The sequence below is a fragment of the Benincasa hispida genome, chromosome 3 (assembly GCF_027475165.1).
Source record: "Benincasa hispida cultivar pf3 chromosome 3, pf3_genome.v1.1, whole genome shotgun sequence".
Taxonomy (NCBI): domain Eukaryota; kingdom Viridiplantae; phylum Streptophyta; class Magnoliopsida; order Cucurbitales; family Cucurbitaceae; genus Benincasa; species Benincasa hispida.
In genome coordinates, this window is record NC_143480.1 from 61,096,690 (window position 1) to 61,168,778 (window position 72,089).

A 72,089-nucleotide genomic window follows, 5' to 3' on the forward strand; every position below is an offset into this window, starting at 1 on the left:
TGTAAGTACTTGTCTACATTAGGTCTCTTTGGTGAAATTCGAGACCATTTTTTGGCCAAAAAACTATGAAAAACAAATGTACAAATACTGGAAACACAGAATATGTTGATGTCAACCCTAGTTCAACGGCCTGGCCCGATCCGGTTTGAGCAGTTTTGGAGCGACTGAAGTTTTTTTAGGATAAAATTTGTAAAATTAATGATTTTATTCTTTAATTTTATCTTAGGGATCAATTAACCGGTTAATTTTATCCTAAGAGATCATTTAGAAATAATCTCACCTTAGGTTAAGCATGCTCATGCACTTTTATATATTATAATAGTTATAATGTATGGGATAATGCATGATTATTTAATTTCATGTTTTTTTTAATATAATTGTTATGTTAATTTGATGAAATTAATATAGCATGAAACATATAATTACATAATTAAATATAAACAGTTATATTTAATGTAATGTGTAGAGCATGCTTATATGATTTTCATGTTTAGCTTAATATAAGGAGTTATGTTAATTAAATAGAAAAATCAAGATGCATTGAGCATGATACATCCATAGTAATAATATAATTGTTATATTATATTCATGCAATGCATTTTTTATGGTTTAATTATTTAATTAATTAGAATATGATTGTTAATTAAATTAAACCATAGAGAACATGATTATAGTGCTAGCCGTTAAAATTAAAAAATGTGTTTAAAATTAATGATTATAAACTATCAATCTATAATCAAGAATTGTATGCAAACATAGGATCATAGGATAAATTAATTAATTTTAAATTATTTAAAATTAATTAGACCTAAGATCATTTTAATTAAATAAGATTACAATTATTTCTTACTTAGTTTTAAAATAGCTTTAATGAACTAAGTAGGAAAAAATTACTATGATTATAAAGAAACTCTACTGATCAGATTCTATTTAGGCTGGAGGTATTTAAGTTGAGGGTTTATAGAAGACTTCCTACCTAGGAACTGACCTGGAACTTGAGTTGAATTAATCATAGTTTAATGTTACATGCAATGTCACCATGTTAATTAAAAGGGTTTAATTCACCTAGAAAATAGTGTAAAGATCTCTTTTATAAGAGTTATAATAGGCATACACTTAGATAGATTGACTTAGCTGGATTTATCTAAGTTAAATAACCCTAAAATACGGTAGGACACTTTAGTGAGAGGAAAAGTACAAAACGAGATATTCATATCAACTCCTATGTCCTTGTATATTCCAATGTGAGATCCATGCTCGGCTTCGTGCACCTTGGGCACGCCCTCCCTTGGGGAAGTTTTTGCATGGGCCAATAACAAGGTGAATGGGGAAGTGTCTATAGTAAGTGGGAGTGGGACGCATGTCAAAGTATCTTTTGGTCTCCACCCCTAGGTCACACCGTGAGATTCCCATGATCCACCTGCGTGTTATCCTGGAGCAACCATCCCTTTGAAGGGTCTGATCATAGGATTTAGAACACAATGAACTCCTGAAAAGGATAGGGTCACTTAGGTTGATTACCAACAGTTGTCTTTCCTAATAGCAGCCTGTTAGTGCATACTTCTAGGATTTTGAAGTGGGAGGGTTACATTTAAGTGGATGAGTTAAGAGTTAACGAATTCTTGACCGAACAACAATGACTAATGTCTATAGGAATATGAGTTTATTCTGGTATTAGAATTAGCTAAGAGCTATCTCAATTCAGAGGAAGAGTGGTTGATCACCCTTCGGTAGCTATTGCTTTAAACCTCTGAAGCATCACTGCAAAAACTAAATCAATAGTTTATTAGGGTTCTATAATTACTTGTTTTTGCTAAATTGATTGGATAGTTTGCAATTGTTTGTTTGTGTGATGGGTTAAGGCAAAGATAACTAATACGGTTAATGTTTGTTTTTTATTTTCGGCAATGTCTTCCTCAATAATTGCACTACTTAAAAAATGAAAAACTTATCGATGATAATTACTCTATATGGTAGTCCAACTTGAATACGATTCTTGTTGTTGACGATCTACGGTTCGTCTTATCGAAGGATTGTCCTTTGGGTCCTGCTCGTAATGCATCCCAAACTATGAAGGATGCTTATGACCGGTGGATAAAGGCTAACGAAAAGGTCCATCTACATCTTGGCGAGATTATCTGAAGTTCTGTCTAAGAAGTATGAGGTCATGGAAACTGCGAGGGAGATTATGAGGTCATGGAAACTGCGAATGAGATTATGGTATCTTTCTAGGAGATGTTTGGACAGTCGTCCTATCAGCTCCACCATGATGCCCTTGAATACATTTACAACTGCTGCATGAAAGAGAGCACATCTGTTCGAGAACATATCCTGGACATGATGGTTCAATTTAACATGGCAAAGGCAATTGGAGCGGTCATAGACGAGCACAGTCAGGTCGCGTTCATCGTGGAATCTCTTCTGAAGAGTTTCCTACAATTTTGTAGTAATACGATGATGAACAAAATCCAATATAACCTATTCAGTCTCTTCAATGAGCTATAGACTTACCAGTCTTTTATGAAAAATAAGGGACCAGTTGAAAAAGAGATAGACATTGCCCATTCTAAAAGGAAGTTCTAGAAGGGTTCATCCTTCGGAACTAAGTTTGTTCCTCAATCTTCTACTTCAAAGAAGATTCAGAAGAATAAAGGAGATAAGGGGAAGGCTCCCGCCGCTGTTGTAAAAGGCAAGGGAAAGGCTAAGTCGATTGACAAGGGCAGGTGTTTCCGCTGCAACGTGGATGGACAATGGAAGAGAAACTATCCTAAGTACCTCGCTAAGAAAAAGAAGGAAAAAGAAGGTAAATACGATTTACATGTTTTAGAAATGTGTCTTGTAGAACATGATGAGTTCGCCTGGATATTTGATTTGGGAGAAACTAATCATTTTTGTTCTTCTTTATAGAGAAATAGTTCCTTTCAATAGCTGAAAGAAGGTGAAATGATGCTCAGGGTCGAAACGGGAGATGTCGTTTTAACCAGTGCAGTGGGAGCTGTAAACTTATTTTTTAGAGATATAATTGTTTTTCTTAAGGATTTGTACATTGTAACATGAATTAAGAGAAATTTAGTTTTTACCTCTTGTCTACTTGAACAATCTTACACTATAAATTTTGAAAGTAATGAAACGTTCATTTTCAAGAATGGTGTTCTTATATGTTTGGCTAGATTAGAAGGTAACTTATATGTATTAAGACCAACCGAAGCAAAAGCAATCTTAAATCATGAGATGTTTAAAACTGTTGAAACTCAAAGTAAAAGGCAACACATTTCTCCTAAGAGTAACAATACCTATCTTTGGCATTTAAGACTACGTCACATAAACCTCAATAGGATCTAGTGTTTGGTAAAGAATGGACTTCTAAATGATTTAGAAGATGATTCATTACCACCATGTGGATCGTGTCTTGAGGGAAAAAATGACCAATAGATCTTTTAGCGGAAAAGGTTATAGAGCTAAAGAGCCCTTAGAGTTAATACATTTAGATCTCTATGGTCCAATGAATGTAAAAGCTTAAGGAGGATACAAATGTTTCATCTTTTTTTATAGATAATCATTCAAGGTATGGTTAATTATACCTAATGGAGCATAAGTCTGAAGTTCTTGAAAAATTCAAGAAGTTTAAGGTTGAGGTTAACAAACTATTAGGTAAAACTATTTAAACACTTCGATCTGATCGAGATGGAGAGTATATGGATAAAAAAATCCAGGACTATATGATAGAACATGGAATCCAATCCCAACTCTAAACTCTAGTGCACCTCAGTAAAACTGTATATCAAAAAGGAGAAATAGAACCTTGTTAGACATGGTTCGTTCGATGATGAGCTATGCTCAGTTGCCTAGCTCGTTTTGGGGGTATGTAATAGAGATTGCAACTTACATCCGGAATAATATTCCCTCGAAGATACCTTTCGAGTTATGGAGCGGGCATAAACCTAGTTTGTGCTACTTTAGGATTTGGGTTTGTCCAGCATACGTACTTGTGAAAATCTTAAGAAACTGGAACTTCGTTCAAGGTTGTGCCAATTTGGTTACCCAAAAGAAAAGAGAGGTGGTATTTTCTATGACCCATATGAAAATAAAGTGTTTATATCGACTAGCGCTACTTTCTTGAAGGAAGACCACATGAGGGATCACAAACCACGTAATAATTTAGTATTAGGAGAAGCTACTAAAGAGTTAACAAGAGTTGTTGATGAAGTTGGTCCTTCAACAAGATTTGATGAATGAGCTAGTTTTTAGATCCATCTCGTCCTTCTCAATCACTGAGAATGCCTCAACACAGTGGGAGGGTTGTATCACGACCTAACCGCTACTTGGGTTTAACTGAAACTCAGGTCGTCATACCTGATGATGGCATTGAGGATCCATTATTCTATTGACTGGCGATGAATGTCGTAGATAAGAACCAATGGGTCAAAGCAATGGACCTTGAAATGGAGTCAATGTACTCTAATTTAGTTTGGTAACTTGTAAATCTACCTAAAGGGGTAAAACCCACAAGGTGCAAATAGATCTATAAGAGAAAGAGAGATGCAACTGGGAAGGTACAAACATTCAAAGGTAGACTTGTAGCAAAGGGTTATACTCAAAGAGAAGAGGTTGACTATGGGGAAACTTTTTCTCCTTTTGCTATATTAAAGTCTATAAGAATTCTCTTGCTCATAGCCACATATTATGACTATGAAAGGCAAATGGACGTCAAGCCTGCCTTTCTGAATGATAATCTTAATATCTTTATGTCTCAGCCCAAAGGGTTCATAGTCCAAGGTCGGGAGCAAAAGGTTTGCAAGTTGAATCGATCCATTTATGAGTTGAAACAAGCATCCAGATCTTGGAACATTAGATTTGATATTGCAATAAAATCTTTTGGTTTTGACCAAAATGTTGATGAGCCTTGTGTATACAAAAAGATCAACAAGAATAAAGTAGCTTTTTCTAGTACTTTATGTGGACGATATTCAACTCATTGGGAATGATGTAGGGTATTTTACTGAAGTGAAAAACTCGCTAACGGCCCAATTCAAAATGAAAGATTTAGGAGAGGCGCAGTATAAAGGAATGGTAAATTCCTAGGGGTGTACATGGGTTGGGTTGGGTTGGGTTGTCTGGTTAGATTTTTTTTTTAATGAAAAATATGTAAATTTATATACAACACATGACTAATAACTAAAATCTCATAAAATTAAGATGCTAAATACCAAATATCTATGATATTTATTGTAACTTTAAACAAAGACAAATATCATAACAATTTTAAAAGAAAAATATTAAAAAATAAAAAATTAATCAATACAAAGAAATCAAACTTTAAACAAAGATGAATATATATATATATAATTCGGGTTGGGTTAGGTTAATCCATAATTTTTTTTAGCCAACCCACAACCCAACCCAACCCAATAAAAATAGAAAAATTCAATCCAACCCAACCCAACCCTTACATTTTGGGTTGGGTAGTCCAAATTGTTCGGGTTGTTGGGTTATTTGAACACCCCTATGAATTCCATAGCAGAAGCGGGATCGTCCCAATTTTTAGATTTACATAGAATAACAAATTTACAAAACAACCAATTATGCATTTTAATAAAATTATAGCATGCTTTGAAGAGTGAAAAGAATTAGGGGTAGAAATTACATTACCCTTGAAGAACTGAAACCTTCTTCACGAAATCTCTTTCCAAAATGATCACAATCAATCACGATTACAAACACCTAATAATGACACCACCGAACGTAGCCTTCTCTATTCTCTTTTGGGTAGAGAATCCTTAAAAATGTGTGGGCTCTGAGTTTTGGGAGAGGGAGAAAAAAATTTAGAAAGGAAAAAGATCTCAGTGAAAATTACATATAGTGATCTCCTTCTATAAAACTTCTAGTAGAAGATAAAGGTCTTAAGAACAAAGAGAGAATTAAGAGAGGGAAGTTATTTTCCTCCCTTTAATTTTAAAATTAAAAATAATTTTAATTTAAATACATATATTATATATATATATAATAACTAATTTATTATATATATATATATATATATACACACACACACACACACATATATATAACTATATGTTATATCATATGTAACACATAACCTATAGTTCTTATATTGTATCAAATACAATATAATCTATAGTTTGTTAATTCTCTCATTAATGCATGATATTTAATATAAATCACATTTATACTAAATATATTTATATGAATCTCATCCATATAATTAGTATTTGAATCATATTCAAAAATTTGTTTTCTCTCAAATTAAACTTTATATTATAATGTATGAAATATATTATATTAGTTATATCACATATATAATTAATTTAATTATATCACATATAATTAATTTGAACAATTCAAATTAATCCAAAATTGATTCTCATTAATCCCTGTTGAGCTACAAAGGGAACTTTATAGACCTATAGATTGAAGCTTCAATGGTACATGAATAATTAATTAAGCTTATTTAATTAAATTATTCAACATCAATTAGCTGTCGGTCACTCCACTAAAGACCGACGGTTGCACTCTTCGCACTACATATATATTTTTGTGTTTATTGGATATAACCAGTCAATAGTGAGATGACCCTTCACAAATTGCTCGTAAGTATAGGTGGGCCAAAATTACTATTTTGCCCCTACATCTAACTCCTTAAGTACCACTGATTCTTCTAATGAACAATAAGTCATAGTCCAACTATGACCAAACCCTTCTCGGACCAAGAGAGGGTGTGGCGCCACATTGTTCAAGCCCCGAAATCAGCCCTTAAAGGAGCAATTTATCTACTTACCCAAACATTAGGAAATGAGTGAATTTTGTATTGTGTACTGTGTTCCCAAATCCCCTATCAGATGCAAAATGGTAGGCTTATTGAGTCGGCGATCTGCCCATTCTCACCCATACAAATCAACTGACCGCTTTTATAAGCAGGAGTTTTCAACTCATTCAGGATTCAGGTTATGTCACCTATGGTCATCCTGATGAAATGTAAGTCTCTATTATCAACGGTGTTATATAATAAGACTAATCATTTCATGGTTCGGTCTTATACAAAGCCCTTTGTATAGAATACCCCCGTTCACATGTCTCCACATAAATGATTAGGATTAGATAATTTATAGCACTTTACAACAATTGTAACATCTACAAAGCAGGTCGTATTCGTAGTGTTGTCAGGATAAGGTACCTAACTTTATCCGTCTACTACAAATCATTTAGGTTATCACTTAAATATGATTCATCTGTATGTTTCTACATGCATGTTTAAGCTACAAAAGATAACCTCAGATATTAGTTTATTGGTTTGTGAGTTAATGCTACTAAAAATTTCGAACTATCTCATATTTTATTAAATAAATAAAATTGTTTGTATATTATAATTATAATCTACAATCCACGAGATTTAGGGTATCAATTCCAACAAATCTGGGGATCCAAATAATTAAGGATCGTAAGAACGAAATGTTGGCATTGTCTCAAGCAACGTATATTGACAAAATGTTAGCTTGATATTCGATGTAGAACTCCAAGAACAGTTTATTGCCTTTCGGACATGGGGTTCACTTGTCTAAGGAACGGTGTCCTAAGACACCTCAAGAAGTTGAGGATATGAGACATATTCCTTTTGAGGATATGAGACGTATTCCTTACGCCTCAGCTGTGGGCAGCTTAATATATGATATGCTCTACACTAGGCCTAACATATGTTATGCAGTGGGAATAGTCAATAGGTACTAGTCCAATCAAGGGTTAGATCATTGGACGCTGGTTAAAAGCATTCTCAAGTATCTTCAGAGAACAAGGGACTACATGCTGGTGTATGGGGCTAAGGATTTGATCTTTACAAGGTACACTGACTCTGACTTCCAAATTGACAAGGATTCTAGGAAATCTACATCAGGTCAGTGTTCATCCTTAACGGGGGAGTCGTAGTTTGGAGAAGCATCAAACAGGGATACATAGCAGACTCTACTATGGAGTCTGAGTATGTAGCTACTTGTGAAGTAGCTAAGGAAGCAGTTTGGTTTGGAAAGTTCCTTACAGATTTGGAAGTTATTCCAAATATGAACTTACCCATTACATTATATTGTGACAACAGTGGGGCAATAGCCAACTCAAAAGAACCTTGCAGCCACAAACGAGGAAAGCACATGGAGAGGAAGTATCACCTGATCTGGGAGATTGTGCAACGAGGAGATGTGATCATCATCAAGATCGCTTCGAAGCACAACATCGATGATCCATTTACAAAGGCTCTCTCGGCTAAAGTGTTTGAGAGTCATCTAGAGAGTCTAGATTCGCGATACATGTATATAGTATAATTTAGGGCCACTGGGAGATGTGTAATGGGTATAAGAATGCCTTAGTTTATTGTATTTGTATATTTACTTTTCATGTAATATATATTGTACATTTGACATTTTCAGTTTTGGATTATTTTTAACCCACTGACTAGAGTTTTAATTCAAGTGGGAGTTTGTTGGGTTTTTGTAGGGATTAAAGCCCACCGCAACGAAAAAAATTAGATCTAACTCTAATTTAATATCAAAGAGAGATAGCATTAGAAAACAAAGCTAGGCTAAACATATACATTCAAAAAAAAAAGTCATGCCTTGTTGAAAAACCTCGTTGGAAATAAATAACACTTCCAAAAAGCCTTCACCAGTATCCTCTATTGGGTTTTTTTGAGGCGGGATAGTGGGATCCCCTCTTCTTGGTTTGGGAGAAAAAAAAAATAGAAAAGTTCAGAGAGAAACTGTCTACCAAAGAGAGGTTTTTTTTTTCGTTAAAACCACACAAGAGTCAGAGGGAGAGGGAAAAAATCAGGGAGAAGACTCCATCTCCCTATAAAAAAACGTACTCCCCAACGTGGGGAGTTACCTATTTTCCCTCCCTTTTTTATTTAATTTTATTTATTAATTATAATAAATAAATCTAATATTAATTTATTTTAATTAATTAAATAATAATAAATATATTTAATTTAAATAAATAAATTAAATCAAATTTAATTTATTAAAAAATAAATTAAAAAATTATTAATTAATCAAATTAATTAATAATAATTAAATATCTCCTATATTTAATTAAATGTGTATTAGAATCATGTTCTAATACATCTCTCTCACATAACCTATAGTTTCAATTCAATTAATTTAATCAAATCATATTTAATTAAATTAAATTAATTAATTCTCCAATTAATTAATCATTAAATTAAATATCATATATTTAATTTAACCTTATAATTGAATCACATTCAATTATCTTTCTATCATATAATCTATAGTTTCAATTTAATTAATTTAATCAAATCATATTTAATTAAAATAATTAATTCTCCAATTAATTAATCATTAAATTAAATATCACATATTTAATTTAACCTTATAATTGAATCACATTCAATTATCTTTCTTTCATATAATCTATAGTTTCAATTTAATTAATTTAATCAAATCATGTTTAATTAAAATATAATTAAATTAAAATAATTAATTCTCCAATTAATTAATGATTAAATTAAATATCACATATTTAATTTAACCTTATAATTGAATCACATTCAATTTATCTTTCTCTCATATAATCTATAGTTTTAATGTGCATCTTATGTGCATTATTTTTAGCCTATAGTTTTAATATGAAATTAATTCATATTACATTTAATATTTGAAATCCTTTAAATATATAATTCTCCCATAAATTAATTTTTAAATCAAATTCAAAAATAAATTTATATCACAAAGTTTAATTAAATTATAAACTTTATATTATAATGTATCAACACACATTATATTATTTTTCCTTAGTTAATTTGAACAATTCAAATTACTTTAATTTCTTCAATACCTTTTTTGAGCTACCAGTGGGACCTAATGGACCTACAGATCAGAAGTTCCAACGATATGAGATTAATTGGCTAAACTCATTAATTGAGTTAATCAATATTCATTAACTGTGGGTACACTCCACTATAGACTCACAGTTGAACTATTCCCATTGTAGATATATTTCTGTGTTCACGGATGTAGACCAATAACAACAAGTTAGTCTTTCACGAGTGTTCGTAACACCAACTAGGTTAAATTACCATTTTACCCCTAGGTTACTTCTAATGAACAACCTATTTGTGGTCCAACCAACAAACAGAGGTCCTTCTCAGGCCAATGAGAGGGCAGGGTCCTATGTTCAAAACCAGGAAGCACCACTTAAGGGAACATTCATCTACTTTCCTAAAGCAGAAAAAGAGTGAATTCCATCTTATGAAATTACGTTCCCAACTATCCACTCAGTTTTGTCCCCAAAATGGTAGGCTTATTGAGTCGGCGAGTCAACCACTCTCACCCATACAAATCAAAGGACAATCCCTCGTGAACAGAAGTTCATAACTCACTTAGGATTGAGACTAAGTTGCCTAGGTTATCCTAGTGAAATATCAACCTAACTAGTCAACGGTGTTACAGCTAGGGGTTACTATTTTGCGGTTTGGTCTCATGCAAACTCATTGCATGGGATACCCCCACTCACATGTCTCCTACACGAACACGTTTAATCATTATGTTTGTATCAAATACAATGTGGGTCGTATCCATAGTGTTACAGGATAAGGTACCCAATCTTATCCCTATACTATAGACCCTTTAGGTTGTATCTTGAATAGTGATCTCTGTATGTCTCCACATATAGCTCAAGACTCATACAACAACCCAAGATATTAGTTTATTGGATTAGAGTTATTTAGGCATGATTAACATAATATCAACAATAACGATTTATTGAAAAAACATCAATAATAATTTATTAATGAACAGTCAAAAGTTACATTTACTATCTATGAGTTTTAGGACATAAATAGGTATTGCTTATCTTGTATTTATCTTGCCTAAATAACCCTAATCCAATAAACTAACATCCTAGACTTTTGTATGAGTCTTGAACTGTATGTGGAGACATATGGGGATTAGTGATCAAGATACAATCTAAAGGGTGTATAGTATATGGATAAGGTTGGGTACCTTGTCCTGGTGACACTATGGATATGACCCATTTTGTATTCGATACAAATGCAATGATCCAACGCATTTGTGTAGGAGACATGTGAGTGGGGGTATCCTATGCAATGAGTTTTCATAAGACCGGACCATGAAAAAGTAACCAATAGATGTAACTTCATTGACTAGTTAGGTTTCTATTTCACTATGATGACCTAGGCAACTTAGTCTTAATCCTCAGTGAATTATGGACTCTTATTCATGAGGGATTTGTATAGGTGAGACTAGCCAATTCACAGACTCAATAAGCCTACCATTTCGGGGACAAGACCAAATGGGGAGCTAAAAACATAAATTCACGAGATGAAATTCACCATTTCTTAACTTTAGGGTAAGTAGATGAGTGTTCTCTTAAGTAGTGTCTCCAGGATTTGAACAAAATAATTTTACTCCCTCACTAGCTCGAGAGGGATTTTTATTTGATGGTTGAACCACAAATATGATGTTCATTAGAGGAGCACTGGTACTTAAGGATGTAGAGGTAACATTAGGGTAAAATAGTAATTTGACCCAATTGGTGTTATGAACACTCGTGAATTATTAACTTGCTGCTATTAGTCAATATCCGTGGACAAGAAATATATATGCAGTGAGAAAAGTGCAACTGTGGGTCTATAGTGGAGTCTACCTACAACTAACAAATATTGATTAACTTGGTTAATGAGTTTAGCCAATTAATCTCATATCATTGGAGTTTCTGATCTGTAGGTCTATTAAGTCCCACTGGTAGCTCATAAAGGGTATTGAGGTAATTAAAGTAATTTGAAATGTTCAAATTTACTAAGGAAAAGAAAATAATGTATGATGATACATTATAATATAAAGTTTATATTTTAATTAAATTTTATAATATAATTTTTTTTTAATTTGATTAAAAAATTGATTTAGTGGGATAATTAAATATTACAATGAGTTCAAATATTAAATTTAGTATGATTCATATTACAACTTTATGTTAAAATTAATGCGCATTAGATGCACATTACAACTATAGGTAATATGAGAGAAAAATAATTGAATGTGACTCAATTATAAGGTTAAATTAAATATGTGATATTTAATTTAATGATTAATTAATTGAAGAATTAATTAATTATTTAAATTAATTAAATTAAAACTATGGATTATGAGTGAGGGATGTATTAGAATATGACTCGAATGCACATTTAATTAAATATGAGATATTTAGTTATTAATTTTTGGAATGGAATATTTACGGAATCCCCATGAATAGGATCAAACCTTGTTCCATGGTATTTACATTAGATTTCTCTTTCTTATTCTTAAGAAGTCTTCTAATTTATTTTTTAAATTAAATAAATTTATCGTTATTTAATTAAATAAATTAAAATTATTTTAATTTATTAATTAAATAAATTAGTTATAACAAACTCCCAACGTAGGGAGTTATATGGGAGTGGGAAAGAGATATTCTTCCTAAGTTCTTCTCCAGTTCTCTCTACATCACATAATTAGTTTTTTTTTTTTTCTTTTTGCTTTTTGGTCTTATGAGATTTTTCTTTCTCCTTTTAGCTCACTAACCCCTAAGGAGAATGTTAGTGAAACCGAGGAGAATACTGGTGAAACCATGTTCACTTGATGCAATGGAATCAAGATCGTAGAAGTCGAGTCGTTAAAGGTTTCTATATTTTATTTCATCTGTTAATTTATTATTAAAATCTAAAAATGGTATGAATTTTTTTTCCGTTGCACTTGGAATTTTAACCGAGCATTTTCATGATTTTAAATTTAGTCAAATGTTAAACTTAGAGGATTTTCAATTTTTGCAGTTTGCATGTTTTGGATGATGATTTATCGAGTTATTTAATTTTCTTCTATTTTTTAGGATACTCTGTTAAATGAATTTCATTTACTTACCTTTTAAAAAACTATTAATTTTATAGTATTTATTTGGTTTTATCAAATCATGGAAAATGTCATTTTGAAATGTATGCATGCATGTCTATAGTAACAGTCTAGTTTAAGTCTTAGAGAACCGTGTTGTTACGTTTTGAATTTCTCAAAGATCTATTTGAATAAAATTGAAAGTTTAGAGATTTATTACACTTTTGAAATTTCATAAACTAAATATGTACAAAGCGTAGAGTTTATGACTAAATTTGTAATTTATTCCCAACAAACAAAAGAAAAGACAAGTGAAACAAAAATTTTCAATTCATATTTTCAAAATTTTCTAAAGGGTAAAATTACCTTACATTTCATCCATTGTTGAACGCAATTTCTTTCTACCACATATATCTTTTTCAAAAAACTTGAAGATTTGAATTACATACCTTATTATCACTACATTATATGCCAATTGTTGAGCTATATTCGTTTTGTCCAATAACAATATATATAAAAAATATGAAATACAATTTCTTTCATTTTTCAATTTATTTAGTACAATAGAGATGAAGGATTTAGAATATAAATCTCATAATCGTTAGCACATTTTTTACATTTTTCATTTTTCAATTGTCTAAGAAGATGATGATTTTTTTTAATTGTTATTTTTAGGTTAAAAAACATTCTTGGTTTCTACATTTTCGTGAAAGCAACAACTTAGTTCCTGAACTTTGGTTTATAAATATTTGGTCACTGTACTTTCAATTTTGTACCAACTTAGTACCTAAATTTTAGTATGTAATAATTTAGTCCCCGTTTGATAACCATTTGGTTATTGGTTTTTGTTTTTGAAAACTAAGTCTATTTCATGATTAACATCTTTCTTGAATATAATGGTTGAATTCTTAAACAAATTCCAAAAACAAAAACAAAGCGACTTGTTTTAGTTATCAAAATTTGGTTTGATTTTTTAAACCATTGGTGAAAAGTAAATAACAAAGGAAGAAATTTGGAGGTGAAATGAAATAAATTTGGAGGTGGAAGTAGTGTCTATAGACTTAATTTAAAAAAAAAAAACAAAAACAAATAACAAAATGGTTACCGAACACGGACTTAGTTCTTATACTTTTAAATTTGTAACAAATTAGTTCTTAACAAAAAAAAAACATTCATAAAAAACTATGTTAATTTTTATTATTTTGTGACGTAGACTTTGTAACTAATAAAAATATTGAGTATTTAATTAGTTTATCAATTTATTTATGTAAGAAATCTTATTAAATTTTCACATCAATTTCTATAAAAGGGATAAATCGTTGCAAATTTGAAATTATATAGACTAAATCGTTACATGCTAAAATTCAAGAACTAAATTTTTACAAAATTGATCAAATTTAATTCTTATTATAGAAATTGATGTGAAGATTTAGTGAGATCTCTTACATAAATATATCCTTAAATTAATTAAAGAATCACAAATAAAAGTTCATAAACTAAATTGTTACTTCTATAAAAGTAATTTATCGCTTAAATCCAGATAGGGGTCAAAATAGTATTTCCGAAACTGTAAGGGTAAAATGGATATTAAGAAAAAGAATAATGGCCAAAACCTAAACTCAGAGACAGCCTTCTTCTGTGGCCGATTAGGGTTTTTATCCTCCTTCCTTCTCAAACCCCTCTGTTCTTTGTACCCTCAATAATCAAGCACAAAGCTTCACTACAATGGCGGATTACGATCTAACTCCACGAATTGCGCCGAATCTGGACCGTCATCTTGTTTTCCCTCTCCTTGAGTTCCTCCAAGAGAGGCAGCTTTACCCCGATGAGCAGATCCTCAAGGCCAAAATCGAGCTTCTCAATAAGACCAATATGGTTGATTACGCCATGGACATCCACAAGTCACTCTACCACACTGACGATGTTCCTCAAGGCATGGGCAGTTCTTGGTTTTGATTTTATTGTTGGGTTTTTTTTGATATTGATGTGTTTTGAGTCTGAGTTCGTGATGGAATTGGTGCAGATATGGTGGACAGAAGGGCGGAAGTGGTGGCGAGGCTTAAGGCTTTGGAGGAGTCTGCAGCGCCACTTGTTGCTTTTTTGCAGAATCCGGCTGCGGTTCAGGAACTGAGGGCTGATAAGCAGTACAATCTTCAAATGCTCAATGATCGTTATCAGGTTGAGTTTATGGCCTTAGATTTACGTCTGTTATTGTCAAATTGTGTTGTAGACTTTATCTCCCATAAACTGCTCTAATTTCATGGTTTGAACAGTTTTTTCTTTGTCCTCCTTTTACATAAAACCCTCATTATGTTTAATTGAATTGGGGTTTCTTTAATTTTCCATCTAAGATTGAAAGTGATTATTGATTTAACTTATTGGGTTTCACAAAATGCCAATTCCAGATTGGTCCAGATCAAATAGAAGCATTGTATCAATATGCCAAATTCCAGTTCGAGTGTGGGAACTACTCTGGTGCTGCTGACTATCTCTATCAGTACAGAGCCTTATGCACAAACAGTGAAAGGAGCCTGAGTGCTCTATGGGGAAAATTGGCAGCTGAGGTTTTAATGCAGAACTGGGATATTGCTGTTGAAGAGCTTAATCGTTTGAAGGAAATTATCGACTCTAAGGTGGTGTGACCTATCTAGCTTCTTCTGTTTTGTGTACTAATATGTTGTAATCCTACTGACTTTCTTTCTCGTAATGTCTATTTTAGAACTTTTCGTCACCTATGAATCAAGTGCAAAGCAGAATATGGTTGATGCATTGGAGCCTCTTCATCTTTTTCAATCACGACAATGGAAGAACACAGATAATTGACTTGTTTAATCAAGATAAGTAAGTCTACTAAATCTGGGCTGTTTTCACTACGTTTTACTGATATTACACTGGGACGTGCTCTCTTCCATGTGTTAATAAGCTAATTCTCTGTTATTTTAATTATGTCCTCATTATCATGTTGTTTCCCTGTTGTTTTAATGAGAAAGCAATGTTCTATGTTGTTCTAGTATGATATTACTAGGCATGTGGAGATGAGTTGAATCCTGGTAATTGGAAAACATGAAAAGAACGTTGTTAGATGAGTTAAGAATAGAGTATGATGCATGGAGATGAGTTAATTCAGGTCTTTCCATATGTTAATGAGGTGGTATTTTCTATTCTGCAGGTATTTAAATGCCATTCAAACCAATGCTCCGCATCTTTTACGCTATTTGGCCACTGCATTCATCGTTAACAAAAGACGGAGGCCACAGTTCAAAGATTTTATCAAAGTTATTCAGCAAGAACAGAATTCCTATAAGGATCCCATCACAGAGTTTTTGACTTGTGTCTATGTCAATTATGATTTTGATGGGGCACAAAAGAAGATGAGAGAGTGTGAAGAGGTAAGTTAACTGCTTCTCTTTTCTTTACTAGGAATAGAGAGTGATATGCTCATCTTCAATGGTGTTTTTTTATTCATTTTTTTAGGGGTGGGGGTTTGCAACTGTTTGGATGGTTTGGTTACTAAGATGTATATTAGCTGGCAGTGAACAATAAATGTAGTCAATTTTTAAATTTTATTGGGTTTGCAATTCACAATGAACTACTTGTCCTCAATGTAGGTTATCTTGAATGACCCTTTCCTAGGAAAGAGGCTTGAAGAAGGCAACCTTTCTACTGTCCCTTTGAGAGATGAGTTTTTGGAAAATGCTCGCCTTTTCATCTTTGAGACTTACTGCAGAATACATCAGCGCATTGATATGAAGTACATACTTATACTTTCTTTCTTTAAGTTTATTATTTTCTCATTTTATATCTTTTATTGGGTGCATGATGCAACTGTTTGCTTATGTATTATAGAAAAGAGTATATCATGCAAGGTTTTGAAGGGTAAAGAGTCCTGATGACAGGCATTGAGTTTGCCTTTGAGCAAATAACATGCTTTCATAACTATATACATTTCCCTAGACGTTTGTGAAAATTAACAAATGCAATACTAGTTGTGTAATCAAGAAAAGACTCCTAACCTACTTAGCATTTTAAATATCGTCATGGTTTCTACTGTTGAAAGAGTTTAAAATCATCATTCTTTTTTATTTCCCCTATGGAGGAGCTAAAGAAGTATGCATTTGGCATTGCAAATTTATATTATACAACTTGGCATTGCAAATTTATATTATACAACTTGCATTGCAAATTTATATTATACAACTTTTATTGACTAGAACCGTAGAAAATGTTAATATATCTAATTATGAGAAGCTCCTCTATGTTTTTTGTTTGTGTTTACTTCCTCTTCTCCATTTGTTATCACTTGAAAGGGGGCTGGGTTGCAAACGAGGAAGAAAAAAAAGGGTGCTTACTCTGTGCTTGTAGTATAGGATTGATTTCCTTCAATCCAGCACAGTGACAGATTTGATTTTGAATCTTCTCTCTTAGTGATGCCAAATAATGATGTTCTCTAATGCATAATGCTTAATTCTCAGAATTTCCAGCAGTCTAATCCAATCGAAAGAGTGTGTTTGCCAATGGAATTCAGTTATCTCTTGATTGTATATTTTGACATTGTGAGTCATCTTGTTTCATCATATTGTTATTACAAATGACCTGTTGGTAATTTGTGCCAGTGTCCTTGCCGAGAAGTTGAACTTAAATTACGAGGATGCGGAGAGATGGATCGTTAATCTTGTTCGGACCTCAAAGCTCGATGCGAAGATTGATTCCAAGACAGGAACGGTTATAATGGAACCGAACCAGCCCAACGTGTAAGTTTATTTACTTAATGTCGATATTTACATCATCAAAATCGTTTCTCAACCCTCCCAATAGTGGTGCTATATATGTGAAATACTTAAGTTTGGTCCGTGAACTTTCTTGGTCCTATCGGAGGGAGTTGTTGAACTTTAAAAACTGTCTAGAAGTATTATTGGGCACAACCTTAAAACTCCCTAAAGTTCTGTTTCTCGAAACGATTAGCTCTGTTTGTTAAATTGTTTGTTAAATGTTTGGTTCCTGAAGAATGTGTTGTGCTTCCTTTCAGATATGAAGAACTGATAGACCACACAAAATCATTATCTGGGCGTACTTACAAGTTAGTCACTCAGCTTCTAGAGCATGCACAGGCTCAGGCAACTAGATAAATTTTAGGTGTTTGGCCTTTTTTTTATTTTTGTTATATCTATATTTTCTGAACCACTCATCTGACAACAAACAGCAGAGAATCAGAGAGCAATATTTCCATATTTGATTCCTTGATTTTAAGGAAATGATATGTAACGCTCCATAATTTTTGGTTATTTTTTTTTTTGTTTAAATGTAGAATTATGAATTGATAACCTTGTTCCTTCCAATATTGTCGAATTAATTTTTGGTTGTTTTTTCTTTTTTCTTTTTCTGAAATAGTGATATGTTCAAGATGTACATTTAAGGTTTCATTTGGTAATCTTTTGATTTTTAGTTTTTGTTTTTGAAAATTAAGCCTATTTCATCAATATTTATAATTATTTATATCATTCTTAACTATAATGGTTGAATTCTTAGAAAAATTTTAATAATAAATATAACATTTTAAAAGTTGTTTTATTAGTTTGCAACATTTGGTTGAATTTTTTAAATCATCGGTGGAAAAGTAGATATAAATAATTTATAAATATAATTTATATAGTGGTTTAATGAATGTAAATTTATCAGTATTTGTTTCTTACATAAAAATAATATAAACCTATCGTTAAGATATAAACCATTTGTGTTTAATCTAAATAAATTAATAAGAGTTAGAAAACAGGTGTCATAAAAAATAATAAAAGAAAAATCAATCAAAATTTAATAGGATAGTTGTAGATGTAATAATCAAGCTCAAAGTATTTGCAAGTATAGCAATATCTAAGATCTACAAGTGATAAACTATATCATTAATAAAAATTTATTAGTGATAGAGTCATTTTTTCATGTTTATAATTCTTTAAAAATGTTAAATGTTTAATTATTAACTCTAAAAATGCTACATATTGTAATTATCTAAATTTATAATCGCCGCAGAATGAAGTAGAGAGAAAACATAGAAAATAAAAGGGAATAATATCTTTTTGGTCCCTAGTATTGAGTCTAGTTTCTATTTGGTTCATAGGTTTAGTTCTTCAATTTTGAGTTTTGTTTTAATTTAGTTTCTAAGTTTCAAAATGTTTCCTATTTTATCCTTTAGATTTGAGTTTTATTTAAATTTGGTCATTGGATTTTAAGATTTTATATTTTCAACCTAAGTTTTTCATTAAATACTTGTTTTCAATCATCGACGTCAATTTTTATTAATTAATTAAAATAATTATGAATTGAAATTTTAATTTTAATTTTAAAAGTGATAAAATACTGAAACTTAATTGATTATAGTTCTTTTAACGTTTTTTGATTTATTAACATAAATTAACTCTAAAAGACTGAAAGTGCGCATTTAGTAAAAATCGAGATTAAAAATGTAAATATTGAAGCAAAAGGACTAAATTGAAGCAAAACTCAAATGTCAAGGGTAAAATTGTAGCATTTTGAAACCTAGGATTAAATTGAAGCCATACTTAAAATTTAAAGACTAAATGTGTAACATTTTGAAATCTAGAAACTAAATAAAAACTAGATCCGAAACCTAGGGACTAAAAAGGTATTTTTCTCCAAATAAAAAGTTATATAGGATGACTATGACTGGATTATAATTTTCAGAACTTTGTTAGGGAATATATTAGATTATAGGGAAGTCATTTTTAGGGAATAAACTGGTTTCGATGTTACATTTTGTTGCATCAGTTTTAACATTATGCTTTTAATTTCATCCATTTAAACTTTAAAATTGATGTTTTTTTTAAGAGATTGTATCTATTTTAATCATAAACTTTAAACTCAATAAGTGTATCAATTTAAACTCTCGGTTAAGTTTTCATTTTAATTCCCATTAGAAAGGTTGTTTACACATACCTAAAGTCACGTGTTACTCTATGATACATACTTATTTGTTATTTTTAAAAGAACAAAAATTGTGAATAAAATTATAGTAGACTTTCTGGAATGTTTTGATTTTAGGTTAATATTTTTTTTTCCCATTTCATTTATTTAATGGAGAGCTTTTCAAGTTTAGGACAAAATTATACTTGGTTCATTGGCTTTCAAATAGAATAAGGAGTGACATTCTCAAATTGGTCGCTAGTATTCATTTGTTCTTTATTTCTTGTTCATGACTTTCAAAATCACCATGACTAGAATCTTTGTTCTTTTCCTTATCCTTTGTAAACTTGTCGATGAGACAAAGTTAACTAGGACTAGTTCATTGTATTCATCCACGTTGCTCGTTTTAGCTTGCCCATATTTTACCCGAGCTTAAACTCCTCACCATGGTGAAATTATCATGACTATCACTACTTTCAATGAAAGGCGAATGGAAACACAGTCCATTTGTCTTCATGTGAGTTCTACTTTTGAGAGCCGAGTTCGTGGCTTTTATGGTCTCTCAATCTTGAATAGTTTAGTGTTTTTTTCCTTCTTTTGGTAAATTATTTTTTTTTAAAAAAACAAGCAAGTACATATCACAAAGTATGGAAAACCTTTCTAATAGATATTGGAATGAAAACTTGATCAAAAGTGGAATTGATATACCTATTCAAGTGAAGATACTAAAATTAAGAAGTCATACAACTTGCTAGCTTAAGGTAAAATGATTTTTCCAAGCGACTAAATCTGTGATTTGAAAAATTGAAGTAATTTAGATAAATTAATATACATAAGGTTTTACCAATCATGTCATATGGTTAAGATTCACCCATAATTGCTTGACTCCACAAAAGCAAAATCTCAAATAGACCCTAAAATCAACAAAATTGTTACTAAACCCAAAAAGAATGGGAAATTCTCTGCCAATGGAATGCAATATTGAACTGAAGAGATTAGAGGGAAAAAAAAAACATTACAATCTTGGTTTACTAATTCTCATGTGTTGAAATGCAGAAAAAATATTTCAACTGGTCTTCTTCTGTAGTTAGCTTTTGTTGAACTTCCCAGCTTGGCTTATCAACATTGGCCTTTCTTGTAAAAACTCAGAACTCTATCTTCTCTCTCTTATTCTTCTTCCATGATAATGAAGTTTGTACAAACTTGACCTTTGTTGGGATTATGGCAATGGCAGCAGAAGCTTTGGCCAGTTTCTGAGCTATTATTCAACTACTTTCCACTGAATTCTCAATTGTGTTAGAAAAAATAGCAATTATTCAACCACTTCCCTTCTTTCCTTTTCTCCATTGTTTCCTTTTTCTTTGGTTGTCTTTGCAGAAAATTCCTGAGCAAAGTATGCGGTCAAAACCGGAAGGGCGAAGGAATGGCTGGAACATGTAGCAGTGGCCAAGAATAATGGCTATATGCCATCTTTTTATTGAGAACTGATCTTCAGGAGGGAGGAGGTTGTCCTCATTCGCTCTCTCTTTCTTTTCTTTTCAATGGAAAAAGAATTGCAGATTATCTTACAAAGTTGAATATCGATGCCGGTTGCTTCCTTTTACCATCGAGATTGTGAACTTCCCCACGACTTCCAACTGTCCCGGTAGTTTCGTCCATTGGCACTTCTCTCAAATGGAGAGCCATAGACATTGGATGATCTCCTATTGTTACTGCCTCTGTTGCTTTCCTTTGCAGCATTTCTCATTTCCTCTTCAAGATCGTACTGCGATCTCTGTAAAGAGGAAAAAAAAGAGTATTAGTCTAGATTAAATGAACTTATAAACAACAAACACTAATAATTTACTGCTTAACGAGCTGTGTTTACATGATTTTTACTAGAACATTTCCTTGGGTATGGAAGTAATAAGATTCTTATCAACAACAAAACCAACGAGTTACAACAAACTAGCTGCACCATAAGAATGGAAGTATCAGCACCTGTTCTTTCATTAAAACACGTAAACAAGACCAACAGATGCAATGTAGATCCAAACCCTGAGTCAGTACATCCGAAACTAAATGGATATTCAAATTGCAAATTTTAGGCAGTCGGTTCTTCCTCATAGGGAGTATCAGCACCTTCACACCTGTCTCTCTTTCTCTCTCTCTCAGTCAAGATAAGAGTGAGGAGACCTTCATATCTGTCCCCATGACTACTATAACCCATAAACAGGGGGGAGGAGGAGGGGGAAGGCACTAGTTTTTGGTTTTGACGACATCAACGTCCAGAAGCAAACAGCCATGTGGCTCACACAATAGTTTGTACATATATTGAGTAAAGAAGAGCAAAGAGGCTTTGTTCAATGTATTGGTTGTTCATCAAAATTCAACAAAGTTAACTTCAAGTTTTACATATGAAGTTACAAACCTTACTGGAGTCTGAGAGCACAGCATAAGCCTCTCCAATGAGCTTAAAAAGCCTGTCAAAATCCCTATAAACGTCCTGGGAGATATCTCGCCAGAGTTGTCCATCATGACTGCTGTCACCTCTTAAGAACAGACCAGCCTGAACTCCAACAAACAATGGGGCGGTGCCATAGTGGTATCGTAAAACGAGTTAGAAGGCCTATTGCATATCGAAAAAAATAAATTACTGGCATAAAACACTTCCAAACCTTGTCAGGATGATGCTTGAGAGCTGCTTTACGATATGCCTTTCTAATATCAGATGCAGTGTCAGTTGCTTTAACTCCCCTGGCATGAAAAATTTGCAATTGTGAATTTTAAGGCTTCCAACCATTTAGCGATCAAAGGGAATACAAGCTAAATAGAAATTCTTGAATGAAATGGAGAGAACAACACTCTGTCTTAGAAGAAACAGAAGAGATAAAACACAAAGACCATCTGATTGTTATTATTTATTAAAGAATTGACCTTAACATTCATACAAGGAAATAATGTCTGAAGAAGGCCGAGGGAAGTTTATAAAAACTGTTGATTAGGAAATTGAAGAATCAGAAAAAAGCAAAAACTTACAAGATAAGGTAAAAATCCAAGGAAATTTCCTTTTTGGCGGCTTCTTCCATTAAAGGCTTATTCCTACGAGCTTTCTTTAATTCTACACTGCCAGCAGATCTACTAGGCGTGACCTTGTCGTCAGATTGATTTTCAACAATGAAGATATATTTCTTGAGATCACTAGCTGCTTGACCATAATCTCTGATCATCTCATGTAAATTTGCTCTTCTAGAAAATGCCTGGACAAAAAAGCATTTGTCGTTTTTTCTTTAAAAAAAAAAAAACCAATATATCAAAATCAAAAGAGACGTATACAAGGGAGGAAGCAGAAGCCTCCAGCCGCTAGCCACACAACAGAATATTGGTCAGACAACAGAGTTAAGATCATGCTAGCTCAGAGAGACATCACAACATAACTAAAGATTTGGTCATGAAAACCTATTACCATAACTACTACCCCTATTACCATAACTACTACCCTACCAAGCGAAGGTGGTTGCTGAAAGTCTACGATCTCTATGATACCTTTCTACTTGTTTATGCCCAACCTAATGATTCTATTCTTGTGGGTAATAAGGTAGTAGAAGACTGCAAGATTAGTAATAAATAATAATAACCTTCTGTTCAAACTGGATTTGGATAAAGCTTATAGCAGATTTGAATGCTGTTTCATGGATGTCTCCAGGCTAAAGGATTTGATGGTAAATGGCAAAACTAGATCTATAGGGGCATCTGTTGCCTTAATTAATCAATTATTCCAAATAGGAGACAAAGGAAAAAGCCTTCAGTCCCAAGGCCAACACAGGAAAACTCGGTTTCTCCATTTGTCTTTCTAATTATTGCACTATGATGCCTTTGAAGGACTCAGAAAGCGAGGTGCTGGATATACCTACATAACATTTGGAGCATATTACTTCTAGCTGAAAAGCATAGACTTCCAAACAATTTTTGGCAAAAAAAACTAATGAAAAGAAGCAGATGTGAAAGGTCCTCCCATGCCTTTGAACAAAATATATAGTAGCCTGGACTGGTGACTAGGTAAGACATCTTTTCTGAATTCGATAGGAATTAGCACCCTCCATAAAATATGTATCCAGGTCAAAAGACTCATCTACTTGGGTTCCTGGTTCTCCACAATGCAACTAGAGGAACCTTTCTGCAGTCTTTTGGTCTTCGTATTACCATGCCAACCTCCCCCTTCACAATTTTTATACAATTTCGTTTACTGGCTACAGCAGTAAGGTGCACTCCGTGGGAAACTTGGTTGGAGAAAACCATAAGAACTTTCTAGGATATAAGAAGGGATGTTTTTCGGTGAATATTGTTTTGGGCTTTTCTTCATGGGCTTTTCCAGAAAAAGCAATTTTGTAACTATGATCTCTCTTGGACTAGTTCCAATTGGAGAAACTCCTTTTAACTCCATTGGTTCCATAGACCGTTGACTGCTTTGTATGAATCTACCAAATACGGACTTGGGCCATATAGATCTAAACTTGTTTTGAAAGTTGTTGATTCTTCTGCATGAATCTACTATATAAAAATTTTGTTAGTAGAACAATCACAGAAGTAATGTACAGAATCTCTCATCTATGCAAGAATCGTGTTCCATTAAGGAAACAAATATTGCTACTTTAAACATCAAGTATTCCCATGTAGATCAGCTCAATGAATCGCTGATACGTAGAGTTGAATACTTTTAAATGAGAAAAGACAAAAGGACCTACACAAACGACAAGCCTAACAAGATAAATAAAGGCTCCAAACCTAAACAATAAGGAGAGAAGATAATTACAAAAGTCTCAAACATCCAAAAACACACATTCAACTTGGTAACTGCCAATACCTCTTCTCACAACCTCTCAAACCCATGAAAATTCTCATAGTTCCTTTCAAGCCGAGAACTCCATGAGACAACAGGACAAAAAAATGTAATACATTCTTAGAGTAAATATAACATACTGTATTGGTACAGAACTTTGATAATCCTAGATCACATGATGCATTATTAAATGGTAACAGTCAACCAATCTCTTCTACCAATACTAAGTTTAAGTAAACAAGAAACAGTTCAAATTCAAAAATCAAGCTCCACGGAAAACAATTATTCCAATAGCATATATGTTCATAAAAGCCTACCTTTGAGTAATTTTCATCAAGGGCAATGGCCAGATTACAATCTGATATAGCATCAGCAATCTGAACCAATGCTTGGTATGCTGCAGCACGATTGCATAAACAAACTGCAGTGAAAGATCTGGATTCAACATTTATAGATAATGCAACTGTATAATGTTCTACTGCTTCAGTATATTTCCCTGATCGAAATGCTTCATTCCCTGCACTCTGTTATTTAAGACCATGTATAGATCAAGTGGAAGATTGTAATTTATAAACCCATGCATACACAACATATTACATAGATATGATTGCACCGAAGAATTATTAACTCTGGCATAATTTGAAAGTTTCAGGTTATTCAATATCAAATGCTTTAAATGTCAATTTGAAGAAAGGTCGAAGCTATAAGGACAGTTATATTGACAATGGGGACAATCTTTAAGATCAGTTCCAGAAAGCACATGATCAAGTACCTATTCAGAATGGGTGTTCATGAGCGCTATAAAAGAACCCCCATAAACATCATACTTTAGTAACTTATTCCTCACACCCTCGAACCCACACAGCTCAATTCATGCCAAAGAACTTATGAACCTCCCTAGTACTCAACATCTCCACAGACAAGATACAGGATAGAAGATACACAACCAGTCTGGATCATGTAAAGGGTATTATTAGCCAAGTCTAGAGCATAAAAGCCTAACTGGCTAAATCAGGTACCATGGAACTGTACCACATTTCAGTAGTTCCATTCAAAAACCCCAAGACAAAGATCTCAAGATTGGTTTAGCAAATACAGTTCAGTTCATGGCATGAATTTAATAGTGCTAATTAAACATTCAAATTTGCATGTTGCATACCTTACAATGCATAAGCCCCTGTATCGTGTCTGCTAATGCGAGGGATGATTCCAAACTTTTAATTCTAGACCTGCATGATATGATAAACATTAATACCAATATCAAACAACTAAAAGAAAGGAAGATCCTAATTGATTTAAAAGTGCTCAGGAAGGCTATATCTCACTTTTCTTGATTATACTTTTCTTGCTTAATTTTCCCAACTGTTTCAAGAGCAGCCTCAAATTTTCCAAGATAGAAAAGAGCTTTGGTTATCAAGCACCATCTCCACAACCTAGCAAGTGAATGACTTTGACATCCAGAAACATCTGTTTCAACAATAGCACTTTCTGCAATACAATTTTTCTCTGCAAAACAAAGACTCTGCTCACACAGCGTAATTGCCTCTTCATACCTTTGGAGCTGCAGGAAAAGATCGCAAGAAAAATATAGGCAATCTCAGGGTAGAGGAATAAAAGACCACAATTGTCTAGTAAAGGCCGAACCATCCATAACATAAATTAAGACATTTTTGAAAGGGAAAAGATCAAACTGGATTGTACACAGTAGAAATGATACAGACCATAAAGAGAGCTTCAGCCTTCATTTCAAGTAATTTTTCTGAATACAGACTGATGGATATAGCCTCAGCAATCAAATCCAGGGCACTGAGAGCTGCATCGTCAGTTTTCTGTTCCATAAGTTCAGAAGAACGCCTTGTATATTCGGCTACTTTCTGTAACAAAAGGTGCCCCAACAATCATCAGAATACAGTGGAGAACTCTGTTAACATGAACCCAAGAGCAGACTGAAAAAGTGGGCAATTAAAAGGTTGAGAGGGAAAAACTGTCTCCACTACCCATGATGATGTAAGAAGAACTAACCTAACCAAAATATGCACTGGGTTTGCAAGTTAAAATGTTGGTTTGGGTCATTTTGTATTTCTTTTAACTCTCATTTTAAAAATACATGGGATACATATATACACAGACCACAGCCCAGTACCACAAAAATACAAAATCCAGAGAGAAAGGAGAACTATGGCCTTGAATGAGGGGGAAACAAACCAGCCAATGGACCAATCCAGTTTTTCAAAACAACAAAATGTATGATGCGAATAGAACAGTTAAGAATCAACGAGAATAGAAAGTTTGCCAATAAAAAAAATATATTGAAAATAAAGACAAAAATGACCATTCTTTAGTTCCCATGTAAAGAGATTTGCCCAATGAATATAGAAAGCACCATAAAATTCTAGACCCAGACATAACAAGTACATCAATGAAGTAGCAAATATTGTAGTTGTGCTGTTCACAATTCGAATTGCAGTTCACAAAAATGTCAAGATTTATTAGTAGATCATAAAAATTAAACAAAAAAAAAAAAAAAAAAAAGATATCTCCAATTTCACTCTCATCTACATCTCCGACCTCATCTCCCCCCAAAAAAAAAATAAAAGAAAACAAAGCAGTACGTACCTGAGCCTTTTGGAGGCCATCAGCTGCTTCAATTATCATCCTCCGATCTAAACATATACCATCTCTAGATTCCAAGCACTTGCTAAAATATTGTAATGCATTTTCAGTTCCCCCAAGAAGAAGATGACAACTGTGAAGGGAGAAAAAATCTTTAGAACATAAATATAGATAAGTTGAAATTGACTAAATAGTGCAGATTGTATTGTATTGATACATAAATAAATAATGGTAGGAGTGATCATTGATTAGATTAAGTACATTTCTCATGATTTAATGGGGAAGAATTTTCTCTTGCTAGGTGTTTAAAAAAATATATCTATGTGAAACATGGAAGTATATTAAGACAACTTTGTAATAAAGTTTGCAGAGATAATTAATTTCCACGACCAAGGCTAATATCCTTCTCAATAAGTTGGTGCTGAAAAGTAAGTGCCCTAAGTAAGTTCCTTGGGCTCTTTTGATGAACATACACCTCTGTTTCTTATTATTAAAAAAAATTAAAAAAAAAGAAAAGAAAGATGAAAGTTAAAGACTGTCTATGGTCCGTCTTTTAGTTTTAGAAGCCTTAATATTGATGATGTGATCCAAAATTAGTTTAGAGAAGTTTAGAAATTGGGTTTTATCCTCGTCCAGGTGCAAATTATGTTTGAGAGAGGTGGAAGACTTGGACCACTTGTTTCTCCCTTGCTCTTTTGCTTATAAGCCCCGGGACTTTATTTTCTAGAAGCTGGGTTTGATGTTGAGTCTGAAATTGAAGGGCAAAGCTGAATTTTGGGTAGCTGTGCCACTAGAGCGCTAGTGTGGCATTTATGGACTGAACGAAACAACAAATCTTTTCAAGATAAGTCTCTTCAGTTAGATTCCTTTTGTAATCTTGTACACGACTCGGTGGACCTCTTTACATTCAAAATTCATTTGTAGCATCTTGAAGATTATCAATGATGATAAAGCTCTTGTCATATAGTTAGCCCTTTGGAAGGGGGTTTCTCTACCCTGATCCCTAGGTTGTTTTATTTTTTGATATATATGTATCTGCATCGTTTCTTATAGAAAGAAAAAAAAAAGGATAATTAATTTCCATCACAATAATTAAAAAAAAAAAAAAAAAAAAAACCTAGACCAATTTGGAACCAAAAGATAGTTAAAGACCATGAGAAGATATACTAGTAAAAGCAGGTTCACACTGATTAATTCGAATACAATCATGCACTTAAGCAAAGTTGAGATTGCTTGTTTACTTTAAATAAAACATACAAGGAAATTATACCATAATAGATAGCTCGTTCTGCATAAATTGTCAGAATAAATTTATAAATAGAACCTCAAATTGCACAATAAAACCCTTACTTTCCAGCCCTGACTTGAACTTTAAGAAAGTTTGGATCTAATTCAGTAGCCACCCCACAATCTTCCAAAGCTTCCCTAATCTTTCCAAGCGACATTCGTGTGGCTGCACGGTTGCTGTAGCAAAGCATGAGAGAATTCAGGCGAGATGCAAATCCTTCATTACGTGGGACAGAATCTATCCCCTGCGTATAAAGATCCTCAGCCTTTGAAAGTTCCCCATTTTTGTATGCCTGGTTTCCTCTATGACAGGGTTAAAAGAAAATTTGTTTAACATCAACTATATAAAATGGAGCGAAGGATGTGATTAAAATCCGTGAGAAAAACGATGATAAAACTGGTCTATCTGGAAAGTACCTAAGTCGCCACTTCTCACACGTCTCTTGAATTGCAGTAGAGAAAGGATGCTCTTGCTTAAGCTCTCCTTCTGTTTCCAATTTACCTGAAGCCTCTGAATGCAACGATGAACTGGCAATGGATGAAAACTCAAAAGATGGTCCAAACTTAATATCTGGACTTGGGGAGATGACAAAAGTATTGTGATTAGATTTCTTCTTATTTTTCTTTCTGTGCCGACTCTTTGTTCCCAAAAAACTAGCTTGGATGGAAGAAGATGCAGAAAATGTAAAACTTTTGCCGCATATTTCTCCTGAATCTGCCTTCTTATTGCAATTGTTTTCTAGTGTATCTGAGCTCAAGTTGACACCAGCCGTAGGTTCTGTAGAAACACCACAAACAAAACTACTGCTACAGCATTGCTCGGTTTTGAGACTAGAGCAGACTCTTTCATTTCTAGAATCAAAACCTTCAAAACTGTGAACGGAAATCCCATCTCTATGATGCCCAAAACTTCCCTCGCTGGGCTCATTATATTTCCAGATACCATCATGTGCATCTGTAACTTTTCTTCCAGTTAAAAGAACATCATTTTCATTGGTACAGACTGTAGAATTGGTCGTCCAAGGTGCAGAACTATTGACCAGAGGGGAGGATTCACCAGGCACATCTCTTGGATGTTGATCAATGGATATAGTTTCCTGATAGGGGGAGAAATCCATAGGGGCGTAAGATCCAGGAGAGTCCAAATTAATTTCGGAACTGCCATCGTCCTTTGACACCTTATCTTGCCATTTAGCTTGCCTCAGATTTCCCCTTACTTTCTTCTTCTTAGTTTTGTTCAGTTTACTCTTAATACTAGCTACTGAATTTCGATTGAGATCTGAGAACAGATTTTCTTTGAAAGACAAAGGGTCCCACTGTGGAATTTTAAATTCACCGGAAGTATTTAAATTATTTGAGGCATCGAAAGGACCATGTTCATCATTTTTTCCAACTTCGTCCAAATGAACTTGTGAATTATCATTTGATTGACATGGAAAGTCAGCTGATGAGAATGATGATGGTGTTGAGGCTTTTTGTACATCCAAAGTATCATTTACACAGGGTTGAGGAGACTGACACTCATCACAACTTGCAAAGCATCCTGACAGAAAATTAAATGGCTCAGCGCTAGAACCCTCAAAAGCAGAAGAAAATTCACAACCACTTTGAAGTTCAGTTTTGCTCTTGCCACTATTTTCAGGATTATCCTCAAAGGTCCTACCAGAAAAGCCTGCCGGAACTTCAGAAGAGAAGGAGGTATTATTTTTGGGACATCCATTAGAAGAACCAGATGGCTTGTCACAACAGTTAGAGCTGGAAGAGGTCTCAGCAAAGGTAGCATTTGAACATTCAGGTTTTTCACAGCCATTGGTATTCCCAGAGTCATTGATGTTCAGATTATTCATCTCATCCGGGAGTGTAAATAACGTCTTTGGCCTCCCTTTCAGACGCCTCCCTTTCTTTACTTCATTTAAGCTGGAACTTCCAAATACAAATACATCTCTACCCTCTTCACAACTAAAGTTAACATTACTAGCTTCTGCCTTCTGAAACTCTGCTATACTTTCTGTTTTCATCTTGACTCCAAAATCAGAAACAGAATTTCCTACATTAGTTGTTGCATCAAACCAACTGTCACCAAAAACAAACTTTGAATCAAAAGATTTCTTTAAATAATCATAATTTCCAGTTTCAAGATCGCTACAACTATCAGCAACCCCCTTCCCCACAGATTTATCAAGTTCTCCTTCTTGTGCATTTACCGCGGATGCCAGATCAATCGTTTCAGCAACTGATACAGACTCCGCATTGTTATTCATGGCATCGGTTGTTACAGAATCCATTTTCATTTCACCACCACCAGAGTCGAGCTTCTCAGCATTCATAAAATTATCCCATTTCCACTCTGCTTTGATCTTCCCCCCATCATCCGCTACAAGGTTTTCACAATTTACGCTAGACTGTTCACATTTGCCGTCTGAAGTTTCTGAACTCGTAGCCGAGTTACTCAGTTTAGCACCAAATACGAACACTTCATTCTCAACCTTCCCACAATCCAATTTCTTATGCACATCGCCAGTGGACACTTTATTCCCAGAATTCGAATTATCATCCCCATTCCCCCCAAACACAGAACCGCTACCAAACTTCAAAGAACCGCCTAAAAACAAAAACCCATCATTCGAACTAACCTCGCAAGAACCAACTTTCGACCTCGCATGCTGCGATGCGACCCGCTTCCTGACTTTCGTAAGTCTCGGCCGCGATCGAGCCGCTCGTTGAGAATTGGAAGTGGACTTCAAATCAAGTCCACTCGGATCACTAGCGCTGAAGGAGTGTGGCTGATGGGGTTTAAGCTCAACATTTAGGAGTGTGGCTGATGAGCATTCGGGTGGTGGGGAAACCGCCGGAGATCGTAATTCCACCGCCGGCGGCGACATTTAAGGAAGGAAAGAAATGGCCTGATATAAAGAAAAAACGAAGGTTTAAAATCAAAATTAGGGTTTAGAGCTTGTGGGTATTTGGAAATCAATCTTGTTAAGATTGGGATCGCGTGGTTTAGGGTTTATTCGCTAAGAAGAAGGAATGGAAGCAGAGAAAGAGAGAGAGAGAGAGAAGAACTCGAAAATCTGAAAGCTTACATTTCTTGATTTCTTGATTTCTTCCAATACAATGAGAAGAAGAGACGTGAAATTCGGACACGTGAAATGGACAAAAAGAAAATAAAGAAAAGTTCAAAGTTTTGAAGAACGTTTTGCTTAAACGGCTACTTTTTTTTTTTTTTTTTTTCTTTTTTCAATTTTAATTTTACTTTCCCAGAAATTTGAATTTCTAACCTTTTTTAAGTTAGTTAATGTATTGAATTATTTACTTAAATACTAAATTAAAATACGTTTAATATGAAACCCTAATTTAAATAGTAGATTATTTCGACTCTCTTTGATGATTGTAATTATCTAAAAATGATTTTATAAAATTTTAACGTTTTGATGTTAATATTTGATATGGACAAGATCGGATAGTTTCAAGTGATATTTAAAAAAAGTGTCGTGCAAGTATCATATCCTCTAATTCCAATTTTACTAACAAAGATCTCTTTAAAGTTTGCAACCAAGTAAATAATATAAAAAGATCAAATATGGTTGTTCCTTTGGGAAGAAAAGAAATAAGAAAGGTAGTAGGAAAAAGAAAAGCAATGTAATGGAGATAAAGAATAAACAGGAGTGAATCAAAAACTCTTTCAACCCTCGAAAAATCGTTTGGTTGGAGATTTTTTTACATGAAAATTAACATAGGTATCTAAAACCTATGTTTTTTTTCACAATTTTTAACACTTTGCTTGGTAGAGATGATAGTCAATTCGATTTTGTTGATTTTGAGGTCAACCAATAATCAAACTAAACCAATCGATTTTATAAAGGAGATATTAGAATCGATGTCCAATAAAGAACAAAATCAATGGATTGATTTTTATTTGGTTTAGTTTATTATCTATTAGGTTATCCATTTTTACATTTGTTTTCTTCCAAATTTTAATTTTAATTTCTACTTCTGTTTTGAATTGGTCATTTTTATTAATTTTAAATTAAAATTGGTCCCTTCCTTTTTTATAGATTGAAGTTGGACATTTTTTTTTGGCACTTTCTAAATAAATGACACACTCTATAATAGTTGATATTTTTTCTATACAATAAATATATATGCATCATAATGTAATTAAAACACTAAAAGATACCTAATGTTATTTTTAAGAGTTTATATACCTGCGATTTGGTTCGTTTTGATTGGTTTATCCAATCAAAATCCGATCTGAACTAATACTTTTTGGTTCTTTAGAAATACAAACAAATTTGTCCAATTTTATACTAAAAAATCAAACAAAACCAGGGGATCGTGGTTTGGATTCATTTGGGTTTTCGATTTTTTTTTTTTTGGCACTTTTATTGCCTAGGAATAAGCAATTTTCATGTATTCTCATTTTCCATAGACAATGTTTTCTTTTCTCTTCCAAAATTGTTGGTATTCTCTTTTCTCCTCTCGATCCACTTTTCATTTTATAAATAATTTCATTTTAAATATAGTTAATTAATTAGTTAATATCAATTTAACAAAATTAATATAAATATGTATTTTAATAAATCAACTATAATTTATCAATATATTTACTTAACTTATTTTTACAATAAAATTTATTAAATGAATGCAATTACTTTTTAGATAAATTAATATATATTAGCTAACAATATCTTAAATATATTTAATTAATAAACTAGAATTAATTAAATTTAGTTATTTATTGAGATCAATTTTAATTTGATCCTTCATTGTGAACATATAATTATTAGTGTAATTGTTTTAAATGGTAGAACTATTGAAAATATTTTCAAATACAGTAAAATATCACTGTCTATTAATGATAGACTACGATGGACATATATCAAGGTCAATATCTATCAGTGATAGACTATGATAGACATCACGTCTATCATAGTCTATCACATATAGATACTAATATTTTGTTATATTTATAAATAAGTTGGCTCATTTTTTTAATTTGAAAACAACCCCTATTATTATTGATTGATTATAATTAGTCAATTATTTAATGTGATTATTTTTAGGGATGGTTGGAAAATGGGCAAAATAAGTTATATTAAGCCCGTAGCTCAGACCTTTTAGTTTTGAAAAATATCAAAAAAAAAAAAAAAAAAAAAAAGAAAGGCCCAACTCACGATTTTAAATGATAAATGTAAAAAATACCTAGATAAACCTGACACTTGATACACTGATACTTCTGATACACCTGATACATTTGATACACCTAATACAATTGACGCGCACTTGATACACTTGATACCGCTTGATACACTTTATATACTACTGATAAACATTTGATACCCTTTGATACACTTGATACACAATTGATGTACATTTGATACACTTGATACAAGATGTTGAGATTGACAATTGGACGATACCGACGGTGTAACGACCCGACCTTTCGAGTACTCAGACAAGGTTCGTTACGACATAATGCACATTTTCATTTAAAATTTTGACCGTCATAAATTCGGTGAAAATACGAATGACTATTTCAAACCGAAATATTAATTTGATAAATATATCAAATAAGCAACATATTTAATTGGGATAAAAAAAACATTTAATAATAATAATAATAATAATAATTCAAAATAAAACAATAAAACATATCACCTATCTACAATCTTGAGTAAAAAAAAAAATCTAAATAAATAAAAAATAAAACATGGATGGAAGCGTTTTCTAATATCCCCATATGGCTCTATCACGGGTCCCGTCTGTTCCTCGCCAGTCCATTCCTGTCATTGCTTGAAAGAAAAACATAAAAGAGGAAATGATGAGTATAACAATACCCAGTAAGTAATCCGCTACTGGGCCCTCTAGGTTACTTTTAGCTAGTTTATCTAGGCATCAGTTCACACCCATCATATTAGTTGTAGTGATCCCGAAAGGATCACATATCAGTCGTAAACGTGATCTTGAAGGAACGCTAATAGCTATAAAAAAGAGTTATTATTCCTAGCTTAATTTGGACTCGTTATTGGATTTTATGTGTTTATTTTCCTATTTTGTAGGTACCAAGCAATCAAGAGGTAGAATTAATCATTTGTGAAGAATGGGGTTAATTTGAAGCAATTTGGAGTTGATTTGAGCATCCGGGCTTCAAAAGAGTTGAAATTACCAAAATGTCATTGAATACCATCGAGTATTCTATATTTTTATTAATGGCATCGAGTGTAATTGAGTATAATCAACCATAAAGTAATCGAGTAAATTGCCATCGAGTACAATCAAGTACCATCGAGTACCATCAAGTAATGCTATCAAGCATCGAGTAATTAGCAAAAAGGCCATTGAGTAAAATGTTATCGAGTAACCAACATCGAGTATCAAGTAAAGGATCATTGTGCATCGAGTATCGAGTTGAAGACAGAATGCTCAGCATTGCAACGCTGCGAAGATTTCTATAAATACCTTCCTTCGTCTTTAGGTCAAAATATGCTAACTTTTGGAGGCTGAATTGATGGAGGCCGAAGTTAAACTTTATTCTTCTTCCTTTCCCTTCAGAATTTAGTATCTTTAGGTTAGTTTTTTTTTTTTTTTAGTTGTAATCGACGGATTGGATGTGTATCTCGGATTTGTCTATGAATTAAAAAGTAACTCCTATCTGGTTTATTTTGAGCAAGAGCCCTATGTTTATTTTCTTGAATGTTCTCTAATTAATTTAACTAAATTGTTGTAAACTGGGATGATTTCATTAAATCTTAATGGAATTTTTATAAATTGATCTGACAAATTAATTTATCAAAGTTCTTGTTTGCAATATCGTCATAGCTTATGCAATATTGATTGATTTAGTTGCATGTATTAGGATCACATGTTTAGGGTCTAGACTTTTTCTGACCAAATGCATGTATGCCCTAATATAATATATTCCAAATAAATCATGCTATAAGATATGACTTTTCTAACTTGTAGTATGTCTCAATAATTGAACCCTTTCGTAATGCAATTCATTTTTAACTTGTATGTCACTAAGAAGGAAGAGTTGTAAATTGAATTATGCTAATTTGGTTTACAATCAAATTTGGCTAATTGGACTATTAGACTTTCTAATAAGTTGAGGGGTTGACAGATTCAGTGTAATTAATTGATACCTAACAAAAGAAATTGCATAGGAAACTCTCTCTTGCTCTAGAAATTAGATAGACTCATATTCTAGATTACATTTACCTTTTTATCTTAATTTCACACACATATCTCTTCCACATAAATCCCCTTATTTACCACTCTAGTTAGAAAATTAACTTAACGAAACAAATCATGCTTTCCTATGAATCGACTCGGACTTACCACTGTTGCTACGTTTCAGTAGTAATAGAAGTAGTCGGCATATACAAGTTTTCTTTTGATCAAGTTTGAAGTTTATTAACGATATAAGTTTCAGGCTCTGTCAAAAATGGCATCGTAAGTATCGAGCTATTATTCTTAGCTTAATTCAGACTCGTTATTGGATTTTATGTGTTGATTTTCCTACTTTGTAGGTATCAAGCAACCAAGAGGTAGAACTAGCGATTTAGAGCCGATCGGGATTAATTTGAAGCAATTTGGAGTTGATTTGAGCATCAAGGCTTCAAAGAAGTTGAAATTACCAAAATGTCATCGAGCACCATCGAGTATTATGTATTTTTATTAATGGAATCGAGTATAATCGAGTAAATTGCTATTGAGTAATCGAGCATTGAGTATCCAGTAAAGGATCATCGTGCATTGAGTATCGAGTTGAAGATAGAATGTTCAGTGTTACAACGTTGTTTCTAGCGTTGCAATGCTACAAAGATTTCTATAAATACCTCATTTCATCTTTAGGTCAAAATATGCTGAAAATTGAGTTGTTTTTCAATAGAGGCCGAGGAGAGGCCATGACTTTTTCCTTTTCCTTTATGTTTTCAGTATCCTTAGGTTAGTTTTTGTTTTATTTTCGGATATGGACGTGTGTTGGAACGTATCTCATTAGTTTGTCTATGAATCGAAGAGGTAATCATTTCATTTAGTTCTTGGGTCGAGCATTCTTGTAATTTGATGTGTTTTCTGTTAAACTGTGCTTTAAATTAGAATTGTGTTTTCTTTGAATCTTGCATGATTTAGATTTGCTTTTGTGTGTTGGACTGACGTCCCTATCATGATCGCATATCTTAGCTAGTAAATTCAAGCTTACATGTATCCTTGTAATCGTTCATGCCTTGAGTTTACCCTTGTAGCATCGATTAGATGAGCATGCTTAGATGTATAGGCTAACCTTGAATCTTTGCATCACATATTTAATCTAGATTTAAAGAATAAATTGATTATTTGAACATGGTTTTTCTTGATAAACATAGTTGAATCCTGAATCTTAATGCATGTGTTTCTAGTTCTTTATGGCTGCTAAGGACCCAATTGAATTTAGGAGCATGTAGGTTAGTTAGGAGACGGTCTTTCCAGCCTTAATTACGAATTAGGATGCTTGATTGGTTTCAAATTAATTGATTGTCGGCCTTTGTAGAGATTAGTTAATTTGCATCAATTGGGTTGCTATGCATGCATAATTTGATAACATGATATTTTGGCGGAAACCAATGATCTAAATTACGTTGAATGGCTACTTGATCTGAGAACTAGATGAATCCATTACCGTTTCATATATCCCTTGCAATTTCCTTTTTTTGCATGTTTTCAATTTTAAAACCTAAAAACCAAAATCCTATTTTTACTGTTTCTCCACGGTCAAATCTAACCCAAAAAGAAATTAATTCTTCTTTTCTATGTAGTTTGACCCCACACTTACCACCATTGCTATGTTTTAGTAGTAATAGGAGTGGTTCGATGATTTTACAAATTTTCATTTGATCAAGTTTGAAAGCTTATTAACGACGTAAGTTTTGGGCTCTGTCAAATACGCATCAGTCATAGTGTGTAACCCGAAGGTCTACAAATTAGTCATAGATATGAACCTAGAGATATTCAGTCATGGTGTGTAACTCAAAAGTCCACAAATCAGTCATAGACATGAACTCGAAGGAACATGAATTAGTCATTGTGTAACCCAAAGGTCCACAATCAGTCACAGACATGAACTCAAAGGAACACGAATCAGTCATAGTGTGTAACCCGAAGGTCCACAAATCAGTCGTAATGTGCACATATATAGTCATATGTGTACACTTGCCCAAATAAGAAAAGTTAACAAGAACCCTAAAACTTAGCATGCATCAATTTTCATATAACTTCCGTGTTATATTTTACAGTCATTTATCTTAGGGGTAAATTTTTCAGTATATCCTCATTCAACAGTACGTTCATCATGGTCAAAACAGTCCAATCCAATCAGTCAATGTCATTAAATCATGCAGTTCAATCAGTCATAATTTATCAGTCCAAACAATCTAGATTAATTAGCAAATCAGTCTTAAAAGTCTCAAGAAACAGTCTAAGTAGTCTTAAGTAAACACTTCAAGTGGTAGGGACAACGGATTTTAAGGCGAATCAGTAGAAAATCACTCACCTCAATATAAATGAAGTAATCCAACCCTCTTAGCTTGAGGAACTTATTAGTATAAATCCCAAATTGAACTCTTAGTCTCGATTTATCAAAATAATGTCCAATTATTTAAAGATAATTTAATGAAAATTACCTGAAAAATTCGAGATGTTATATTCTTTCCTCCTTAAGAAACTTTCGTCCTCGAAAGTTTTAAATCAAAACAAATATTTGCATATTAAATCCTTACCTTGACCTTTTGTCCCCAACTACCTTCACTTAAATTACTCTTTTTATCTATATATTTATTTTAAAAACCTATTTTCCCTTCTCCTTGAAAAAACATAAATAGAACCCTTAAATCCATTGGATTCCAATCCAACATATATGCATAAATTCATATCTCTTCCCAAAATTTCAATTTCTCAAACTTCTACAGAAAAATAAATAAATTCAAACTCCAAAATAATTTATTCAACTTCCCTTAAATTAATTCCAAATTTTCATATCTTTTCAAATTAACGCAATTGTGGCTCTAAAATCTTAAATCCAAATAGTTCAATTATCCCTTCCAATTAATTTAATTGTAGTTCCAAACCTAAAGTTGAAGGGAGTTAAAACCCAATATTTTCAAGATAATTAATTCAAATCTCTACTCAAATGAATTCACATTAACCAATATAACTTTTTCATTGATCTCAGTTTGATTCCAAATTCAAAAAAAAAAAAAAAAAGAAAAAAAAAAAAAAGAAAAAAAAGAAACTAAACTCAATAATTTGAGATAATGGACTTAAAGTTTCCTGAAACTTGAGATGTTACATTCTTCCCATCTTTAGAACTTTCGTTTTCGAAAGTTCAAATCTTAAAAAAAAAAAAAACTTTTGATATAGTCTCCATCGTGTCCACTTGTTTCAATTGTTTCATCAATCTAAGTGAATAAATACTTCAAACTTTAGTTACCCGTAAAGATCTATAGCTTCTCTCCATTTAAATAACATCTCCAAATTCTGAATCAAGACAATTGAAGTCAAACCCAAATGCTCGTAAACATCCAACAATTCTTAACTTAGAAAGCCAAACCAAACCTAGTCTTTGATCTTAAAATATTAATTTCCCTTACCTACTCAAAACAACAAAATATTCCTCAAATACTTTTATTTTCCCTCTCCCTTATCTTTTCCAAGATCAATAAATCCAAGATTTTTTTTTTCTTTTCCACTCTCCTAGTGAAATATATCCGCATCAAAATATGTGTCCATTTGAAACCTCTTCACAATTTACAATCCAACCACCTAAGCAAGCCATATTTTCCCCAAACAATGCATACTACAGTCCAAAGTTCCAAATGGTAATGAGAGATTCCTCCTTTATACCAAAACCAACACCTTGTATCCACCCATATCATGTTTTAAAATCCAAACCATACTTAACTACTTGGGAGTCTTGAACATATTAATTTCAATTTATCTCTCAAATTAATAAAAAAATTTCTTAAATACTTTTATTTTCTTCACATTTATCCTTGTTTAACCCAACAACTTGAATGTGCACTTTTCACTTTCCGAGTGAAACAAAATCCCTAAACCAGGACATGTGACCCTTTATAATCTTTTCCAAAAATCTAAAATTCCATTCCAAACTTGGAACTTTAGTAGGGTATTCCTCGCAAGATAACATTGCTTTTAAACTCCAAATACTTATCCCTTCTCTTGACATAAGTAATTAAACTTGAGTTTTCATTGCAACAAAAACATAGTTCAAATCCAAGTACCCTAAGAACAATTCAATCCAACAACTCGCTTTCTCCCATTTAAAGCCAATTATAACTTCAACCACCTTGACCTTCCTTGACCAGTTCATCTTACTTAGGTCTTCTAAAAAGTTCCCCATACTATCGCTTTATGCTTCAACTAGTAATTCTTCTTCCTTCGAGGCATGTTATATGAAGATCCAACACCATACCTTACTCGGTCCACCAACTTTGACACCATGAAAGTGATCGTGACCTATTTATCCTTTCAAAATTTCCTTGTAACATTTTGACTCTAATATCTAGTAATCCTTAATAGAACTAAAAGTCTCTTCTTCACCTCTTTCTTATCTTATAAAGCAAATTTAATCTCGTACCTAAAAACATGTGCCTTGTGGTAAAGTTTCTTGTAGCATCACTAGTTTTATTCTCGTAATGCAAAACTTAATATTATTCTCCCGTAAATTTCTAATTCACCTACCTTATTCTATGGCTTAATAAAATACATCATTTTCTTTCTTTCATGTCATAAGTCCATAACACTTCATAGTTCTATCAAGTTTCAATATCCCTGAATATAAATATATATCTGTTTCTAACAGTCTTTCCATGAATTAAACTAACGCCAAATGACCTTATTATGATCATTCTTTCTTTCCATAACACCAAAACAAAATAGTCATCTCATATTAACTTCTTTCAGGTCGTTAAACTAGCAATGAAAATCAGTCATGTTGGGATTGGTGTCCTAATTCTCCTAGAGTCTCGTTGTTTTGTAAAGATACACATTGTTCAATGAATAAAATAAGTGTTATTTAATTTTGGCATTTACTCATATCCAATAAACAAAGCTCCTTGGTTATCTTATGTGAACTTAAGAATGTATGTGTGATATACAAGTGGATCATACCTTAAGTGATAACCTAAATAGTTTTGTAGTATAAGGATTAAGGTGGGATACCTGATCCTAGTGACACTACAGATATGACCCACTTTGTAGAGGTTTGCAAGTGTTGTAAACTACTACAGATGGTAGATCCTAACCATTCATGTGGAGATATGGAGCAGGGGTGTCCTATACAAAGAGTTTGTATAAGACCTGGCCACGAGATGACTAGACTCTGTATATAACGCCGTTGATACTAGAGACTTACATCTCACCTAAACGATCATAGGTGATACGACCTCAATCCTGAGTGTTTTGGGAACTCCTGCCTTTGAGGGTGGCCCTTTGATTAGTATAGGTGAGAGTGGCCAAATTGCCAACTCAACATGCCTACCTTTTTGGGGACTTGTCTGATCTGGGAGTTGGGAACTCAATCCATAAGATGGAATTCACTCATTTCTCGAAGCAGGGATAAGTAGAGAGATTTCTCCCATAAGGGTTGATTCCGGACTTGAACATAGTGGTCACAGCTTCTCTTTGGAAGAGAAAACTCAGGCATAGTAGGACTATGACTTATGTTCATTAGAGCGATCAATGGTACTTAAGAAGACAGATGTAACTACAGGGGCATAACGGTTATTGGCCCAGTTGTACTTATAGCGATCTGTGAAAGGTTGTCGCACTACTGATTGGTTAAGATGGACACATAATATATCTGTGGTAAGGAGAATTTAGCTATCGGTCTTTAGTGGAGTGCCGGAAGTTAATGGATGGTGGATCCCGTGACTAAAGAATTTAGTCAGTTATTCACGTACCGTTGGAGTTTCGAGCTATGGTCTATGAGGTTCCCTTAGTAGCTCAATGGATTCAGTTGAGGATCAGTTCTTGGTGTTGATTTGAAATGTTCAAATTGACAAGAGGTATTTTAATTGTATATGATATAATCGGTTTGATGTATGAGATACATCTAGTGGAGGATTGATGTAAATGAGATTTACATTAAGTACCATAGAATAGAAAGAGAACTATGGTTTATATGTTTCATGAGATGAAATATTAAAACTATAGGTTATAAATATAGTATGATAAGTTGATTATCATTTATATTTATAATAATATTAATTATAGGATAATTAATTTTTTCCTTTTAAATAACCAAAGTAGTGGGTGGTTATTGAATCATGGTAACCGTGAATTTAAAAGAAAAATGGGTTTCCTATTTTCAAAGAGATTTTTTTTTTACAAAAGATTGAAAAAGTTTTGAGTTTTCTCTCCGCGCAAAAGAAACTTACGGGGTCGTCAAGTAAATACAAATTTACTAAACGACGGCTGGGCGAGCTAAACGATTGTGTAGAGTAGAGCTAAATGATCGTACAGTATTTGCTAAACGATCGCTAGCCCAAAATAAATGATCGTGTAGAGTCTGTAGGCGACAGACCGAGCTAAACGATGAGCTAAACGATCGCATAGCTTTTGCTAGACGATTGCTTAGCTTTATCTAAATGATTAGGCATCGACCTATACGATAGGTCTCCGCCATCTCCCACTTGCCCAGTCGTGTATGCGATCGGTGTTTCCTCCTTTGTCTATCTCATACCAAGTCCGAACAGAGCCCACCATCTGGATTCTCACACCGAGAATACCAAGGTCGCCTTATTGGTGGTGTCAGACTCAACTCGACACCATCGAGGTTTTCTAGAGGCCATTCGTATTGCGGAGGAGTTTGTGACCGAGGAGATTATTGAAGACGAGCGCGAAGTGTTCGTGCTGTGTTGTTGCGGTGTTTTGGTTGTGTAGAATGAGTGTAGCGGTCGCACAATGGAGCATGGAGACGCTTCTTCGATTGTTCGTACAATTTGCTCTTTATGCATTTGTATTGTTCATGCTATAATTTCTGCATTTGAATTGTATAGCCGTTTGTTTGAAGTCGATTGTAAATGTTATGTTCATTTATGATTGTGATTTGGAATAATCTTGTTTCGATGTTCATGGAAATCTTGCTTTCGATTTCCTTCAAGTCAGTATATAAAGCTTAAACATGAAGGCTTTTAAACACATTTTTCATAAAATATTTAATGAAAGAATGTACTTGGCGAGGATAAGAAACACAAAACCAAGACTTACATTGTAAGTTAGTCTACAAAACCTAAAACATAGGCTCTGAGACCAACTGTAACAACTCGACCTTTCGAGTACTCAAACAAGGGCCGTTACGACATAATGAACATTTTCATTCAAAATTTTGACTGTCATAAATCCAGTGAAAACACGAATGACTATTTCAAATTGAAATATTAATTTGATAAATAAATCAAATAAGCAACACATTTAATTGGGATAAAAAAAATTTAAAAATAAGAGTAATAATATTTCAAAATAAAACAATAGAACATGTCATCTATCTACAATCTCGAGTAAAAAAAATCTAAATAAATAAAAAAAACATGGGCAAAAACATTTTCTTATGTCCCCATATGGTTCTATCACGGGTCTCATCTGTTCCTCGCCAGTCCATTCTTGTCATTGCCTGAAAGAAAAACATAAAAGAGGAAAGGATAGTATAACAATACCCAGTAAGTGACCTGCTACTGGGCCCTCTAGGTTACCTATTAGCTAGTTTATCTAGGCATCGGGGTACACCCATCATGTCAGTCGTAGTGATCCCGAAGGGATCACATATCAGTCATAAACATGATCTTGAAGGAACACGCATAAGTCATAGTGTGTAACCCGGAGGTCCACAAATCAGTTATAGATATGAACCCAAAGGAACATGAATCAGTTATGGTGTGTAACCTGAAGGTCCATAAATCAGTCATAGATATGAACTCGAAGGAACATGAATCAGTCATAGTGTATAACCTGAAGGTCCCAAAATTAGCCGTAATGTACACATATATAGTCATATGTGTACACCTGCCCATATAAGAAAAGCTAACAAGAACCTTAAAACTTAGCATGTATTAGTTTTCATATAACTCCATTGTTATATTTTACATTCGTTTATCTTAGGGGTAGTATATCCTCAGTCAACAGTATATTCATCATGGTCAAAACAGTCCAATCCAATCGGTCAATGTCATTAAATCATGCAGCTCAATCAGTCATAATTTATCAGTCCAAACAGTCTAGATTAATTAGTCAAATTAGTCTTAATAGTCTCAAGAAACCATTCAAGTAGTCTTAAGTAAACAGTCCATGTGATAGGGACGACGTGTTTGAAGGCGAACTAGTAGAAAATCACTTATCTCAATATTAATGAAGTAATCCAACCCTCTTAGCTTGAGAAACTTATTGGCTTAAATCCCAAATTAAACTCTTAGTCCCAATTTATCAAAATAACGTCCAAATATTTCAAGATAATTTAATAAAAATTTACCTAAAAAATTCGAGATGTTACAGACGACTTGATCTTGATTTAGAGCGACGTCGTTTTATGGAGAGAGATTGGAATGGTGTGTTGTTACCGACGAGAAATGAAGATCAGATGTTGAGATCGTCATTGTATGGAGAGATCATTGTGACAAGATTTGATTTAGTACTATTGATATCATTGAAATATCAATAAATGAATACCTAGAATATCAATAAGATGAAATACACATTCTCTACTTGAAAATAAGTTACTGATTATTGTTTGATCTACTACTGATATACTTGAAACATCAGTAAATGAATAAACTTGAAATATTTATAAAATGAATGTTGACTGTTATGCGATACTAGATAAACTTGAAATATTCATAAGACCGTACACTCATATTTTACTTAAAGTAATTATTATTGATGTTTGATACCCTAGAAATAACCGTAAAATATACTCATATTTTACTTCATATTATTACTAATAGATGTTTGATATACTTCAAATAAGTCTATCAGTTGATCTAGAGTGCTCCAAGATTCCAAGTGCTCTTTGTATTTCTTGTAGAAGAATCCATGATCATGGGTTGATGAACAACCTGCTTTGAAATGGCTTGGCTCCAATAAACCTAATGCAGTTGTGTATGTTTGTTTTGGAAGTTGAGAAGAAGAGGACAATTAATATAAAGAGAAACACTTGGAGAGATGTGAAGAAGATAATGGGGAAGGAGAAAAAGCACGAAAAAATTAGGAAAAAATGCGTTTTATGTTTCTTAAAAGGATAAAAGTGGAATACAAAATAAATAAATAAATGTAGAATTTGAATATTTTGATATATCTCTAAATGGTATTGCAATTTCTCTGATTTATTTTGCCATCCATTACAATTTCCCTAATTTTTATTACTTCATTCACTTTCAACCTATCATATTTATAAAAATATTTTTCAGTATTCTTATTAACATATCATATTTTTTTTTTATTTTTTTTACTTTTTTATATAAAATATTGTTTATTAAAATGTTTTTATATTATTTAATTAAAATTAAAATTATTAATGTTGAACTTAATTAATTGTAAAAATGATTAAGTATTAGATTATAATTAATATGATGTCTATTAAATATATTAATTGGTCAATTTGAATTATAAATTACTCAGATAGACTCCTATCAGCATCTATAAGTGATAGACTTTGATCAGTTTCTATCACTGATAGACATTTATAGACTTCTATCAACCTCTATCAAAGAAGATTAAAATTTTACTATTTTGTGTAAATAATTCCCCTTATTTTTCTATTTTTGAAAATCTCCCAATATTAAATGATATTTATTCATATATTAATAAATCTATTACAATTATATAAGATTGTCATGCTTAATTTCATAAATTAAATACAAATATAATTTGTGTTCATAAAATTCTGATAACATTTCTCCTACACAACCACAATCATTTTTTATTTTCAGACATCCTATTTCCACGTATTCGTTATTTCCAAACATTTATAAAATCTTAAACCAAACGAACCCAAGAATTGCACCAATACATCTCAAAGGTGCTTGCTTAACTAGTTGAGCACTCTTTCAAATATAGAGGGGTTAAGTAAAATATGGTTGGATTGTGCTTACACTCACCCTTTTATACACGTAACATCATGAAACAAGATCAACACCTACCATTTGGAGCCTAAGTAAACACATATGTCTATGACTAATAATTAAAACTTATAAATAAGCATGTAAGTCTAAATGATCCAATAGGCTTTGTCCTATGTTTAAGGTAAAACAACAAAGTCTTATGTTGGCAATATTTCCCTCACATTGATCTCGACAGAAAGTCTAGGCATTGAAGACTATACAAGGCAACTCAAGCTCATGAAATGAGAGGATCTAGAGGAGAAAAATCAGAAAGAACGAATTTCTGGGCAAATATCAATTTATATCTCTAACAAGGATTGTATCAATTTAAACGGTAAACTAAAAATCGAATCAATTTAAATCTTAAACTTTGAGGGTTGTATCAATTTAAACTCTGAACTTTGAGATTTATATCAATTTAAACCCTAAACTAATAATTATATCAATTTAAACTTTAAACTTTCAGGAGTGTATCAATTTAAATCCCGAACTTTCATAAATATATCAATTTAAACCCTAAACTAAGAATTTTATCAATTTAAACCTTAAACTTTGGGATGTATCAATTTAAACTCTGAACTTTATGATTTGTATTAATTTAAACTGTGAACTAATAATTATATCAATTTAAACCTTGAATTTTCAGGAGTGTATTAAACCCTAAACTAAGAATTGTATCAATTTAAATCTTAAACTTTGGGGTTGTATCAATTTAAACTCTGAACTTAAAGATTTATATTAATTTAAACCCCGAACTAATAATTATATCAATTTAAACCTTGAACTTTCGGGAGTGTATCAATTTAAATCCTAAACTTTCATAAATATATCAATTTAAATCCCGAACATTCATAAATATCTCCAAATAAAACACAATGAAAGGTTTAAGTTGATACAATTATGAAAGTTCAGGATTTAAATTGATACACTTATAAAAGTTTAAGATTTAAAATTATACATTTATTAGTTTGGGGTTTACATTGATACAATCCCCAAAGTTCAGGGTTTACAATACTATAATTATAAGTTTAAGATTTAAATTGATACAACACTCAAAATCTAGGGATATAAATTGATATTTGTCCATTTTTTTTTTTTTTTGAAAAAATGTTGTTTATTTGTAGTTTCTATTATTCTTTTCTTCTAGGTCTTTCTATAAGTTGCTACATTGAGGCAATCCTAGCTTGTTATTATCTTTGTACCCTTCATTCAAAAGTAGGACTTGTCTCTTTAAAGAGGTGTTCAAGTGAAAAGGGAAAACAAGTTGGGGGATTCTTGACCATTTTTTAAGTTTTTGTAGCCACATTTTGTTCGTATCATTCATAGCTTCTTATAGGTTAGTCTCGAGTTGTATCAATTGTGTTCTTTACTAACTTTATCACTAAGAACTAAATCTCTTCTTATAGATTCAAGTATATGGATTTTCTAAGTGAGAAATAGACCTCAAATTGTGCTAGTAATTCCCTCAATATTTACAGTTGTTTCTTCTTATTGATTTTAAAGTTTATTGTTTATTTAACTTGATCACTTAAGTTAACATAGCCTGTGTGAATCTAAATACTAAAAAGGTTGATTTAAACTCACGTTTTCATAAAAATAATTTAGAAAAAGCATCCAAATATTGAGGTTTGCTTTTTTACCTAGAAAGGCAAGAACCTTTAGAACCATAAGAATTGTTTACATGATTTAACTAAGTTATAATTAGTCATAGAAATATATAGAAATATATGTTTTAATTGTTTAGACTCCTAAATGTACTTGGGTAAGAACTGAATAGGTGTTGAACTAGAATCACAATTGTTAAGTGTTTTAAGGGGTAGGTTGCAAGCGCGTACGGTAGCATTATGCTTGAACCATGCAGAGCTTGAAATGGCTAATGCGGGCACATTGGTTGCAAGTTTTGAGGAGGTTTTTGTATTGAAACTAGATTCTTGAAATATCTATTTGCTTGAATACTTGGAGTATTCTCCACTTTACTATTTGAGTTGATAATATGCATTTGTAGTTAGAACTGTTTGTCGTAGCTCAGTTGTCCATCTATATTATGATATACAAGTATTTGATATAAATAAAGAACTAAAGAGTACAAATTTAGAAGACGAGAAAACTACGAAAACCTAGATAGAAATGTGTTAGCTCATTTATCTAATTTGATTCAATCTTTTTCGAGACTCAACATCTTGGGTCCACTATTTATTGGATGAAATTTTGAAATTCTCAAAGTGTTTGTAACTTTATCTTTTCAATCAACTTGCTAGCACAACCAAGGCATAATTACACAGCTCATGCATAAAAAAGCTTCAAAACTTTTCAAAGTGGACTCTTTTTATACCTAAATATCTATATTTAACATATCACGGTTGAAAACATAAGCTTAACTTGTTTTTACTTGAATTCACTCTATTTTGTAGGGTTTACCTTAATAAGCTCAAAATTTCTTCACAACAATCTAAAGTTTAATTTTAGAGTTAAATAACCCTTAGTTAAGACTATGCTTTTGGATTTTTCTGATCAAATTATGAAAAACACATCCACACAGGCACTTTGTTTTTTGTTTCTGTTAAAATTCGTAGCGTCAAGAAGCTGTCTCAAATGCTAGGGGCAGCTTCTCAACGCTACCTCCTCAAGTTTGGTGACTTGTACTGTTGCAGATAGAGTGTTTCAATGCTCTAAATAGCGTCTCGACACTATCATTTCGAGAATTTTCTACATGCAACAATCTCTAGTTCTTCTCTTAACTCCAAATAGCTCATCTTTTTGTTTATTTATCTTCATTTTCTTCCAATTTATCACTAGTGCTCCAAATGCTCCAATCTTGAAATATGTTAAATAAACTTGTGAATGTATCAAAATTCAATCCAAAACTAACTAAAGTCTAAGCCCGAAAATAATACACATTTTATGCATTATGACCTATACACTTCAATGCTTAAGTTAATATCGGATAAAGTTTGTGTCGAGCTGAACTTGATTATTACATACCTTTAATGGAGAGACATTTCTATTTATTTATTAATGTAAGCATGCAACACAATCGTAGGCACATAATGAGGTCTTTTTTTATTTCTAATGGAGCGATATTTCTATTTCTAATTGAGTATGTTGACAAAGCCGTGGAATTCATACGCAATTGAGGGAACGTTGAGGTTTGTTGAACGATTGGGCGCATAACATGTACTTTTTTTGGAGAAGAAAACAACAAAACAAAAATAGAGCGTTCCATCATGACACATACATAAAGAAAACCACACAAGGTAAGGAGAAAGAAGAAGAGAAGAAACTTACTCTTCCAAAACTTTTTACACAAGAGCGTGGCTAGAATATTGTGACAACAACAAACATGGTAGAAGAAGACATCCCAAAATCATGCACCCGAGCTTTAGCCTCATCAATAAAGAAAGAGGGTTTCATGAGATCCAACAAATCCTCATTATGCAGCTTAGCAACCTCCAAACAGTAAAATTCGACCAAATTGTATCTAATATCAATCAAAAGAGCACCATCAAGGCCATAGCAAATAGCTTGCACCTTAAGAACCATGACCTCCTGACACTTGGAAATGAATCTCAACCTAGTGAGATGAATATGACCCAAGTGATCTCAAACCTCCTGAATTATTTTCAACGTTCTAGACGATGTTAGAGTTCAACATCTGATGGACCTTAAATGGGGAAATAAACCAATTGGCAGGAGCAAGCAAAGGGACATTTGAAAGGACATCCACAACACCTTTGCTAATAAGTTTCCATAAAGAATTTGGTCCTCAACAATAAGCTTTTCAACTGATGCGCTAATAGGGTTGGATTGAACTGTTTGCCTCTAGTACAACTTATTCCTTGCCTAATAAATCTACCACACAATGATAACGATCTTGCTCGTCTCATGCACCGAACCTCGCTCAAAGATCCAACACCAGAGATCATGACATCCTAACATCACAAATAGTATGAATATGAGTAGATAGGAATCAAGGGCATATATCCTTTATTACCTATCACATCCACATAAGGTGTTGAGATGTTTCCACATGCTTCCTACTAAAAACACACATGAGGTCAGTTTACACCTTTCCTAGCCTGATTAAATTTAGTGGGAATAAGGTTATGATTTTTTTTTCCAACAATAGATCTTAGCCTTCAGGAGAACCTTAACTTCCAAAAAGCTTTCCAGATTTTCTTAGAGAAAAGCCTATTCGAGGAACTAGCTTCATTCATCCTAAGAAGATGCAACTTTAAAAAGTAAGACTTTCTACATAGTGAGGTTTTATTACCTCTTTCGACTGTCTAGTTGCTCCTTGGCTCGACTATGAGAGCCTTGGGATCTTTGCACTACTTTTTTCAACACTTGGTCTTCTTAGACCTTGTGGGTCGTGATAGATGGACCTTTGGTCTTAATTCAACCATAACAAGTATTAGATACATATATACAGTTGAGGTTGATGTCCTAAATCTCGTGGTTTCGTAGTTTGTAAATTATTTGTACAAACGGATTATTTATTTAATAAAATAAAGTGTTATTTATTTCACATTTAGTTTTCATTAACTTAAAACCAATAAATTAAGATCCTAGGTTATTTAATGTAGCTTAAACATATATGTGATGACATACAAGTGGATCATGTTTAAGTAATAACCTAAAAGGTTTGTAGGAAATGGATAAGGCTGGGTACCTTATATTGGTGACACTACGAATATGATCCACTTTGTAATTATTACAATTATTGTAAAGTGTTACAAATGATATGACCTTGATCATTTATGTGACTTAACCTTGATATCCTATACAAAGAGTTTGTAGACCAGACCATGGGATGGTTAGTCTTCCTTTACAACGCTGTTACTTAAAGAGACTTACATTTCACTAGGATGAACATAGGTGACTTAACCTTAGTCCTGATTGAGTTGTGAACTCCTGTCTATGAGGGCGGTCCGTTGATTTGTATGGGTGAGAGTGGCCAGATTCACCTACTCAATAAGCCTACTATTTTGGGGATTCGTTCGAGTGGGGAGCTAGAAATGTAATTACATAAGAAGAAATTCCTTCCTTCCTATTGTTAGGGTAAGTAGATAAATTGTTCCCTTAAGGGCTGATTTCGGGTCTTGAACAATGAGGCACCTCACCCTCTCACTAGCCAAAGATGGGTCTAGTTATAGTTGAACTATGACTAGTTGTTTATTAGAGGGATCCGTGATACTTAAGGAGTTAAATATGACTATAGAGGTAAAAAGGTAATTTTGACCCAACTTTAGTTATGAGCAATTTGTGAAGGGTCCATAAGATCCCCTTGCTAGCTCAATAAAGGTTTAATTAGAATCTATTAATTTTGAATTAATTTGAATTGTTCAAATTAATTAAAGGGAATTAATTATACGAGATACAATTGATATAATATATACGGATACATTATAATATAAAGTTTAATGAGAGAGATAAATATTTGAATATGATTTAAATATTAATTATATAAATGTAATTCATATAAAAACTATAGATTAAAATTGATGTGAATATGATTCATATTAAAACTAAAGGTTAAATGAGAGAATATAAAGCTTATATTATATATGATATAATATAAACTATATGCTATATATTATATGGGATATAATATATAGTTTAATTTAATTATATTATTTTATTAATATAATTAAAATTAAAAATAAAATAACTTCCTTGTTAGTTATTTTACGTGGTGTAGGGAGTTATGGAAATAACTCTCCTCATCCCTCTCATATACACATTATAGAGGAGTTGATTGTAAGATGATGATATGTATTATTGTTTTGGGTGTTATAAAATTCTCACTGCACAAAATCTTTTCCCTTTGTGAATCTTTCCCAAGAATTCCCTATCTCCCTCACCAAAATTAATAAGGTAAGGCCACTACTCTATCTTGATTCTCACCTTGAGAATAGTGAGGAACTTGTAGTGGTGTTCATCTTTGAAGACTTTGTTGTGTTCGTTCTTGCTTTGTTCGTGAGAAGTGACGAAGAGTTCATGGCCTTCAAAGAGAGGAATAAATGAAGATTGTGTTTCTTTAAGGATAAGTGTTCTCTCTTTCCATTTCCTCTCTATATGTTAGAAAGCATGCTGAAATTCAGTTGTTGTTTATCCTCTATACTATTCTTCTCTGTTTTTAAGTTATTCCAAAAGTAAATTCAATGACACAAAGGCGATCATTCGCTTTCGCATTGGGAACTCGAATCCTACAATTGGTATCAAAGCTAAATCATGCTTCTGATTTTTTTTTTGAAAGTTAAAATAAGCGAATCGGTGGGCATTGCACTACGTTGTGGATGTGGTTTGCAAATAGTTTTACTACTTTAAATTGTTTAAAGTTGTGAGGTCCCATTGTTTTGGGCATTTAAATTCTTGTTATCAAGTCTGTAAGTCCATGTCATTCATGGTGAAGAGTTTTTCATGAAGGAGGCTTCAATTTTTTATCATGCATCATAATTAATATAATTGTTATATTATATAGTTGCATGATATATCCTAAGCATGGTCATGCATCATATTGAATATGACTGTTATATCATGTCCATGCATTATACTATAGTATAAAAGTTATATTATATGATTTGTATAATAGATATGTTTATTTTCATTAGTTTATAATATAAGTGTTATATTATATAATCAAAATAGAATTGCATTGAGCATGACATTACTTAGTAAATATAAGTGCTATATTTAACTAATGTCAGTAGATGCAAAATTATAAATTTTAATTATTTCATTAGTTTTATAAGTGTAATAAGTTTAATGATTAGAAATAAAATCTATAATCAAGAGTTGCATGCAAACATAAGTTTCAATTAATTTTGAATGCTTTAAAATTAATTCAACTAGACCTATGTTAAAATATTTCTAATATAATTAGAAATAGGTTAATCTTGTATTTTCTTTTTAGTAGGATTAAATTAGAAATAATAAAAGATTAAATTTATAAAATAATTGCCTATATGGGACCTTTGTGCAAAGAAAGTTCTGTTTAGACTGGGGTATTTAAGCTGACGAAAACGAAACACCTCTACCTAGGAACCGACCTGGAAGGTGAATTAGACAAGTATTTTATATGTATGAAATACATGATTAGGTTTATTAAAATGTTCAATATACAAGAATCATATATTATTAAATTATCCGATATAAGAGTTATATTGGGCCATTTTAACAATACACTTAGATAAATTGTTAGCCGAATTTACCTAAGTAACGAACCATAGGTTTAAAACACTAAGTGGGAGGAAAATGATATATATGATATGTTAATTTCCTTTCACGTTCTCCTTAATAGTAACACTATGAGATCTATGCTTGGCCTCGTGATATCGTTTACTTGTGTCCCCCTAAGGAAGATGTTTGCATATGTCAAATCAAGGTGAATGGAGAAAATGTTTATAGTAAATGGGAGAGAGACGCGTATCAACATATTTCACGGTCTCTTTCATTAGTTTGCAGTAAGGTTTCATGCTCGACCTTGTGACACCATTTGTTTGTGTCCCCTTAAAGAAGGTGTTTGCATGAAATTTTACTTAAACTCTAGTAATAGATAGGATTACTTTAGTTTTTTCCCCAATCAGTTTTTCCTTAAGGTTGGGTGGAAATCTAAAATCTAAAATGAAGGATTACACTTACAAGGAATTGTTAAACAAGTTAATGATTTCTTGACCGAAAAATGGTGACTAATTATTATAAGAATAAGAGTTATTCTGGAGTAATGATTGGTCGAGAATGTCTCAATTCAGTGAAGGAGTGACTGTCCACCCTACAATGACTTGTATCCTAACTCACTGAAGCATCATTGCAAAATTAGATTTCACATAAGGTACATTAGACTTTTGCTAAAATATGACTGGTTTGAAATGAATAATGCATATAACTAATATAAATAATTTGTATGGTTTCAGTCAACTTCAAAATGACTAGTACTACTATCAACCTATTTAGTGTGGACAAATTAAATGGCGAAAACTATACAAGTTGGTAGAACACAATTAATACTATGCTAATCATTGATAACCCATGATTTGTCCTACTTGAGGAGTGTCCTAAAGTACTCACTCAAAATGTAGCCCAAAATATTTAGGATGCTTACGAGAGATGGGTAAGGGCAAATGAGAAGGCCTGAGCATACATACTTGCCACCTTGTCAGAAGTTTTAGCAAAGAAGCATGAACCCATGATCACTACACGCGAGATCATGGAATCATTACAAGAGATGTTTGGATAACCGTCCTCACAGCTCAAACATGACACTCTTAAATTCATTTTCAATTCTCGTGAGAAAGAAGGGACATCTGCCAGAGAACACGTTCTCAACATGATAGTCCCTTTTAATATGGCTAAAATGAATGGGGTCGTCGTCGATAAGGCCAGTCAAATTAGCTTTATTTAGTTTCCTTCAGTTCCATAGCAATGATGTTATGAACAATCTTGATTACAACCTGACCACCCTCCTTGATAAACTATAGACTCACCAATTCTTGATGAAAGTCAAGGAGCAGAAGGGAGAGAAAAATATTTCCACTTCCTCTAAGAAGTTCTATAGTGGTTCGACCTCTGGAACTAAGTCTGTGTCTTTTTCATCTAGCACCAAAAAGTGGAAGAAGAAGAAGGGAGGTTAGAGAAATAAAGATAACCTTGTTGTAGCTCAGAGGGGCAGAATGACCATGGTTGCTAAAGGAATCTGCTTACATTGCAACCAGAAGAGACATTGGAAACAGAACTGTCCCAAGTACATGGCAGAGAAAAAGAAAGCCAAACAAGGTAAATATGATTTACTAGTTTTGGAAACCTGTTTAGTGGAGAATGATGATTCGGCCTGTATAATTGATTCAGGGACACTAATCATGTTTGTTCTTCTTTTTAGGGAATCAGTTTCTGGCAGCACACGGGACTAGTGATAACTATGCTAGTTGGAACTGAGCAAGTTGATCGACCCAGAAATGCATTTCGTTATCATACTTCCAATGACCAAATAAAATATATAACTCCAATCTAACAACCTACATTAACACATAGCATAGATGGCATGAAAGGGATTGTCCATAGAGAATTTAATGATTACTTAACCTAATTTTGAATTTGAGTGGTAATCGGGAGGGGGTTTTGTAAAGAAAATGACAAAATTGTGCAAGAATGTAAAGACAGTAATGTAAATGCGTAATTGAAAAATGACAACTCAATTTTTTTATTGATCTAGTTTACTTAGGTTTCTCTTAGTCCTTCTTAGTAATCATAGACATTTAACAAAATTAAGATTCTTGCTAGTTATTCACTTTGTCTATACACCCTAAAAGCATAGGAATGAATAACATAATTTCTTGATTAAACAATTAATCAAACCTAAATATCTCAATTAATAAGAATCGATAGCGACCTAATTAATTGTTCATTTGCACATAGAAAGAGCAATTCTTGACTAAGATTGGATTAGTAGTTCGGAAAGCCTAGGTTACTAGCCCAATTGTTCTTGAATTACTAAGCATGCATAATTGTGAACAAGATTAATCCCAATAACCTAAATTCACACATTTTCACTTTTTAGTTGTGGTCGCCCTAAGAAATTAAGCACATAGACATGCAATTATTTCTAGTATTCATTGAATAAAAGAAAGTTGGCAAAAAAAATTCTTAAATCCAATGCATAGAAGTTATTTCACATACAAGAATTGATGTCAGTAAGAGTTTATTACAAAGTTAAAGAAATTACATGAGAAATTATAAAAGATTAAACCTCATATCAAGAAAATTAAGAATCTACCAAACCAAATTAGATTCCTTACCTTAATGTAGCATCTCCTTCAAGATTTGATCAAGGAATAACATTGATGCATCAAAGGTAAGGAAAGAAACAAAGAAAAAGTGCAGAAAGGTAAGAAAATTGAGAGAAAATCGAGTGAAGATCAGATCTCTCGTGTAAAATGGCTAAAGTTAAGTTTTTATATCAAGGGTGTAGCATTGCAACACTGAGAATAGCGTTGCAACTCTGTTATTGATTTCAAACCTCTAACATTGGATGAGCGTTGCTACTGTGGTGCAACGTTGTCTTGCAGTGAGGCGCGCACCCACATCGTTAGAAGTTTGTAAAAAATCATAGCGTTGCAATGCCAAGAGTAGCGTTGTGACGCTGCCTTGTTTCCTTACTTACTGCCTTCAAGCGTTGCATAAGAGCATCGAGCTGGGGTGTGATGCTGCTTGCATTGCCAGATGCACTCTTTTAAGTAGCATCTTGGTAATTTTCGTGACTTCTTCAATTTTGTTTATCTAAGCTCCATTTTGACACCGATTTGGTTCATTTTTCACCTAAGTGACTTATTTGACCATCAAAATGAATTTACCTATAAAACGAACATTTTGAGTATAAAAATCATACAAATATGGTAGAGTTAAGAATACAAAACTAGCCTTTTTTTAGAGCTATCAAACACTCTCAACTTAACTCTTGATTGTCACGAGCAAGGAAAAATAAAAACATACATTTATGCAAAAAGGTATTTGATCATGTTGGGTTTTATGTCCTAAAAACTCGCAGTTTGTAAAATGATAAACATTTTCTATAATCAATATACTTGTTATTGATTTCATAAATTGTATGAAAGTCTAAATCCAATAAACTAAGACCTATAACTATTGTATGAGCACTTGAACTTTATGTGGAGACATAAGAGTGGATCAGGTTCGAGTAAATAGTCAAAATGATCTATGGTACATGAATAAGGATGGGTACCTTATCCTGGTAACACTATTGGATGTGGCCTACTCTGTAGTTGTTACAAAGAGTTGTAAAGTGCTACATACGATATAATCCTGATTCGTACATGTTATGACATGAGGAGTAGGGGCGTCCTATGCAATGAGTTTGCATAAGATCAGGACCAAGAAATAAGTCACTCTTACTTTATAACGCTGTTTACTGCTTAAGACTGACTATTTCACCTAGATGACCTAGGTAACTCGATCTTAATCCTGAGCTAACTATGAACTCCTGTTTATTTGGGATTGCCCTTAGATTTGCATAGGTGAGGGTTGGCTCAACAACACCAGCTCAATAAGACTCCCATTTCAGGGGTATGACTGAATAGATAGCTGGGGACATAGGGTGCAAGACGGAGTTCATGTCTACCCAATTTAGGGATAGAAGAAAGGTTGTTACCTCAAGTACTAAATCCCGGTCTTGAATAAGGGACCCCACCCTCTCACTGGGCTAAGAGAGTTTGGTTTAGTGATTGGATCACAAACCAGTTATTCATTAGAAGATCAGTAGGGGCTTGAGAAATAAAACATAATCTCGGGGGTAAAATAGATATTTGACCCAACCATTATTACGAACAACCTCTAAAGGGTCAACTTGCTGATTACAGTTAAATTATGTGGACATAATATATCTACAGTGAGGGGAGTGCAACTATGGGTTTTAGTGGAGTGACCCATTAGTTAACGAATAGAGATTAATTTGGTCTAATGAGTTTAGCTAATTAATCTCGGATCGTTGGAGCCCATGATCTGTAGGTCCGCGAAGTCCCCCTACTAGCTCATAACGGACTAGCTCTAGAATAGCGAAATAAGTTAATTTGAAAGGTTCAGATTAGAATTAAGGGAATTAATAATTATATGAGATATAATTACATATTTAATTTGAGAATTAAACGGAATAGGAGAATTTATATATTTAAATATGATTTAAATATATAAGGATGGATATGTGTTAAAATTAATTTAATATTTGATATTAAATTAATTAAGTTTTATTTAATAATTAATTTATGAAATTAATTAAAATTTTCATTTTTAAAATAAAAATAGATTTAATAAAATCAAATTTTGATTTTTGAGATAAAATTGTAAAAGAGAAAACAAAACACACAAATGGAAAAATTGGTTTTTCCATTATCCATCTTTCAAGTAGCTCACACAAAATGCATTCAACCTTGCCTTGTCTTCTCCAAGCATGAGCTACAACTCATGCAAGTCTCTCATTTTCATGTTGATCTGCAATATAATGAAGAGATTGGAGGAAAAATCGGGCATACAATCTATAGAGAATTTTAGAGAAAATTCGGTTTGAAGAAAGGTTATTCAACAAGGTTGCTGTAGTGAGCATTTCTCCTTCATCCCTTGATTCAAACTTGTTTTGAGTCCCACAACTCAATATACTGCACCAAGAGAATAGTGGGGAAGATCTTGAGATGGTCTGCAATAAGATTTGGAGAAGATAGTAGATGGAGAAGGAGATTTGAAGAAGTTCTACAAGAGGTATGTCTTGAAACTCACTTGTTTTTCTGCAAGAGCATGCTTTATTTTTGCCAAAATTAGTGAATTTGAATGCTTAGATGATCCTTGTGCTTTCGCTGTTACCGATACAATCCTACAATTGGTATCAGAGCATCAAATAAGCATTCAATTCGATTTAATTTTGATTTGGTGGGTGTTTTATATGAGAAATATGAAATTGATGCATTTTTTAAGTTTTGGCTGTTTAATTTTCTTTAATTTCTCATTTAAATTTGTAATTGGCTCTTGTTGATGAGGTTTTATGTGTTAGCAAGAGTCTATAATTTATTTGGATTCATTAGAGTTGAAATTAATATGTAATTGAAGAAACAAGTGAAGGAGGCCGAGCTGCTGTTCTAGTTTTTCAGCTTCTGCTCAAAATCGTTGTTGAGGTTCAGTTGCTAAGCGATCGTCTAGCTCTAGGCGCTACACGTTGTGAAGAAAAGCTAGACGATCGTATAGCAATGGGCGCTAGTCGTTGTGATTTTGAACGCTTGATGATCATGTACCTACGAAAGCTAAACGATGCGTTCAATTTGCTATACAATAGCACTGAGCGATCGTTTAGCTTTGGCGTGAGAACTAAATGATACGTTGAATTTACTATACGATGGTACTACACAATCGTTTAGCTACGATGCATGCTAATCGATGCGATGAAGTGCTATGTGATAGCACTGAGCGATCGTTTAGATGTGGAGCTAAGCGATTGTGTAGACGAAGTTCCTAGCAATGCGTTGAAGTTTCATGCGATGGAACTAAACAATCGCTTACTTATGAAATACTTAGCGACGTGATGATCTTCTATACGATGGAGCTAAGCGATCGTTTAGCTACGACGGATACTAAACAATGACATGAAGTGCTAGACGATGGTGTTAGCGATCGTTTAGTTCTATACGATGGAATTAAGCGATAGTTATGCGATAGCTAAACGATAGCTAAACAATGGAGTTGTGCGATTGTGTAGTTCTATACGATAGAACTAAGCGATCGTTTAGCTTCGACAGTCACTAAGCAATCGTGTAGTTTTATGCGATAAAGCTAAACGATCATTTAGTTGAGGCAAACACTAAGCGATCGTGTAGTTCTTCACAATACAAGGTGATGGAGCTAGACGATAACCTTCAGTGCTACACAATCGGTGTTTGCAAGACTTTGAGGTTGGATCGAGAGCAGCCGGTTTGACCGATTTTCTCAAGATCCAATCCGGTTCAGCCTAAAAGTGTCTTGGTTGGTCTGGTTTAGATTTTGATGGTTCAGTTCAGACTCATCCAGTCTGGTTCAAGGTGCTTGGGTTCGGTTTGGAGTGGTTCGAGCGGTTCAAAGATGGTTTTGAAGCTGATTGTAATAGTTAGGCTTCTCTTTGCTTTTTTTTTACCAAAACTAAAACCATATCAGTCTGTGCTTAATTATTTATGTCTTTGATGTATGTTTTAATTAAATAAATCTTGTATGTTCATATAGTATGGCATTTAGATTTAAAATCCCACAATAGGAAGTATGTTACATACATTGAAAGTATGTTATAATTGTTATAATATATAGTATGCATATTAGGGTTTCTTGTATTTAATATAAATATTATATTAAATGTTGAATGCCTCATGTATGTTATGGATGTTTAGCATGTCTAAAGTTTTATAAGTTGTTATAAAATTGGGTTAGACATTTAAAATCCATAAACAACAGCTGCATGCTCACGTAGGTTGACCACCTGTTTTAATTGTTAAACTTATAAAACCTGGTTACAAACTCAACTGGTATATAATCACGTAGGTTGACAGTTTACGAAACACCTCCTACCTAGGGATTATGGCCAAATTATTGAGCATTGGTAACCAATTTTATGAGCATACGTGAGTGATGTGAGGTAATAAAATGGTTTATCACCTAGACATCGTAAGTTAAAATCCAATTATAAGAGTTATACTTGGATAAACCACATAGACTTAGGGTTCTTTTATTAATCGAAAAGAACCTAAGTTAAAATCTACCTATATAGAATACTTAAGTGGTAGTTAATAACTTCTCTATGATAGAGTTATTAGAAAACTTCAGTGGGAGATTAATAACATATACGATACATTATTTTTAACTCTCACGTCTCTAAGAGTTCACAATTCAGATTTAAGTGGTACTTCGTGTCACCCTGGAAGTGACCTCTCTATGGAAAGTATTTTTAGCTTAAATCTAGATTTCAATGAATAAGAGGATGTTGTACAAACATAAATCTATTATACGATAAATAGATTTCAACTGCCACATCTCCACATAGTTTACATCATGAGATTCATATGACGCTTCGTGTCACTTTGGAAGTGGCCTCCCTACGGAGAGTATTTTGTATGAGTAAATATCAAGGTAAACGGAGGAAGTAGTTCATAGTAAGTTGGTGAAGGTGATGACTTGTAAAAATACAAGTTATTTTTGCTCTTAAGTTGGAACAACTAAGGTTTTTAATGATAAACTCTCCTCATTTTTAGTAGAAACACATGGATTTATTCAAACATTAGTAAACTCATGCAAAAGAAGTTTTATTACTAAATATCGTAGCACTAACGCACTGTATTGCAAGATTTCAACGCAAGGATTAACATTAACGCATTAGACAAGTGCCGCAGGAAAAGCTCTAACACATGGGCCATGCGTCGGAGGGAGTTCAACGCAGAGAAGATTCATTGCTCTAGGCTGATTGTGACACATCACCACTTGCAAGTATTGGCAACTGCAGCAGGCGGCATCTGAAAAGCTTCCAAGCAACAGGCGGCGTCTGAAAAGGTTGGGCATGGACTTTAATGCTGACCAGGGTATGGACTTTAATGCTGCCCATTCACCAAGTGGACGTGACCAACGCTTATAAAAAGATGAAGTCCCTCCAGAGTTAGGTAGTTTGAAAATCATTAAGATCCTTACTCTCTGTAAATTGTAGTTATAGTCTTAATTCTGTTGAAGCTTGCCATGGTGTTGAGACGATCAAAAGGGTTGAGAACCACCACCACCGCCGGTCAGAGAGCGGAGGATGCCACTCTTGAGAAAGACAGTCCGTCCACTTCCTATACAAGTGATTGTACACAACGAGATTGAGCCAAAGAACTACAAGAGATTGTATTCTTTGGCTTGACTCAGTTTCCTTCTTATTTATTGCTTTCATTCCATTCGATTGAATATTGCTTTTGTAAAGACTCATTGTTTCTTTATAAAATTCATATATTTGGTCCCTCATACTTACTATTGTTTATTTCTTGTTTATGTTGAATGCATTAATACTTTATGCGCAACTTCATTCTAACGCTCAAGCCAACTTGACAACTTGGTAAAAGCATCCTTAACTTAGATTATACGAAAGAATAACTAAGCCGCATCAAGTAGAACGCCTAGTATAGCTAGAGATAGACTTACTGGTGTTTCCTGCATTTTGTGTTAGATGCATGCACCCTAGAGATAGGCTTTGTATGTTATTCGCATTGAGAAGTGTTGAATAAGGTCTAACGCATAAACAAACAAATAAGCAAATCATCCCATCTCATCCACATCAAATCTTAGTTGTGTACATTCATTTTAGACCGACGTGTCCTACTACCTCAAATTCCATTTTTGCATGACCCATCATTCACCACTCAACTCTTTTGTATCTTCTTGCACAGGCACAACAAGTTAGTGTAAATAATACATCTCTCATATTCATTTAGGAAAACCTCTATAATAGATACAACGCAAGGTCTGCGTTTGGTTAACTGAATCCCTGAGATTGACTCTGGACTTACAAGGAACCTAAATTAGATTTATACTTGGGTCTAGTTTAGGAAACTTGAACGTCATTATTAGAAGTTGTGTGCGTTCTATGCATATAACCAATGCCCCAACGCATTACAGTTTCTTAAACACATCAAAGCATAAATGCATCACTTATAATTAGAATTTATTTCTCCAATTTATTTTATACAATACACTCCTAGAGCATCTCACGATAGCAACGAACAAGTTTTTGGCGTCGTTGCCGAGGATTCAGAAACAAGAACTAACCAGAAATTTCGTTTGTATCTGTTGTAGGAATACTTCAGTCGAGGGAGTATTACAAGCTACGCCTAAGCTTGTGAACATTTATGAGCAGGGAGAGCACTCCTGAATTCAGATATGACCCCGAGATTGAAAGGACCTTCCGGCATAGGAACCGATCCAACCGTCGTCGAAGGTTAAGGCAGCAATTTCTCAGATAACATAACAGGCAACGAGCAATGGCAGAAGAACAACCAAATCAGCAACTAGCTCATGCTACACAGAATCCGATCCTGATGGCGAATAGCAGCACGCGTCCCATGAGGGAATACACGTCTTTTGTACTGTATGATTTTTCTTCAGGAATCATATACCCAACGCGGATGGAACCAAGTTCAAAATGAAATCTGTGATGCTCCAAATGCTCCATACTGCTGGACAATTTGGGGGTGGTCGTGGTGAAGATCCTCACGCCCATATGAAACATTTCCTGGAAACGTGTAATTCATTTGTGATTCCTAGAATCACCTTAGAGGTAATCAGGCTGTCCTTGTTTCCCTATTCTTTGCGTGATGACGCAAAACAATGGGTAAATTCACTAGAGCCTGGTGAAATCACCACCTGGGAGAAGTTGGTGGAAAAATTTATGCAAAATACTTCCCATCTACCACCAACGCGAGGAGGCGTCGAGAGATTATGAACTTTGAACAAGAAGATACTGAGACCTTAAGCACCGCATGGGAGCGTTTTAAGGGCTTAGTAAAAAATTGCCTAAACCATGGACTACCACTGACTATCCAAATGGAGACGTTTTATGGAGGACTAAATAGAGCATCACAGATGGCAGCAGACATAGCAGCAGCTGGTGGACTTATGGACAAATCCTAGCCCAGAACGACACATTGCTAAAAAGCCAAGCATCATCGATCAGAAACCTGGAGATCCAGGTAGGGCAGATAGCAAGTGAGAAAAATAGGTAGCCTGAAGTTCTACCTAGCAATATCGAAACACCTGGGAATAATAATGGGAAGGAGCAATGTCACGCGGCGACATTGCGGAATGGAAGAGCTCTTGAAGAAAGAAGAATGAATCCAAGAAACAGCAGTCCTTCGAAAGAACGCATTACACGCTCAATGGATTAGGAAGAAAGAATGCCCGAGACTACAAGCCATTTAGAAACCAGTACGTCTAACGCGGGAAAGCCTGAGGTGTCGCTGAACACACCATTCCCTAGGCGTCTGATGAAGAAGAATGATGAATATCAATTCAAGCGCCTTCTTGAGCTCCTAAAGCAGCTACACATCAACATTCCACTTATAAAGGCTTTGGAGCAGATGCCAACATATGTAAAATTTCTGAAGGACATTTTGACGAAGAAGAGAAAAGTCAATGAGAAGGAAGTGATAGCACTAACGCAGGAATGTAACGCGTTAGTAAGCAACAATCTACCAAAGAAGCAAAAGGAACCTGGGAGCTTCACAGTTCCTTGTTCAATAGGAGGATTGGATGTGGGTCATGCGTTGTGCGATCTAGAAGCCATTATTAATCTCATGCCACTTTCAATTTTTAAGAAATTGGGGATTGGCAAAGCACAACCTACTTCTGTCACCCTTCAGCTCGCTGACAGAACAATTAAGTACCCAAAAGGGAAGATTGAAGATGTTTTGGTGAAGGTTGACAATCTCATATTCACAGCAGACTTTATTATCTTGGACTATGAAGCAGATTGGGAGGTACCAATTATCCTCGGATGCCCCTTCTTAGCTACTGGGAAAGTTTTAATTAATGTGCATAAAGGTGAATTAACTATATGCATGGACAATGAAGAGGTGAAGTTTAATGTGCTCAACGCATTAAAGTTCCCAGACAGTGAAGATTGTCAACTAAATAGCATTGAGTTGCCTGAAGAAGAGACTCATGTATGTGAGGTGCTCGCGTTGAAGAAGAGCTTGAAGGAATCAGAGCCACCAAGTCTGAGTGAGCGGTGGACAAAACCAACGCGTCCATCATTTGAAGAACCACCAGAATTCGAGTTGAAATAGTTACCTGGACACTTGAAATATGCATTCCTTGGAACCAATAACACTTTCCCTGTGATCATTTCTGCAAATCTTACAGAGCCTAATGAGAAATCTCTCTTGCAGATGCTGAAAAAGTACAAGCGTGCAATAGGCTGGACGCTTGCGGATATCTGTGGGATAAGTCCATCTTATTGCATGCACAAGACTAGGTTGGAAGAAGGAAAGTCGGGGTCAATCGAGCCTCAAAGAAGGCTGAACCCCTTAATGAAAGAAGTGGTCAAGAAGTAGATTTTAAAATGGTTGGATGTGGGAGTTATTTATCCGATATCCGACAGTAGTTGGGTAAGTCCAGTCCAATGCGTTCCCAAGAAAGGGGGAACGACCGTGATAGTCAACAATAATAATGAACTCATACCCTCGAGAATTGTCACGGGTTGGCGCATCTGTATGGATTACCAGAAGCTCAACTCAGCAACTAAGAAAGACCACTTCCCCCTTCCTTTCATCAATCAAATGCTTGACAGACTTGCAGGTAAAGAATTTTATTGCTTTCTCGATGGTTATTTTGGTTACAACCAGATTCTGATAGATCTGGAAGATCAGGAGAAGACTACGTTTACTTGTCCCTTTGGAACATTTGCATTCAGACGCACGCCCTTTGGGCTGTGTAATGCACTGGGGACATTTCAACGATGTATGATGGCCATCTTCTCTAACTTCCTAGAAAAGATCATTGAAGTCTTCATGGATGATTTTTTAGTCTTTGGTGACTTATTTCGGTCATGCCTAGATAATTTAGAGGTCGTCCTCGCTCGATGCGTGGAAACAAACTTGGTGCTGAATTGGGAGAAATGTCACTTCATGGTGACTGAAGGAATTATCTTGGGTCACAGAGTATCTAAGGCTGGCTTGGAAGTAGATGAAGCCAAAATAGATGTCATAGCAAAACTTCCACCACCAGCGAATGTTAAAACTTTACGAAGTTTTCTAGGGCATGTCGGCTTCTATAGATGGTTCGTTAGAGGTTTCTCTCAGATTGCGCGACCTCTGAGCGCATTACTAGTGGTGAACCGGCCCTATGACTTTAATGAAGACTGCACTGACGGGTTTAAAACTTTGAAGTATGCATTGACGACAGCTCCAGTACTGATAGCACCGGACTGAATGTAGCGCTTTATCCTTATGTGCGACGCGAGTGATGTAGTAGTAGGAACAATGTTAGGGCAAAAGAAGAGTAACTTGATACATCCCATCTCCTACGCATCCAGAACACTAAATGACTCTCAGAAACATTATACCACTACTGCAAAAGAAATGTTGGCTGTAGTGTTTGGTATTGAAAAATTTCAATCTTACCTAGTTGGTGCGTTAGCCACCATATACACTGGCCACTCAGCCATTAAATTCCTGATGAGCAAAAAGGACGCAAAGCCAAGGTTGATAAGATGGGTGCTGCTACTACAGAAGTTTGATATCGATATCCAAGACAGAAAGGGAACAGAAAATCAGGTGGCTAACCACCTGTCCAGGCTAGAGAATCAAGAAATGCAAGCCCAAGAAAGTGAAATCAAGGACGCATTTCCTGATGAAAGCCTGTTTAGAGTTGAAGGCAGAGAACCTTGGTATGCGGACATAGTCAATTATTTAACCACCAAGAAATTCGCTGGGAACTTCAACTCTCAGCAGAAGAAACGATTAATTCATGACAACAAATTTTATTTTGGGATGAACCGTTTCTAAATAAACAAGGCCCTGACTTCATACTGCGTCGATGTGTTCCAGAGGAGGAGACACAACGCATCTTAGTCGAGTGTCATGACTCTCCCTACGGAGGGCATTTTGGTGGGCAAAGAACCGCAGCGAAGGTCCTTCAAAGCGGATACTTTTGGCCCACCCTCTTTAAAGACACAAGGGAGTTTGTTTGAAAATGTGACCCCTGCCAATGCACCGGGAATATTTCTTCAAGGGACGCAATGCCCTTGAACAATATTCTCGAAGTTGAGTTGTTTGATGTTTGAGGCATAGATTTTATGGGACCTTTTCCCCTGTCCTGTGGCCAATAGTACATCCTACTTGCAGTAGATTATGTATCTAAGTGGGTAGAAGCAGTGGCCTGTGCTAGGAATGATGCGTCCACTGTATCTAAATTTCTTACCAGGAATATATTTACACGCTACGGAACACCGAGAGCCCTGATAAACGACGAAGGTACGCACTTTATTAGTCTCATCATTTCCAAATTACTTACAAAATATAATGTTAGGCACAAGATTGCCACTGCCTACCACCCACAAACAAACGGTCAAACGGAAGTATCAAATTGAGAAATCAAGTCCATCTTGGAGAAAATCGTCAATGCAATGTAGAAGGATTGGGCACAGAGGCTGGATGAGGCGCTCTAGGCCTACAGAACTGCTTACAAAACTCCTATAGGTACGTCTTTATACTCTCTTGTATTTGGAAAAGCCTGTCATTTACCTGTAGAGTTGGAGCACAAGGCGTTTTGGGTAGTTAAGAAGTTGAACATGAACTTGGATGCCGCGGGCGTTCGATGCAAACTTCAGCTCAACGAGCTCGAGGAGTGGCGATTGAACGCGTACGAAAACAACAAGCTGTACAAGGAAAAGATAAAGCGTTGGCATGATCAACGCATTAGTAAGAAAGAACTTGTTGTTGGCCAAAAAGTTTTATTATTCAATTCACGTCTGCATCTGTTTCCAGGAAAGCTAAAATCCAGGTGGTCAGGACTTTTTTCATTAAAGCAATCGACTCATATGGAGCTGTAGAAATAACACGAGAAGATGGCACCAACAAATTCAAGGTAAATGGCCAAAGAGTAAAGCCTTACTTTGAAGATGGACTGGAACGCCAGAAGTCATCTCTCACACTACGCAAAGCCAGTTGAGGCCCGCGTCGAAGTGTTCCTGCGTTTGCAACACCATATATTCTAGGGACGCTTCGCCCACCCTTTTCTTTTTTGCATTTTGTATTTTATGATGCGTTTGAATTTGTTGATTTAGTTATTTGGATTTTTTTAGATTGATTGTCTTTTACGAAAGTTGGAAACTTGTTTGTTTTTCTTTAAAAAGTTGTGTATGATTGAATTTGGAACAATGGATGCGTTAGACGCAAGTCTAACGCATGGCCCAGTTGAAAGGACGCATCTCGAGAACACAGAAACACTCAAGTATTTAGATAACCGAGATGACCCTTTAACTTTACATTTATTACAGATGTTAGGTGCCGCCTGACGTCAGCCACTACCATCTCTCTTCCTATAAAAAGGCCTAACGATTCAAGTTCTTCTTCTTCTTCTTCTTCTTCATTTCGCTCTCGAACCCTCTGAAACAAAAAGAAAAAAAAAAGGAAAACCGAACCCTTCGTCTCCCTCGCTTCCATTGCTCGAGCTTCTCCGGCCACCATGTCGTCTACTTCAGATAGCCAGAAGCACAGTGTTAGCTTTGGGAACGACTCTCTGGAAAGCTCTTACTCCGCTGCCTCTGTGTCGATTTCACCCTCCCCAAGCCCTAAGAAAACCACCAAAACCCTCGCCCAAACTAAACCCACACACGGCGGAGCTGCCTCTTCCCAGCGGTCGTTTGCTTCGAAACCTTCCTCAACCCCCATGAAACTCCCGTCCAAAGCCTCCAAAACCATCGTTACCCCTCCGACCAAAATCCCTCAACCTAAACCTAAAACCCCTTAACCAAAAGCCAAAACTGCCCCCAAGCTATGGCCAAGACACCTGCAAAACCAAGGATGCGTCCGTCATCTACGGCCGCATCCAAACCCTACACCAAGCCTGCCTCACCACCAATTATCCCTAAAATCACTATGGTGGGTGCAACTTACAATCCGTTCCCAGCCTATGCCCACAACGCATCGTTACCAGCAGTGCGTCCACCACCTCCACTTTCTATCGAACCCTTGGCCACCATCTATCCCGTGGAATCGGATGCATCGAGCCAACCACCTCCTTTGCCCATCCTCATATCTTCCCCTGGGATGCCTCACACCCCAGTGGGCACCCATCCATTCACTCCCACCATACCACCCTCTGACAGTCCTGCGTCAGAGTGCAATCTTAAATAGTTGGCAGAGCTGGCTCGACTCGATGAGCAAGAGGTCTTTGGTGTGATCTTGGCATCCCTCAATCAAAGCCAAGAGGAAGAACAGGTGATGCGTTCAAACCCACCGAATGCGTCACTTGAGTTAGACGAAGCGGTGTAGTATACGATGATGCTTGAAGAGGAACTAGAGGAAGAAGAAAATAGAGAAGGGAGAATTGGCCCTGACACGTCTCAACCACGATCATTCAACGCGAATGAAGGGCCTTTAAAATAAAAAAGAGTAACGAGAAAAAGAAGATTGATATTGGAGGAAGAAGAAGATGAGCAGTTTTCATCTGGACCTGAGGGTGCAACGCATGAAAACAACTCAAGGCACGATGCATTAGAGCAAGAATTGGAAAATTACCAGCCCGCAAGGAAAGGGCAAAGGAAGACTGATCTCAAAAGGGAATTGGAGAATGAACTGAGAGAACTAGCAAGGGAAGCAAAAAAGTATGCAGCGGGAAAACACAAGGTAACCAACGCGTTACCTAAGAAGACTTCGGGAAGAAAGCGTCAGTTTAATGACATACTCATAGAGAAGGGCTTCTTCCCCAAACGCCACCCACTTTTGATTTACCTAACTGAGACAATAAATGCATTGGGATGGAATCAATTTTGCATTGGGGACACCCGTATCTGGCCCAACCTCATTCACATGTTCTACAATAGTGAGTTCGATATGGAGAAAAACACAGGTTTTGTTGATGGGGTGTTAGTGCGCTTCTCAACTGACAGAATAAACAAAGTGTTCAACATTGCAGTAACCCAGATGCGGAAGGAAATCACATCTTGGAGTAGCTTATGTCAAGTCAATTAGAAGATGCGTTAAGGACAGTAGCCAAACCTGGAAGCAAATGGCAAACATCGAAAAATGGGGCAAAATGTTGGCTTCCAGGAATTTAACTTGATCAAATGGAGCATCATGGAGTGCATCCCTCTGGACATTGGAAAAATTATAAGGGATCAGATCAAATCCATCAAGACTAAGCCACAAGGGCACTCTAATTTCTATGGCTGATCTGTGCATTGTACGAACGTGAGGGCATCCCTCTGAGGGATGATCATGAAGATGTCGATGGCTTGATTGACATAAAGTTAGTAAGGCGTCTACTTCGTGGTTCACCACATCAACCTGCCTTACCTGCCAAGGAAGTGGCACCCAAGCCTCGATCATCAAAACGCGCCCCCAAAAGAAGACGCATCCTGATTGTTGAACATAGCAATGAAGCTTCAGAGCATGAAGAACATGAAGTTAAGCCTGAATTCCCGACTGAAGAAGCACAACTAGCCCTTGATTTTACTTCCCATGACTCACCATTGGCCCCGCCAGAAGGAAGCCCTGATCAAACGCACCAAGAACCAACTCTTATGGATCAGAACATCCCTTATTCTCTTCTTTCGCCCCAACCAAGTCCAATTCCCAACTTTGTGCCTCCTCCAATAATTTTTGAGCCAGCTGGGCTAGGGTTAAGCAACGCAGCAAATTTTGAAGATCCAGTTGGAAGAAATGAACCAACACCTTAACGCAGCGTAGACTTGGAAGAGTTGAAAACGTTTATCCGTGATCAACTCAGACCATTGACTGCGTCTATCGAAGGTCTCCAGCAGTAGAATTGGGTACTAAGGGATTATTTAAGGCAACAAACAAGACGGATGCAAGACCAATTTGTTTATATAATGCAATACTCAATCAGATCTTGGTTGAAATGTTTGCTCTGCCTCCACTACGTGCTCATCTTAGAAACCTGTTACGCTTCATGGATGAAAGCCCTGTGGAAGAACGCAGAGACGACGCGCCAGCACAATAGAGTTTTGAGGTGTTGGGTTATTATTTTTTTTTTTTTTGTGTATTTTGATTTAATTGTTCTTTTGCATCTACTTGACTTGTTTGTTTAATTCATGTGAAATTATGAAAATGAATGAGAAATTTCTTATCATTTTACTCCTTGCGTTTGACCTTGGCATGCTTGATTTTTGTTCTTTGGATATTTTCTAAGTCTTGTGCTTGGTCTAACCTCAATGATATCAACTATATGAAATCTATAAGCATAGAGTAGGCGTTAGGAAAATCAACAAGGCTTAAACTTCTCTAAAAAGATTAAGTTTACCTTCTAATGCGTGCAATCTTTAAGTCTTAAACTCCTTTCAGATTTTCAAAGCCTTTTGAAATTTTGTTTCTCTTTTAGCAATGAGGATTTAGCTCATCTCCAAATTTGGGATGAATATAGCTCATCTCCAAATTTGGGGATGAAGGAAATCCGAGTTAAGATGCATAAAACGAATACATCATAAAGAAAAAGGAACAAAATAAGAAGAATGTTAAACGCAACTCCTCTGTCATTACTTCAAAAAAAAAAAAAGAAAAACCTTAAATGACATGAGTTTAGTTGGAACAGGTACTTAGTCGTAGTTGGATGCTCACATGACACCCGTGGGTGCAAGCCAAAACGAAGTTTAAGTCTTTTAGACCAACGCATCCCATATAACTCCTCTATCTAGTCTGAAAAAGATTATATCTTGAAACGCACGGATATTAGATATGAGTTTAGTTGTGAAGGGCTCTCACCCGTAATTGGATGCTCGCATGACACCCATGGGGGCAAGTCAAAACGAAAGTGGGATACCTGGAACAATGTATGGGTAAGTAAGTTCATAATCTTTTTCTTTTTATCCAACATTTATTTTACAAAGAACATCTAACGCATTGCTGGTTTAGAAAAAAAAATGGGAATGTTTTGAGAAATGAAAGGAGTTATGATAAAAGGCCTACTGCACCTGAAATTAAACATTAGTCCTCTCAAGCTTATGACTGAATATGATGAGAGGCGAACTCTGCACACTTAAGACAAAAAAGATAACAAAGAATTATTTTGGAATGCTTGAGAACAAGCATTGTTCAAATTTGGGGGTGGTGATAACTTGTAAAAATACAAGTTATTTTTGCTCTTAAGTTGGAACAACTAAGGTTTTTAGTGATAAACTCTCCTCATTTTTAGTAGAAACACATAGATTTATTCAAACATTAGCAAACTCATGCAAAAGAAGTTTTATTACTAAACATCGTAGCACTAACGCACTATATTGCAGGATTTCAAAGCAAGGATTAACATTAACGCATTAGACAAGTGCCGCAGGAAAATCTTTAACGCATGGGCCATGCGTCGGAGGAAGTTCAACGCAGAGAAGATTCATTGCTCTAGGCTGATTGTGTCATATCACCACTTGCAAGTATGGGCAACTGCAGCAGGCGACGTCTGAAAAGCTTTCAAGCAACAGGCGGCGTCTAAAAAGGCTTCCGAGAGTTAGACGGCTAATCAGGGCATGCACTTTAATGCTGCCCATTCACCAAGTGGACGTGACAACGCCTATAAAAAAATGAAGTCCCTCCAGAGTTAGGTAGTTCGAAAATCATCAAGATCCTTACTCTCTGTAAATTGTAGTTATAGTCTTAATTCTGTAGAAGCTGTGTCGTGGTGTTGAGACGATCAAAAAGGTTGAGAACCACCACCACCGCCGGTCAGGGAGCGGAGGACGCCACTCTTGAGAAAGACACTTTGTCCACTTCCTATACAAGTGATTGTACACAATGAGATTGAGCCAAAGAACTACAAGAGATTGTATTCTTTGGCTTGACTCAGTTTCCTTCTTATTTATTGCTTTCATTCCATTCGATTGAATATTGCTTTTGTAAAGACTCATTGTTTCTTTATAAAATTCATATATTTGGTCCCTCATACTTACTATTGTTTATTTCTTGTTTATGTTGAATGCATTAATACTTTATGCGCAACTTCATTCTAACGCTCAAACCAACTTGACAACTTGGTAAAAGCATCCTTAACTTAGATTATACGAAAGAATAACTAAGCCGCATCAAGTAGAACGCCTAGTATAGCTAGAGATAGACTTACTGGTGTTTCCTGCATTATGTGTTAGATGCATGCACCCTAGAGATAGGCTTTGTATGTTATTCGCATTGAGAAGTGTTGAATAAG

At 34.4% G+C, this 72,089-nt stretch overlaps 2 protein-coding genes across 2 annotated transcripts; one reads left to right on the forward strand and one right to left on the reverse strand.

Annotated features, from left to right (window-relative positions):
• The first annotated feature begins 14,496 nt into the window (after positions 1 to 14,496).
• Positions 14,497 to 18,272, forward strand: EIF3E (eukaryotic translation initiation factor 3E). Its single transcript, XM_039024958.2, has 8 exons — positions 14,497 to 14,835; positions 14,926 to 15,080; positions 15,308 to 15,535; positions 15,622 to 15,743; positions 16,072 to 16,291; positions 16,511 to 16,653; positions 17,516 to 17,653; positions 17,929 to 18,272. Exons 1-8 carry the CDS (start codon positions 14,628 to 14,630, stop codon positions 18,026 to 18,028), a joined length of 1,314 nt encoding a protein of 437 aa, XP_038880886.1. The 5' UTR covers positions 14,497 to 14,627; the 3' UTR covers positions 18,029 to 18,272.
• A 2,337-nt stretch (positions 18,273 to 20,609) lies between these two features.
• TPR15 (Heat shock protein DnaJ with tetratricopeptide repeat-containing protein) lies at positions 20,610 to 31,714 on the reverse strand. The gene is made up of 11 exons (XM_039025940.2): positions 28,954 to 31,714; positions 28,600 to 28,839; positions 27,253 to 27,382; positions 26,358 to 26,510; positions 25,962 to 26,197; positions 25,796 to 25,865; positions 24,954 to 25,160; positions 22,836 to 23,056; positions 22,475 to 22,553; positions 22,228 to 22,365; positions 20,610 to 21,591 (listed from the first exon to the last, which is right to left on the reverse strand). The coding sequence occupies exons 1-11, from the start codon at positions 31,416 to 31,418 to the stop codon at positions 21,418 to 21,420; spliced, it is 4,113 nt and encodes a 1,370-aa protein (XP_038881868.1). The 5' UTR covers positions 31,419 to 31,714; the 3' UTR covers positions 20,610 to 21,417.
• Positions 31,715 to 72,089: the final 40,375 nt, after the last annotated feature.

What these genes read in the sequence shown, in the direction of transcription:
- TPR15 (XM_039025940.2), bottom strand. Translation starts at nt 31,418, where the DNA reads ATGTCGCCGCCGGCGGTGGAATTACGATCTCCGGCGGTTTCCCCACCA. An exon ending in TCAAGCATCATCCTGACAAG is followed by an intron (nt 22,366 to 22,474) that starts GTTTGGAAGTGT and finishes GTTGGAGTTCAG; the next exon opens with GCTGGTCTGTTCTTAAGAGG. An exon ending in TGCTCTCAGACTCCAGTAAG is followed by an intron (nt 21,592 to 22,227) that starts GTTTGTAACTTC and finishes TCCTCTTTACAG; the next exon opens with AGATCGCAGTACGATCTTGA.
- EIF3E (XM_039024958.2), top strand. Translation starts at nt 14,628, where the DNA reads ATGGCGGATTACGATCTAACTCCACGAATTGCGCCGAATCTGGACCGT. An exon ending in AGATGAGAGAGTGTGAAGAG is followed by an intron (nt 16,292 to 16,510) that starts GTAAGTTAACTG and finishes TCCTCAATGTAG; the next exon opens with GTTATCTTGAATGACCCTTT. An exon ending in GAACCGAACCAGCCCAACGT is followed by an intron (nt 17,654 to 17,928) that starts GTAAGTTTATTT and finishes GCTTCCTTTCAG; the next exon opens with ATATGAAGAACTGATAGACC.